The sequence below is a fragment of the Nerophis ophidion genome, linkage group LG03 (genome assembly GCF_033978795.1).
Source record: "Nerophis ophidion isolate RoL-2023_Sa linkage group LG03, RoL_Noph_v1.0, whole genome shotgun sequence".
NCBI classification, from domain to species: domain Eukaryota; kingdom Metazoa; phylum Chordata; class Actinopteri; order Syngnathiformes; family Syngnathidae; genus Nerophis; species Nerophis ophidion.
The window spans coordinates 59,286,450-59,358,538 of NC_084613.1; the positions used below are offsets into that span (position 1 = coordinate 59,286,450).

The 72,089-nt window shown below is 39.3% G+C and overlaps 3 protein-coding genes across 4 annotated transcripts; 2 read left to right on the plus strand and 1 right to left on the minus strand.

Annotated features, from left to right (window-relative positions):
- Positions 1-4,509: 4,509 nt before the first annotated feature.
- On the plus strand, positions 4,510-10,873 carry spdya (speedy/RINGO cell cycle regulator family member A). 2 transcript variants are annotated; one of them, XM_061895723.1, is made up of 7 exons: positions 4,510-4,668; positions 8,050-8,340; positions 8,445-8,503; positions 8,566-8,651; positions 8,874-9,045; positions 9,191-9,514; positions 10,428-10,873. In XM_061895723.1, exons 2-7 carry the CDS (start codon positions 8,073-8,075, stop codon positions 10,539-10,541), a joined length of 1,023 nt encoding a protein of 340 aa, XP_061751707.1. In that variant the 5' UTR covers positions 4,510-4,668; positions 8,050-8,072; the 3' UTR covers positions 10,542-10,873. The 2 variants fall into 2 exon arrangements, with proteins under 2 accessions (XP_061751707.1, XP_061751708.1); XM_061895724.1 differs by having other exon boundaries at positions 9,191-9,521; positions 10,428-10,872.
- Positions 10,874-11,211: 338 nt separating this feature from the next.
- trmt61b (tRNA methyltransferase 61B) lies at positions 11,212-19,099 on the minus strand. Its single transcript, XM_061895722.1, has 7 exons — positions 18,109-19,099; positions 16,640-16,742; positions 14,366-14,556; positions 14,201-14,292; positions 11,559-11,758; positions 11,413-11,487; positions 11,212-11,327 (listed from the first exon to the last, which is right to left on the minus strand). The coding sequence occupies exons 1-7, from the start codon at positions 18,883-18,885 to the stop codon at positions 11,293-11,295; spliced, it is 1,473 nt and encodes a 490-aa protein (XP_061751706.1). The 5' UTR covers positions 18,886-19,099; the 3' UTR covers positions 11,212-11,292.
- A 3,627-nt stretch (positions 19,100-22,726) lies between these two features.
- wdr43 (WD repeat domain 43) lies at positions 22,727-57,019 on the plus strand. The gene is made up of 18 exons (XM_061895725.1): positions 22,727-23,011; positions 28,107-28,241; positions 34,982-35,103; positions 36,830-36,950; positions 44,352-44,470; positions 44,558-44,660; positions 44,800-44,864; positions 46,212-46,371; positions 46,654-46,740; positions 47,037-47,162; positions 47,472-47,624; positions 47,869-47,955; positions 48,059-48,090; positions 52,984-53,047; positions 53,532-53,645; positions 54,148-54,217; positions 55,013-55,071; positions 56,261-57,019. Exons 1-18 carry the CDS (start codon positions 22,805-22,807, stop codon positions 56,396-56,398), a joined length of 1,962 nt encoding a protein of 653 aa, XP_061751709.1. The 5' UTR covers positions 22,727-22,804; the 3' UTR covers positions 56,399-57,019.
- The last annotated feature ends 15,070 nt before the right edge of the window (positions 57,020-72,089 follow it).

Sequence of the window (72,089 nt, forward strand, 5' to 3'; positions counted from 1 at the left end):
ATGGTTGTCCTTCTGGAAGGTTCTCCTCTCACCACAGAGGTCACCTCGCTGACGAGACTAAGACGAATGCAGCAATATACAGAAACTTCCTGGATGTAAACCAACGCTTCCCATATTACCTGATGGAATTTGAGAGGTGCTGCAAAGAGGACTGGGCGAAACCGTCAAAGATACAGTAGGTGTGCCAAACTTCTGGCATCGTATTAAAAAAGACTTGAGGCTGTGATTGCTGCCAAAGGTGCATCAACAAAGTAATGAGCAAAGGGTCTGAATACTAAAGTGCATGTAATTTTTGAGTTTTTTATTTTTAAATAATTTGCAAAAATGACAACATTTCTGTTTTTTTCTTTCAAGTTTGGGTGCTAAGTGTACATTAATGAAAAATAAAATGTACTTATTTGGTTTCAGCAAATGCCTGCAATGAAACATATTATAAAGCGGTCTGAATACTTTCCGTATCCACTGTAGTTCTTCCTTCAGCCCATGGTATTTATCGAGCATTTTGTGTTTCTTTTTTTTGTGTTGCTATTGTTTTAGTGCTTCACCTGTCTCAATTTAATAGCGTAACATTGTTTTTGGACATTAGAACCTGAGGGGGCCTAAACTGCCCTATGAAAATGACATCCGTGCCCTTAGGGTAGCGCCCACCTTTGAGAACCGCTGGTTTGTCGACTAGAGCAGCAATTTCAACTGGCTTGGCTGTGGGACCGCACCATCACTCCTAATGACAAGCACCCCTAAAGACAACAATAGAAATCAATGTGTCCTTTTGAAATGAATTAAAATCATTTTAATTACTGCGGAACATGCCTTTGAAAAACGAAAACTTTAAGATAAAAATATCATTATTGTATAAAACAGTACAATGTAATGTACTAAAAATAACTGCAGTAGTTTTATGAAGTAATGTAATAATAATGTAGACCATTTACCTATCTCCTTCCTGCTGCTTCTCCATCAAACACACCATCAGCAGCTTTTCCATGTTTTCATGGATAAATGTCCCGTGTTAAGATATAATTTTGACATTCTTGTCTGGCGTTAGACTCATTCTCATTCACAATGGTAGCAGTGATACGCTCAAATTGCTATGCCAAGTTGGCGAGATGCTTGGTCATGTTTTTATTGATTTCTTTATTTGATTCAATTAAAATCATTCACTTCTTCTTCTCAACATTGTCCCTCCACACTCATGTTCCTCATTCCCATTCATCTACAGGACTGTCTTAGAAAATTAGAATATTATGATAAAGTCCTTTATTTTCTGAAATGAAACTAAAAACATGAAAATGTCATACTTTCTGGATTCATTACACATCAACTGGAATATTGCAAGCCTTTTATTATTTCAGTATTGCTGATTATGGCATACAGCTTAAGAAAACTCAAAAATCCTATAGCTCGGTTGGTGGAGTGGCCCGTGCCAGCAACTTGAGGGTTGCAGGTTCGATTCTCGATTGTGCCATCCTAGTTACTGCCGTTGTGTCCTTGGGCAAGACGCTTTACCCACCTGCTCCCAGTGCCACCCACACTGGTTTAAATGTAACTTAGATATTGGGTTTCACTATGTAAAGCGCTTTGAGTCACTAAAGAAAAGCGCTATATAAATATAATTCACTTCACTTCACTATCTCAAAAAATTAGAATATTTCCTCAGACGAAGGAGAGAAAAAATGGTCTAAAACAGCAAAACAAAATCAAACATTTGAAAATGTCAATTAATGCACTCAGTAGTTGGTTAGGAAACTTTTCGCACGGATTACTGCATCAATGCAGCGTAACATGGAGGCAATCAGCCTGGGGCATTGCTGAGGTGTTATGGATGCCCAGGATGCTTCACTAGCGGCCTTTAGCTCATTTGCATTATTGGGTCTGGTGTCTTTCAGCTTCTTCTTCACAATATCCCACAAATTCTCTATGGGGTTCAGGTCAGGGGAGTTGGCAGGCCAATCGCGGACATTAATGCCATGGTCAGCACTTAGTACAGGCTTAGTTGGCCACATACGTGGACAGCACATTTGAGCTCTTATCTCCAAAATGGTGTACTCTACTGAATTGGGGTCTTATAGCCCTTATGTAGACACTTATACTGCTGTCTGGTGGTTCCAGAAGAATATAACATACAAAAGAAATTGGAGAAAAAAAGTGTAAAAATAACAATTAGCATGTCACTAAACATGAAGTACACGTTTGTTACTTATGGACTAAGTACATCATATCAAAATATGATTCTTAGTTTTTATTCTAACAAAGGTCCAATAAGCCCAAATAGCAAAGAGAAATAAAATAAAAACATGTACCCAAACAGCTTGGGCCTTAAGAGGTTAACTTAACACATATGTTTTGTTAAACCACTAATGGTAACATAAGCTAGCCCAGGGGTAGGGGACCTATGGCTCACAAGCCAGATGTGGCTCTTTTGATGACTGCATCTGGCTCTCAGATAAATCTTAGCTGACGTTGCTTAACACGATATGTAGTGAGTAATTCCGCTTGTAATCACAGTGTAAAAAATAACGTTCAAAATGTAAAAAGTTTTAATCCATCCGTTTTCTACCGCATCTGTTCAAGAAGTCACTACTGAAACCGACAACTACCCACCACGCAGTCTGATAGTTTATATATCAATGAAGAAATATTAACATTGCAACACATGTCAATACGGCCTTTTTAGTTTACTAAATTGCAATTTTACATTTCCCGGGAGTTTCTTCTTGAAAACGTAGCGTAATGATGACGTGTATGCGTGACGTCACGGACTTTTAGGAAATATGAGCGCTGCACACACACACAGCTTAACGTCGTCTGCTTTAACCGCATAATTACACAGTATTTTGGAGATCTGTGTTGCTGAATCTTTTGCAATTTGTTCAATTGATATTGGAGAAGTCAAAATAGAAAGATGTAGTTGGGAAGCTTTAGCCTTTAGCCACACAAACATACAGTGATTCCTTGTTTAAAATTCCCGGAGGTGAAACTTTACTATGGATCAGAGCGGTCAAGCGAACATGGATCCCGACCGAATATCAACCAGCAGGTTTTGGTGAGAAAATTGTGGTAAAAAGTTGCTTCTTACCGGAGTTTAACTGAACTTGCGCCGCCCATAAAGCTGCCGTCGACTTCCCTGAGACACTGGCATCAAGACACCCGTGGACACACACTTCCGACTATCAGGTACTGTTAAACTCACTAAAACAATAGCAACACAATAGAAAGATAAGGGATTTCCCAGAATTATCCTAGTAAATGTGTCTAAAAACATCTGAATCCGTCCCAATGCAATTGCGTTTTTTTTTTCTAGTCCGTCGCTATCAATATCCTCAAACACAAAGCTTTCATCCTCGCTCAAATTAGTGGAGGAATTGTCATTTTCTCGGTCCAAATAGCTCTTTTTGTTGGAGGCTCCCATTAAAAACAATGTGAGGATGTGAGGAGCCATCAACGGGTGACGTCATTGTCTGCGACTTCCGGTAAACGCAGGGCTTTTCTGTTAGCAACCAAAAGTTCCAAACTTTATCGTGGATGTTCTCTATTAAATCCTTTCGGCAAAAATATGGCAATATCGCGAAATGATCAAGTATGACACATAGAATGGACCTGCTATCCCCGTTTAAATAAGAAAATCTCATTTTAGTAGGCCTTTAATTTTAAGAAGCAATTTATTTAGGGACGGCGTGGCACAGTGGGAGAGTGGCCGTGTACAACCCGAGGGTCCAGGGTTCAAATCCCACCTAGTACCATCCTCGTCACGTCCGTTGTGTCCTGAGCAAGACACTTCACCCTTGCTCCTGATGGGTGCTGGTTGTCGCCTTGCAAGGCAGCTCCTTCCATCAGTGTGTGAATGTGTGTGTGAATGGGTAAATGTGGAAGTAGTGTCAAAGCGCTTTGAGTACCTTGAAGGTAGAAAAGCGCTATACAAGTACAACCCATTTATCATTGGTAAGTTTCAGAATAACAATGTTATCAAAAAATAATAATATATTATTTATTATACTTTAAAAATGTTGGTTTTACTTAAAAATGCATGCATTTAGTTGTATTCAGTGTTATAAAATATTATATGGCTTCCACGGAAATACATTTTAAAATATTTGGCTTTCATGGCTCTCTCAGCCAAAAAGGTTCCCGACCCCTGAGCTAGTCAATGGTGTTCTTGTTATATTGTTTGTTTTGTAAAGTACTTCGACAGCCAAGTGTTTTCTGAGTTGATACTCGGTGATAACAGTTTAAAAAACACTGTTGTAGAAAATTTGACTGGCACAATGTAAAAAAAACTAACAGGCATTTTCCTCATCCTTACAAAATAAAAATAAAATGTGGGTCATGCGCATTGCAACACTAAAGATTTTGATAGTATGGGTCACTTTAAACAACGTATGTAAACATATGAGTAATTATCAAATTAGTTTTGTCATTCCATTTCACCACTATGCTTACCTCGTTAGCAACTTTGCGTCAAGGTTTTAGACCGTTTGGTTCGAAGATGTTTGTCTCCCGAGAACGAGCGATTCACGGTTACCATGGCAACTCCGGCACGTGCTTGCTCGCGGAATGGCGCGTAGTCCTCACGCACGCGCCGCTAATGGACACTTTTAGGAGGGAAATGACAAACGAAGACGTCGCGGTCAAGATTTGTTGATCAAACTGAAATAATAGTTACCTGTTGGGGTATGTAGCTTCTGTCTTTAAATTGTTACAACTATACATATGTAACTTTTGGTTAGCTTCTAGCTAACGCTAGCTTCTATATGATTTGTTCGGACAACGTGGCGACAAACTGTTGCGTAGCACGTCAGGAATAGTATTTGGACTTGATTTTTCTATCCTATTTAGCCCCAAAGGAATGTCGTATTTTAAAGGTGTAAAGGCTATACAGCCACATTTGGAAAGCAAAAGTGTGTACACCCGTCACATTGATAACAATAGTTAGTGTGACCGCCATTGTTATTTAGGGTAGCCTTTGGGCATGGACTTCACCAGAGCTTTCACCAGAGCTTTCACCAGAGCTGCCCAAGTTGTTACTCCAGTCCCTTCCCACTCCTCAATCACTTCGGAGCTGGTGGATGTCAAGATGCGTTCACATTTGTCATTTGTGGTTGGTGTGCTCTGCCATTTCGGTTTGTTTGGTAAAATGCGAATGCAGTTTCCTGATTTAGTAGAATATTTCACAGGGCTTATAGGCGGTATAGCTCGGTTGCAACTTGAGGGTTTCAGGTTCGATCCCCGCTTCCGCCATCCTAGTCACTGCCGTCGTGCCCTTGGGCAAGACACTTTACCCATCCATCCATCCATCCATTTTCTACCGCTTATTCCCTTTCGGGGTCGCGGGGGGCGCTGGCGCCTATCTCAGCTACAATCGGGCGGAAGGCGGGGTACACCCTGGACAAGTCGCCACCTCATCGCAGGGCCAACACAGATAGACAGACAACATTCACACTCACATTCACACACTAGGGCCAATTTTTAGTGTTGCCAATCAACCTATCCCCATACCCACCTGCTCCCATTGCCACCCACACTGGTTTAAGTGTAACTTAAATATTGGGTTTCACTATGTAAAGCGCTTTGAGTCACTGGAGAAAAAGCGCTATATAAATATAATTCCCTTCACTTCAATTATCATGCTTAAAGCCAGAATTTATCAATTGCCTGAAAATACTCAAAGTGTAGTCATAGAAAGGGATGTGGGGTATAACCTTAACCTCAGAGGAACGGCAAAATATAAACAGGCTTTAGCACTTAGCACAAGGAAAAGTTTTTGCGTCTCAGTCTGTGGGGTGACAATATGGAACAGCCTGAGTGATGAACTCAAACACTGTTCAAACATTGAGCATTTTGCAAATCTAATATTTTGGTTTGGTATAGTGAGGCCTAGGCTTATTTTCAATATGAGTATGAATGAATTACTTGTGATGATATATTGAGATTTGTAAGCACATTTTTCTGGGCAAATTGAGTTACTGTATTTCCTTGAATTGCCGCCGGGGCGCTAATTAATTTAAAACCTCTTCACTCCCGCGCTTACCAAAGGCATGCGCTAATTATTTTAAAACCTCTTCTTACCAAAGGCATGCAGTAAAAATTTGAGTGTGATGTAAGCTCGGACCTTAAATCCTACTGAATAGCTCTTAATCTTCTTCCCATTATGCGATTTCAAATTACCGGTATTGAAATGTGCCTCTTCAATTTTGAAAATGATGACAGGGGAATTGTCACTCGTGAGGTCACGAGTTTGACCAGGCGGTAATACTAAGCATGGGCTAATTATTTTGCAAAGCGAGTTTGACCCGGCAGTAATTCACGGCAGGCGCATACTATATGCTCTGCGGCAATTCAAGGAAATACGGTATGTGGATCAAGATGAATTTGATAAAATGTGATTCAGAGGAAACTGGATATTAATTGAAGTAACTATGTAAAAAAAAAAGGGGAGGGGGATTCAAAAAGTATACCTCTTCCCATTATTCTTTTGAGATATGATTAATTTAATTGTATTGTCTTAATCAAATTGTCTTTTCCTTTTTTGTGAAATAATAATATTGTCATTGAGCACAAGACTGTTCAATGGAGATATGTATGTATATTATGTACTACATGCATGTGTAGCTGAATATGACATACTCAAAAAAGAACAACGTCTAGGACAGGGGAAGGGAACCCATGACTACATCTGGCTCAGATAAATCTTGGCTGACATTGCTTAACATGATAAATAATGAATAATTCCGCTGATAATCACAGTGTTAAAAATAACATTCAAAATGTAACACATTCTCATGCAATTTAATCCATCCATCGGTTTTCTACCGCACCTGTTCAAGAAGTCGCATTAATGGTAAGGAGTATTTTATTTATTAGTGGTTAGCTTCAGAATAACAATATAATTAAAAAGAATGAGACACTTATTGTACTTTAAAAATGTTAGTCTTACTTATAAATGCACGCATTTAGTTGTATTTGGTGTTAAACAATATTATGTGGCTCTCACGGAAATATATCTTAAAATAGTTGTCTTTCATGGCTCTCTCAGCCAAAAAGGTTCCCGACCCCTGGTCTAGGATGAGACCACTACCACCTGAGAGATGGCGCTGGATATGAGGAATCAGGTGATGCATAGCAACACCTAACAGGAAGCGGTGTGAAAGTCATCAAATTCACAATGTAACATGTTTGAACAGTAGTAGGAAGAAGCAGATCTCATAGTGTGTTTTAATTGTACCGTGAGGAGTTTGCAGTTGGAATTTTCAACTGGAACGCCCCCCTCGGTCAGATGTCCTACTCGAAAAGTCGGGAGAGTCCTCACCACCCCAAAGTGGGCTTTAAAAATGGCTGCTCTAAGTGAAAAAATAAAAATAAAAGCTCCTATAATATCCGGTATTAGCACTTCAAGTATTTTTTATCGCACTAAATCAGCCGTGTACAATATTTTATTTGACGTTTGTACATGGTACTGTTATTGTAGTGTAAATTTCAATGTTTTCATAGCAATAGCGTCTGTGCTTCCTCTTTATCTTCCGTGTATGAAGGTTGCTGAAGGAGTGTATATTTGTCCAGAAGTTGATTATATTCCGATAAGGCAAGAGCAAGAATAGCTTTCCTGGATGTGGCCATGTCGGTGTCCGACGTTAATCAAACTAATTATTTAATCCTACCGGTTTTCCCTATCACATGAGTTAATATTTTTACCTCATGTGTTTTACATGTACTACTCACAACAAACCCAAGCTCCAAAGGCACATACAGTATACAGACGAGCAATGCCCCAGCACAACCCGCTACCCTCAATCAAACAAGGCAACATCTTCAGTGTATGTAACGGTGCATTCACTGTTCATCCCAACCCCCACCCAAAATAATATGAATATATTGTGTAGAAAAGTACAATTTACAATTATTTTCCTGATATTGCAGTATTACTTTAAAAAATATATTGGAAATTGCTGTTAAGGTTTTTTATATCATTATTTTGGAAGCAGAATATTAACATTGCAAATATATTATTTTGGCTGTAAATAAAATGGAAACTCTTCATTTCACATGACTTGACAGATCTATCCTTGTCGAAATTCCAAATGGCATTCACTTCACGGAACCCAGGCAGGAGCATGACGAAACCGACGGCTCAGTGTTGTCAAACTCCCACCACCTGTGGGGTAGCTTCTGTACAGAACCCTATCCCTGGCAGGAAAGGACTTTGGCGCAAAAGAACTAGCACCCAGGAAAAACAGGGTCCGCCGGAAAAGAGCTTCTGCTGGAATGATATGTACTATTCTCAAATTACACTACCCCCAACCATTGTCATTCAGCGACGGGAAATTACATCATACTTCAAACTTTTTGGTGAGAAATTGCTATTCAATTGCATCATTTGAGCAAAGTGTCGTACCCTCAAAATGACTGAAATATTTAAATCTCATATTTAATCATGTTGTGACATGTTTCAGATGATGACTTAATTAAAGACTTTTTGTGGATGGACTGTTGCCGTAAAATAACTGACAAGGTAAAGATCAACATCTCTGAACAGTATTGGTGCTAATAATTCAACTCATCTTTTTTCCTCAGTATCTCCTCGCCATGGTTTTTGTCTACTTCAAAAGATCCCACTTCTCCATTGTAGAATACAGCAAGATTAACTTTTTCATAGCCTTGTAAGTTCACCACAAGCTTAAACTATTTGAGTACACATACACAGTCAGATTTTATTATCTACTTTATTTCAATCGAAATAAGACACAATGCCACTATCAAATATACACTTTTCAATTATTTAAGATTATGTTATGTTCACTGTGTTTACATGATCCCAGAATTGTATAGTATAGTGCTATACTAACTCCACAGCAAAGCCAATTCATATTCTCGCATTGTAGGTATCTTGCCAACACCATGGAGGAAGAAGAAGAGGAGAGTAAATATGAGATTTTTCCATGGGCGCTTGGAAATAACTGGAGAAAAAAGTTTCCCCTTTTTCTCAAGGAGAGGGACAAACTCTGGGCTCGCATTGAGTTCAGAGCAGTAGTTAGTAGGCGCTGCTGTGAAGAGGTACACAAATATGTTTGCCTGAACAGTGATTTTAGTTATAATTATAGTTATCTTTTTTATACCAATAAGCTCAGTCAGTTACTTTTTTAATTTAGGAGCTTTGCTTTTGATTCCTTGTCTCTGTTAATATCTTTTTTTCCTTCAGGTGATGGCCATCATGCCCTCTCACTTTGTGTGGAAGCGAGAGCGCTCAGAGCACCACAGCGGTGCTCAGCGGCGTTATGACCAAAGAAACGCAGTACATTTTCCACGGGGGCCTGCAGCCTCTCCAGTCCCCTGCGCCCATTGCGACCACAAGAAAGCATTTGATCAGCGGCTGAACTTCTCTTCTACCCTCAGAAGTTACCCTCCTACACTCCCACTAAACTCTCAGCTGAATTTGGAGAACACACCACCCAGGGCTGCTGCTCCATGTAGGGAGAGAATCAACACCAAAAACAATTCTCAGTGTTCTTCCTGCAGCTGCACGGTACATGGTTGGTACTTTTGCTAGATCCACTTACAATAGATGTGTTGAAATATGAATTATAAAGGACAGAAAGCACCTTCTGCTCTGAAACAATCAGAGAAACAGCTCTTGTATTGAACCTCATTTTGTTGTGAAAATGTTCCGAATAGTAGCTGTTGAGTTCAGGGCCATCCCTTCCTATACGCAGCTTACGCACTGTGCTGAGGGCCCCATGATCCGTGGCTGGACCCTTTTTGCGCTAAGAAGCGCATAAGGAATGATAGGCCACGTCCTATGCAATTTTACTGCAAACGTAGTTTTGTCAATAAGAATATAATGGCAAATTTTACCACTACTACCAGCAGTTCACTCTATTGTAATGTTTAATACCAGCTGTAAAACTTAGTTAAATCTTGCCCTAATTAAACCAAAAAATTAAATAGACTTTAAATTACACTCGTGCCGTATAGATAATAATAATAATAATGGTTTAGATTTATTTAGCGCTTTTCTAGAAACTTAAAGCGCTTCACAGAGAAGTGAGAAGTGAGAATCCATCCTTCATTAACTCCACATTCACACATTGATGGTGCTGAGCTACAAATGTAGCCACAGCTGCCCTGGGGTAGACTGATGGAAGAGTGCCCCTTCGCCCACCACCAAACGTTCATTCCCTTCCATACACCAGTGTTAGTGGCACTGGGAGCAAATGTGAGGTGTCTTGCCCAAGGAGTGACTTTGATGGCAGAAGCGGGGATCGAACCAGAAACCCTCAAGTATGAATACAACAGCAAGACTGTATAGTAAAATAAAAACTTGGATCAAGACTACAATCTTACTTTAAGAGCAATTTACTATTTGCCTAAAACAAAATGAAACAGATCAATCAATAAATGGCTAAATGGTATAATTCTGTTTTTCTCCTCTCTTGTAGGCAATGAATTGTCCAGCACGTCCTCATTTGACTCTTCTATGGACTGGATCAAAGAGGAGTAGAACTTATCACACCAGCTGTGTTCCAAACATCATTTTTCCATCTCCCACTTAGTGGACAAGAGGTTTTTAACAGCAACACCCCCACAGAGCCTTAAGTGGATATAACTGAGCTAATGGGACGTTGAACACTAAATATAGTTGTAAAGGCTTGTTAATTCTAAACACTGTTTTGGGTATTTATTTATTTAAATTATTTATTAAATTAATAATGTTGAATGGAGTTTAAGTTGTGCCACATATGCTAAAGTTACTGTCAAATAACTGGATGTTGGTGTTTTGGACTGTTGCCTTCAGCACCTTATACTATTTAATGCTGCCTCTTGAATTGGCAATAAAGACTATCTTTCTAAAAAATATGTAATGTTTGTTTTCATCATATATTTATATGTTAAAACGTGAAATTGCTGAAACTCCCAAGAACCTTCCAATTCCCAGTACATTGTGAAATGTGAAAGGATCACGAAAGGCATTATAATGATAATAACAAGAACAAACAGGGAGGTGATATGCTTCATATAGCAGAGGATCATGCTATGCAAGGAGAATTATGGCCAAAATAAAACATACTACATATGCCCTATTGATGAAACTGATTAACTAAATTAAAAATGTTACTTGTGGAGTGTCTCAACCCAAAAAACCATTATTGTTCACTGAGTGACCAATTGCACTCTAATGATAAACAAAGGTTTTTGTAATATTTAAAATACAAAAGCACTTGGCCCTTTTAAAAAAAAGATGTATTTTGTACATATTACAAATTACTATGGATTAAATGACAATCTTCTCTTCCGACTGAGCAGCTACCTCACAAACTTTCTTAGTTTCACCAGGAACGCTGAAAATGTAAGACAAACATGTAAGATGTAAGACAATGTAAGAAAAACAATAATAGGTCAACAACTTATTGAAAATGAGCTGACCTGTGTGACTCAATTGCACCGGGTGAGGTCGAGCAATGTAGGGAATACTCCCAAAGGCTGGATGTTGTTCTGTGACTAAATGCAGGTACAAGTTCAACTTCATATATTTTTCATTTCATACATTTAAATGCTGTCATTTTCATCACCTTGTCCAGCCTGATCTGAAGTGTCCTCTTCTTTCTGGTCTTTTTTAGAAACCGCAGCCTTTCTCAAGCAGTATTGCCCATCTTTTTGGAAAGCTGGTTCCACTAGCCAATCTCGAAATGGAATGTCAAAGATGCGTTCACACAGCAAAGGGAGCGCTGAGCACCGAATCCCTTCCAGTAGGTCAATGACTTGTGTTATACTTGAAAATGAACAAGAAAGAAAAGAAACGCTCAATGGACCTGATTTACTAAGATACAAATACCTTGTGCTATAAAATATTGTGTGCCATTAGTCTGCGTGTTGCGAACACCCTATCCATCCATTTCTACAGCTTATCCGTTTCGGGATCACGGGGGGTGGCTGCAGCCTATCTCAGCTGCATTCGGGCGGTAGTGAGTGTGCAATTGTTAAGTGTGCAGACGGCCTTATTTAAACGCAAAAGTTTTGTGGGCTGTACAGGGCATCACCACAGAGACACTCTCAGCAGATCCATGTTATGCTTCCCCTGTGTCGTTTTGCTGTGTTTTCAAACCAGCAGGAGACATGTACAACTTCGTATGGGCATTTTAAAAGCAGTCCTGCAGTGTATCTACAATGAAAGCCCTTTTTTTTTTTACCGCCAAAAAGTGCGCTCATTAGAGGGAGGCTGCACTAACTCTGCTCAAGACGTGAAAAAATGCACACTTAAAATATTTTTTTTTTCGTATGAGAAATATTTTAATAATATATATTCGATGTTAACACAAACATCATTAAAAAATAAAGGACACCAAAACGCATCAATTAAAATTGTTTTAATCAGCCTTTCTATGTCCTCTAGCAGCTATAAAATTATAAAATAATGTTATTGAATTGCTTGTATTCCGACAATTTATTTTTCCCGGAAGTGAAAACCAGTAATGGTCAACTAAGCTAAGATGGCTGTTGTACAGCAAGCAGTGTGCGTACTATCTGAGTACACATGGGGCCTATATTTTCCTGCAAAAAGCCGATTTGAACAAAAAAATATGCAATGGAATAGATCCATACATTTTATCAAAAAAAAAAAAAGATTTGTTGACTGATAAAGGATTATTCGTCGGTGCAGTTGTCAAACATTAAATTATTGTGTGCTCCAAAGGCCATTCTACACGACAAAACAGATGAAAACTTGGAATAGCATGGAGGTCTGCAACTTCTTTGCTTGTGGCTGGATCAAGGAAATTTTGTAATAAGACTCTCCCGAATAAATATGCATCATTTTTGCTAGGGTAAGGTTTCGTTTCATTTCATGATTTAACTTTCTGTGTACAGTCATGATTGTTGCCTGCCTTTGCTGTTGCAAGCGCCGTTTACAGGTTTCCACATCTTTCCCACATATGCTAAATAAAATGCGAAACGGTGATTAGATAAGTGTTGATAAATGACATTGTACGTGCTAATTATATTTGTATCTTCTCCCAGTATTGTAAGCATTTTGATGCGTCAGCATATATTTTGCATATTAATACAGACACAAAATAAATTGAAAGCCTTACTCTGCTAACTTAACAGATGCAATTCACTTTGCAAACGTTTAGTAGATTAATTTTGCGTCTACTATCAAGTTTGCACGTGGTTTAGTATAAGCAAACCTTAAGTAAATCAGGCCCAATGTTTTTTAACACACTAAATATATTTGAAGTGAACAACATGACTGGTGAAGGAGAACCCTCAGTTTTGAGACAAGCACACAGATGTAAGAATACAATATTAAAATCACCATACACTGTGTAGTTCGGTGCTAATAAACTGGCAGCACGGGGATAATCCGGCCCAGGAATGACACCATACCGGCCCGCCCAGATTAGTTCAAAACTTTTTACAAAACATTTTTGCAGCAAATTCCTAAAAACACTATAGTGCTCCTGTCGTATAGAGAAACTTGAACGCAAGCAAACGCATTGGCAAATCTTTGCATTGACATTTAACCTTGCTAGAAAACATAGAACACGGGTCCAAACTTGTAACATATATGTACTAATTTTTTCGTAATGTGATTCATGTAGCTAAGGCGTTGCTGTAGTTTGTTTATTCAGATGCATTCAGTAGTCAATGCTTCATCTTCTTTAGTCATACGAGTTGTGTACCTCAAGGTTCCATAGGCTATTCAACTGGTGGCCTACAAGTTCAGTTAAAAAAACTTGAGAAGATCTTTGACTACATTTCTGCGGAAACTGTTTAAAAGCAGCAGAGCACTCTTGTAACTCTAACAAAAATAAATAGAACAAAATTCTACTGTAGAGGATGCTGGTTTTACGGAATAAAATAGGACTAATAAGTCGAAAAAAATGCGATACGTTCTGTATGATGCATTGCAAGGTCTAATGTGCCTTTTTTCAATCAGGTGAGGATGCTGTTCTGCCAGTGAAGCTTTTTATTCTAACATTGCCGTCAGTTTATCCATCATTCCATCCATTCTCTACCGCATGTCTTCATTAAAGAAAAAACATCAATATAAACTGTAGTCATTGACTCTAAACTAATATTGTTCCGTAGCAGATAGTCTTGACTAAGCCATGTCGAATCTGGTATTTACATAAATATTTCCTATGATTATAATTATTTTCAAACTTCTTTTAAGATAATTTGTCATTCCCCATTCTGAAAAACTGGCACTCACTTGGCAAGGTAGACGGCACATACAGCGCCAGGGTGCAGATGTGAAATCACTGTCCGTAAAACAAGGTGTGGGTTTAACAGATCAAGAGCAACCTGGAACAGACTTTTACAATCAGTACAACAACTGCTGTCACCAAATCTAACACAGACATCTAACATCACTGACCGCATTGAATGCCTGACCGGCCAAAAGTGACATCGCCGTGCATAGGTCGGCGTTATGGAACTGAACGTTGTCAGGCCAATCCTCCCCACGCCGCGCTCTCCACGAGTCCCGCCAACGCTGATAGTTGAGCATGGCTTTTTTGAGGTGATCCTCTCGGACGTCAATGCTGAACACGCTGCCACTGGAGCCCACTGGGAGAAACACATTAACCGTGCGTCAGTTAGTTTTCCTGCAGATAACATTTCCCTAAGTCTACTCGGTGTAAAGTAAGAGAATGGTGATGGTGTTGACACATTTAAAGGCGCCATATACAGGGCTCGAATTTAACCACGACAACTGTCAAGTCATCACTACATAGCCCTGATATGTCAAAAGGCATTAATAAATCATGTTATTTTTTAATACATTTATAACCAATAACAGTAGTTCAGCCGGGATATGCTCATTTAAAAATTTAATTTACATCACCGAAATCTTGTTATTGTTTTAATTTCGATGTCGCGCCCTCCACCGTTTGACCAATTAACAAGTCTGTGAGTGTTGCACATGCAGGTTGCTAGTTACACACCGCCCTCTTCGTCTGGCTACTACCACTGGTAATGTTACCAAACATGTCGGACCTTAGTAAATCTAAAAAGTGTCGTTACAATTCTCAACTTATTCATAACAAAGCCAGGAACAAAACAAGACGTGAAATGTACAGAGACAACCACAATCACATGATAAAATAATCCCTCATTCGTGCAGCCTATAGGCATACCTTGGTAAATGTTTCCGCTTTAGTTTTGGGCGTACCTTAGGCTGCTAAGCATGCTCTACTTATTTTCACCAGTATAACCATTGCTAGCGTTGGTTGTAGTTTGTTTTAGTCTTTGTTTTATGATGGTACTGACAATAACCATATGATTTCCATTTGTTGTGAATATTGTATACAGGCACGATGTAGTTCTTTCTGAAAATAGCCTAATTGCTGTGTAAAATATGTCGGTTAGGGATTTGTTATTGACAAAACGCTTGCCTATTCAGCTATTATGGTCGCAGCACCTCAACCCTTACTGAGAGGCAGTGGAAGTTTGAAGTTCCTTGAAGTAGCCTAGTCGATTGAGCTGGATTCGGCTGCGTATCTGGCAACCTCAGTCAGGAAGAGAGCGAGTGAATACAGAAGTTTGACCGTGATTGCAGTATCATTTTTGGCTACATTATTCCGTATGGCACCTTTTGTATTTGTGTACGATTGTTTGAAACAATCATTGAACTGGCATTTGGCCTAAATTAGAGTCCTGATCTGATACTTTGACAATAGTTTAAAGAACTTAACGTGTTTTAGAGCAAGCAACTAAAGTTAACCCATTTTTTATTTTTGTAAATCTGATGGCAAACCAAATTGGTGGCATCGAATGCTACATAAATTTTTTAATAAAGTAAAGTGGCTAGTGCACGATTACCAAACATAAACTACTGTTGGCTCCCATTTAAATCTATTAGGTTTCAACCCCAAAGCCTTCCTGTATGCAGAGACGTACTCCCTGAGTTTGTAAGCAATAACGAAAACAGCCAAAAATTATTTTGTAATAATACCAATAAAAATATATTGATATTATCACTTTTGTATCATTTCTATATTGATACTATAACATGTATTGATAGTGTCAACATCTGGATTGATCAATCACTCCTCTAATCATAGCTTTAGTGGTTAGCTTTTTGTGTCGCCCTGCTCTGTTTAGCATGCTTTGCCATTCATTTTCTGTAGTCTTCCGATGACAATATACTTGGAAGAAACGGTTTCTTTACCGCCATGGTGGTAAAGCTTAGTAACTTAAAAGCGGTTTCACACTGTGGATAGACAACAGGTTTGTTGCATCTCGCTCTCAAATTTGAGCCGGTGTGGGCTCAGCAGCTCATTAGGTTGAAAAGAGCAAATACCAGCCCCTAATTTAAACCCATTATTTGGACATGTCTAATCCATGACAATATTAAAAACTAAAATATGTTTATATTCAGGACAGCAAGTAAGTAGTGGTCATTTGGCGTCTTAATCGAGAAATAATCATGTGCTTGACTATTTTTTATACCTTATAATACAAAAGTTCACTCAGAAATTCCTGGATAATTCATGTATTTTGGCATTAAAAGGTATAATTTACGTTTATAGTTTCTACCTGCTGATGTATTAACATAAATTAATTTGGCAGTTCATTACAAACTCTGGGTGGTGGTCTAATTGACACATCTGTTCAGCATGCTAATGATGACAGTATGATGGGTGCAGACCTGCTCGAGACAAAAACAGAGACATGGACCCAGAACCAGTGCCCGACTCCAGCACACAGTCTCCCTCTGTGATGTCCATCATCATCAGCATAATGTTGGCATCCTGAGTGGTAGAAGCAGATTACACCATATCTGTCAACAGCTTGAACCACAATTTAAGGTTTGAACAATATGCAATATTTTTAAATACATTTGGCTGACCATAGAGCTTTTATTACAAACGTGATAAATAATGCATGTTGTTTCCCGCACACTTCACAGCGAAAAGTGAACAACTGCATCCTCAAAGCATTGTGCTAGCAGCTAACGGCGGCAAATAAATACTATTTTTAGACGTATATTATCACTGGAGGACGAGGAATAACTATAAAAGCTACACTACAGATGGAAGGATACAATAAGCCATGCTAATGACAAAGCGAGGTCTCTTGAAAACCAGGTAAAAAAGTAATCAAAATTAAAATCTATTTTGCAAGATTAACCAGGCCAAGAGGGCAGCAAAAACAGGTTTTTATAAATAAATAGAACAACAAAAAAACAGAGCACTCACACACTATAGTTAAAAGCACAAATTACTTACAACATAAATATAAAAACCACACAATAGGTACTAAATGCAATTTGAAATAGTTTCTGCATGGTTGATACTACAGTGTTTAAATCAATATGTTTTTATTATTACAAAGTTGCTTTTTTGTTGACAAACTCAGGAAATAAGTTCCTGGACAGAGGGACATTTATGGCAAAAACCAAACGATTTAAATCAGAGCCATTAATATTTTTTGCTTAACTTTTAGTTATTTTGGGCAATTTAATTAACTCTTGTTCAAAATATTATACAGTATGTAATAAAGTTAAACTCCCAACGATAGTCACACACACCCTAGGTGTGGTGAAATTATCCTCTGCATTTGACCCATCCCCTTCTTTCACCACCTGGGAGTTGAGGAGAGCAGTGAGCAGCAGCAGTAGCCGCGCTCGCAAATAATTTGCTGAGAGGCAAGCCGGGAGGCAATGGGTCCCATTTTTATAGTCTCTGGTATGACTCGGCCGGGGTTCGAACTCACGGCCTTCCAGTCTCACTATAATCACAAGGCCACAAAGGAATAAGGAAATTATTGGAATATTTATTGATGTTTTTGTCTGATTATAGTTGTGATCACAAATATAATCAGTCAATGATCTTACAACAGAAGGTAAATGGCTATTAGCAGTAAATTGGCAAGTAGATTAATAATAGTTTTGAGAAAATAATACACCTGGACATGACACAATATGTTACCACATACGTCAGCAATCAAATTGAAATGTTTCTATAATGATATATATGTCAAATACTAAATCGCTGGAGGCTGATTTCAATACACAAACAGACAGAGAGATTGATTGATTTCAGGCCGTATCGCCCATCCCTATTACCAAATATGATCAACAAAATAAATATAAAACTTTTTTTTTGTTACATATACCTTTGGGTAGCAGATAGCTGGACCTCTCTTCATACTCAGCACATACTCATCCAAACTGGCACGTCGTATGAAGATAGGAACCCCTCGGTTTGTCTTCTGGAAATGGCCCGCTGGATGCCCAGCTATGTCCTCATGCAGGACAACCCCCCAGCTGCTGTGCAGACGTGCTCCTGTCTGAAGCTTGAACATCTTCCTGAACTCCACATGCTTTTTCCCATGATACACCGCCATTAACTGCTCCCCGTATGAAAGTGTGGTCTCTCGTGGGAGAGTAGGTGGCATACAATGTTCTGCACTTAATGGTGTCTTTGATGTGTCCAACTGTGCATGCACATCCAACTCATCCCTTGCACCTGAATCGTGCTGTTTAAACAGGGATTCATCTCTTGAGTCATATACAGGACCTTGCTCTTGCGTGGACAAAATATCAGCATGCTCTTTTTGCATGCATACATCCTCCTCAAGTGGCTGCCACTGTTCTCTCAGCTGCGTCACCTCAGGGCTCAGTACATCCTGGGGAAGCAGGTTACTGACTCTCTCAAGTGGAGAGAGAGATCTCTTTCTCGACAGTTTAGATACCAGCTTGGTATTTAAGAGTGATGGATCAGAGTTGTATCTGGAATCATTGTTGCTTTTCAAACAGCCTGTTGAAAAACGTTGTATGTCCATTGTACTTGAATGTATACGCATGAAAATACCTTTGTTTTTGTGATATCCTGGCATGGCTGAGGCAAAACGTGTTAGTCTGTACAAAATCAAAAATCCTACACTGGCCATTATGGTTAAAGTTAACTACAACCTCATTATAATGGACCAAAGGCAAATCAAAAATACATTGAATTACAGTGAATATAACGACATACCGTGCTGAATTACCATTTATCGGATGCGAAATAAGCCCGGTGGATGACTGGAAAGAATTGTACGTTACCATGTATGTTTACACCGGGAAGAGGTCACCATGCGGGAAAACGCGTGAATATGACGTCATGAAAAGACGACAGCTGTAGTAACTCACTTTTTCCAGCAGAGGACGCAAGAGTAGACATGTGTTTAAACGGCCACAATAGCAAATACAATTAAGTTTCAATAAAAAAAGTGCTTATCAAACCAAAATCAAACATATGAATGAAATGAAAGGACATCAAAAGTCATGGCAAATTGTTACGGTCATGAAAAATTTTAGACCCGAAAACACGATTTGAAAATACACGAAAGAGAATTAAAAAAACAAACAATTAAATCATTAGATTTTTCTAGATTTTTTTTGTTACGCAAAAATAAAATTGAAAAATAAAGTATTTGTTTCTTTCAAAAAGCATTAAGTAGATCTAAAAAACGGTTAGATTTGTATCTTACATTTCATATATATTGAATGACTATATTCCTACACCGGAACCGGAAGTTGCTAGTGATTGAAACTTTTATGAGTAGATTGCACGGTATAGTACTTATTCCGCACAATTGACCACTTAATGGTAACATCCGATTAAGTTGTTTCATGTAAATCAATTCATGGAACAAATATATACTATCAGCATAATACAGTCATCACACAAGTAAATCATCAGAGTATATAACATACTATTAAAATACCATACAGCAGACTAGCCAATCGGTAAAAAAAATGTGACGTGGTTTGTCCTGCGCATATATATGTGTGTGTGTGTGTATATATATATATATATATATATATATATATATATATATATATATATATATATATATATATATATATATATATGTGTGTATGTATGTAAGTATATTTCTGTGTGGGGTTTGAATGTTCTCCCAGTGACTGTGTGGGTTCCCTCCGGGTACTCCGGCTTCCTCCCACCTCCAAAAATATGCACCTGGGGATAGGCTGATTGGCAACACTAAATTGGCCCTAGTGTGAATGTTGTCTGTCTATCCGTGTTGGCCCTGCGATGAGGTGGCGACCTGTCCAGGGTGTACGCCGCCTTCCGCCCGAATGCAGCTGAGATAGGCTCCAGCACAACTCGCGACCCCAAAAGGGACAAGCGGTAGAAAAAAATGGATGGATATATAAACTGTCGATTGTCATTTTTGTTACATGAAAAAAATCTAAATGATCTAATTCAGCGGTTCTCACCCTTATTTCAGTGATGTACCCCCTGTGAACATTTTTTTAATTCAAGTACCCCGTAATCAGAGTAAAGCATTTTTGGTTGAAAAAAAGAGATAAAGAAGTAAAATACAGCATGATGTATTCAGTTTCTGATTTATTAAATTGTATAACAGTGCAAAATATTGCTCATTTGTAGTGGTCTTTCTTTAACTATTTGGAGAAAAAGATTTAAAAATAACTAAAAACTTGTTGAAAAATAAACAAGTGATTCAATGATAAAGATTTCTACACATAGAAGTAATCATCAACTTAACGTGCCCTCTTTGGGGATTGTAATAGAGATCAATCTGGATTCATGACATTTCTTCACAAAAAAATACATTTTTAACATCAATATTTACGGAACATGTGCACAAAAAATCCAGCTGTCGACACTGAATATTGCATTGTTGCCTTTCTTTTCACAATTTATGAACTTACATTCATATTTTCTTGAAATATTATTCAATAAAAATATTTATAAAGGATTTTTGAATTGTTGCTATTTTTAGAATATTAAAAAAAAATCTCACGTACCCCTTGGCATATACCTTCAAGTACCCCCATTTGAGAACCACTGATCTAATCTAACAAAAATCTTTTGACATAAAATATAACAGTGTTTTAATTTTATCTTTGTGTTTCAAAATAAAAATGGAATAAACATATCGCCTTTTGTTTTCAATTGTCATTTATGAAAAAAAAAAAAATAATAAATGACCCAACATACAATGCCCTTTTGTGCTTTAATCCAGTGGTTCTCAACCTTTTTTCAATGATGTACCCCTTGTGAACATTTTTTTAAATTCAAGTACCTCCTAATCCAGGGGTGTCCAAAGTGCGGCCGGGGGGCAATTTGCGGCCCGCGGGTAATTTTTTAACGGCCCTAAGTACATTCTAAAAATACGATTAAAAAAATAAAAAACAGAAAAAGTGGTATAAAAGAGTAAACAGATGAAATGTGACAAGAAAATGTTGCAATGTTTACTCTAATAGCACAAAGCTGCCAGGCAGGCTGTTATTTTCTTTAAAAAAATTAAAAAAAATGAATCCAAATCAATGTCACATTAAATATTCCACTTTGAGTTTTTTGGGGGGGGAAATGTTGCATATCTTGTGTTTGCCATATAAAAAATAAAGTTTTTTTTTCTAAAGAAAGGCCTAATAAGAACAAACAAAAAACATGAACAACAATAAAAGTTATAATTGACAGATGGATCTGAAGTTGATCTCAAGACGATTGTGTTTAAAGTAATCATTAAAAAAAAGAAGTTTTTTCTAATGAGTAGGACCCTTTTGGATCCCCAATAATTTTAGTGCGATTTTTTTTGAGTGTCATTGCTAAAAAATAATAACAAATTGAAATCAATGGTGTTATGTGTTGACATTTTTAAGGCTCCAATTATTCTATAATCTCAAATATTCCGCTTTAAAATGTTATTGGGGGAAACTTTTGCATATATTGTTTTTTTTCCACTAACAAAACAGGATTTTGTTTGACAAAAAGGGCATACAAATCAAATCTTTAAAAACGTTATATTGACAGATACACCTAATGTTGATCTAGAGATTTAAACCTTGAATAACAATAATACAAAATAATGACACATTTTAGATATTTTTTAAATATCCTTTGGGGTCCCTGGGACCAAGCCTGAGTGGAGGCCTAAATGTATATTTTTACACATATATTGTATTGGTTTTTGAAATAAAAACATATCAAAATGGCCCCCGCTTGCTTTGATTTTTCAGTGTGCGGCCCTCAGTGGAAAAAGTTTGGACACCCCTGCCCTAATCAGAGCAAAGCATTTTTGGTTGAAAAAAAGAGATACAGAAGTAAAATACAGCACTATGTCATCAGTTTCTGTTTTATTAAATTGTATAACAGTGCAAAAATATTGATAATTTGTATTGGTCTTTCTTGAACTATTTGGGAAAAGAAAGATATAAAAATAACTAAAAACTTGTTGAAAATAAACAAGTGATTCAATTATAAATAAAGATTTCTACACATAGAAGTAATCATCAACTTAAAGTGCTCTCTTTAGGGATTGTAATAGTAATCCATCTGGATTCATCAACTTAATTCAAAACATTTCTTCACAAAAAAATGAAATCTTTAACATCAATATTTATGGAACACGTCCACAAAAAAATCTAGCTGTCAACACTGAATATAGTATTGTTGCATTTCTTTTCACAGTATATGAACTTACATTCATGTTCTGTTTAAGTATTATTCAATAAATATATTCATAAAGGATTTTTGAATTGTTGCTATTTTTAGAATATTAAAAAAAAAATCTCACGTACCCCTTGGCATACCTTCGAGTACCCCCAGGGGTACGCGTACCCCCATTTGAGAACCACTGCTTTAATCAACGCATCTGGGTTTCATAACGTGGTTATAAGAAGCACAGTAGTGTGTGAAAATAGCGACGGATCTGACGCTATTAGTATGTTGTCTGCTCCCAGCCAATCGGCTTTGAGGCCACAACGCGCATGTGCAGAAGCTCCAACACGTGGTCGGTGTAAACCACGCACGCAGACTCAAGCAGCGTTTCAGAAATGGCGGCCAGGGATGGCTTTTCTTCGCTGCAGCTCCCTTGCGTTTTTTCACCAAATTCACGGCAATACCTGGCAGTGTGTGCCCAGGACGGCAGACTTCGCATTTGGAACACAGACAGTAAAACACTTCACCAAGAATACGTGCCTTCAGCTCATTTGAGTGCCACTTGCACATGCATACACTGGGGACCATGCCGGACAGTGAAGGTACGTGAGGCTCCCTCCCTTCAGTTAGCTCTCAGGCTGCTGCTGCGGCCTAAGCTAGCGGGGTTACGTTGGCCTTTTACGAGGAAATATTGGCGTGTTATGAGTATACACTTGCTTAGGGACTCTTATTATAATATATAAGCGATTATATGCCTACTTTAAAAACGTTTTCTCGTGTATCAGTGATATGAACAACAGCCACGTTAGCTACTAGCTAGCTAGCTTCCACAGCTGCGCATAAAGCACATGTCAGCTCCCACATGGCTGTTAAAAACTGCGTAACCCTTTACCGTTATTGAATAACGAGATGGTACAACGCAATTAAAAATGCCGAATACTGTTCACGGTTGATACGAACTATAATATAATTTAAAGATGTTTATATAAGTTCACCCACGAACTTATGTCCATTGTGACGCTCGTCACAGGGTAGTCATCTAAAGTGCCTTAATAACTGAATATCCGGTAAAAAAAAGATCAAATTAATTAGACCTCGATTATCGACCTTCATTTTTGCATTTGTGTCGTCATATGTCGTCGATGTGCGTTACATTTGTACTGTGGTTTCGTAAAGGAAAGTTTGAGTTTGTCAACGTGTTGCAGCAAGTGTGATGTGCCTTATTCTTATATTTTAATGTGGTCACCTAATTAACATGATAAATAACTATTCTTTTTACCTGCGTTAATGGGCTATAACATGTATCAGTGACCCTCAAGTGATGTTATGCTCAAGGATACATCTGAAGTTCTTCAGAAGCAAACTGCATCTCTTAGATGAAATATATATTTAACCTTCATATTGTTTTAAGCACAATACCAATGGCGCGCAATTTGAAAAATGTGCAACCGCATTTTGCAAATTTAATGTCAAATCAAATCAAATGTTTATTGGATTCATCACTATACAGTGTACATCCACGACTAAAATACTACCAAGTGTGGATTCAGGCCGGGTGGCCTATTTCAAGTTCCAGGTAACCCTACATTATTATATTTTATGAATAGTAAACCAAGTTGTGGTAGCAGTTTAGTCTGCACCGAATTTTTCGGCGTATAAGTCGCACCGGAGTATAAGACGCACCTGCCGAAAATGCCTAAAAAAGAAGAAAAAAGACATATATACGCCGCACTGGAGTATAAGACGCATTTTGGGGGGAAATTTATTAGATAAAATTCCAACAAGAACAGACATTGAAAGGCAATTTAAAATAAATAAAGAATAGTGAACAACAGGCTGTTATATGACACATAAATAACCAACTGAGAACATGCCTGATATGTTAACATAACCTATTATGGTAAGAGTCATTCAAAAGCTTACAACATATAGAACATGCTATATATTTACCAAACAATCTTTCACTCCTGAACGCTAAATCCCATGAAATCTTCGTTTTCGGTGTTGCTTCTAAACAATTCTGCCAACTCCCAAGGAAGACAATGCGCCACTTCTTCTTCTATCGGTACGTCGCTTACGTCAGAGTCATCGTCAGGTGCAGTTCCAATTATTCCAGCCTTTCTAAATCCGGACAGGATGGTTTTGGTTGTCACTGAAGCCCATGCTTTGTCGATCCATCCGATGACATCCAGAAAATCAATCAATGTTTACTTATATAGCCCTAAATCACTAGTGTCTCAAAGGGCTGCACAAACCACCACGACATCCTCGGTAGGCCCACATAAGGGCAAGGAAAACTCACACCCAGTGGGACATCGGTGACAAAAATGACCCAGTGGGACGTCGGTGACAATGATGACTATGAGAACCTTGGAGAGGAGGAAAGCAATGGATGTCGAGCGGGTCTAACATGATACTGTGAAAGTTCAATCCACAATGGATCCAACACAGTCGCGAGAGTCCAGTCCAAAGCGGATCCAACACAGCAGCGAGAGTCCCGTTCACAGCGGAGCCAGCAGGAAACCATCCCAAGCGGAGGCGGATCAGCAGCACAGAGATGTCCCCAGCCGATACACAGGCAAGCAGTACATGGCCACCGGATCGGACCGGGCCCCCTCCACAAGGGAGAGTGGGACATAGAAGAAAAAGAAAAGAAATGGCAGATCAACTGGTCTATAAAGGGAGTCTATTTAAAGGCTAGAGTATACAAATTAGTTTTAAGGTGAGACTTAAATGCTTCTACTGAGGTGGCATCTCGAACTGTTACCGGGAGGGCATTCCAGAGTACTGGAGCCCGAACGGAAAACGCTCTATAGCCCGCAGACTTTTTTTGGGCTTTGGGAATCACTAATAAGCCGGAGTCCTTTGAACGCAGATTTCTTGCCGGGACATATGGTACAATACAATCGGCAAGATAAGATGGAGCTAGACCGATTTTATACGTAAGTAGTAAAACCTTAAAGTCACATCTTTAAGTGCACAAGAAGCCAGTGCAGCTGAGCCAGTACAGGCGTAATGTGATCAAACTTTCTTGTTCTTGTCAAAAGTCTAGCAGCCGCATTTTGTACCAACTGTAATCTTTTAATGCTAGACATGGGGAGACCCGAAAATAATACGTTACAGTAGTCGAGGCGAGACGTAACAAACGCATGGATAATGATCTCAGCGTCTTTAATGGACAGAATGGAGCGAATTTTAGCGATATTACGGAGATGAAAGAAGGCCGTTTTAGTAACGCTTTTAATGTGTGCCTCAAAGGAGAGAGTTGGGTCGAAGATAACACCCAGATTTTTTACCGTGTCGCCTTGTTTAATTGTTTGGTTGTCAAATGTTAGAGTTGTATTATTAAATAGAGTTCGGTGTCTAGCAGGACCGATAATCAGCATTTCCGTTTTTTTTGCGTTGAGTTGCAAAAAGTTAGCGGACATCCATTGTTTAATTTCATTAAGACACGCCTCCAGCTGACAACAATCCGGCGTGTTGGTCAGCTTTAGGGGCATGTAGAGTTGGGTGCCATCAGCATAACAGTGAAAGCTAATACCGTATTTGCGTATGATGTCACCTAGCGGCAGCATGTAGATGCTGAAGAGTGCAGGGCCAAGGACCGAACCCTGGGGAACTCCACACGTTACCTTAACGTAGTCCGAGGTCACATTGTTATGGGAGACGCACTGCATCCTATCAGTAAGATAAGAGTTAAACCAAGAAAGGGCTAAGTCTGACATACCAATTCGTGTTTTTATACGTTCTAATAAAATATTATGGTCGACGGTATCGAAAGCAGCGCTAAGATCGAGGAGCAGCAACATAGATGACGCATCAGAATCCATCGTTAGCAATAGATCATTAGTCATTTTTGCGAGGGCTGTCTCCGTGGAGTGATTTGCCCTGAAACCGGATTGAAAGGTTTCACATAATTGTTAGACGCTAAGTGTTCATTTAACTGCTCCGCAACAATTTTTTCGAGGATTTTTGAAATAAAGGGAAGGTGAGACACCGGTCGGTAATTTACCATGAGGTCAGGATCGAGGTTGGGTCTTTTAAGAAGAGGATGAATAACCGCTTTTTTGAATGCTAGGGGAACAGTGCCCGAGGAGAGTGATAAGTTTATAATATTTAGCACTGATGGACCTAATAATACAAAGAGCTCCTTGATCAGTTTCCCAGGTAGAGGGTCAAGTAAACATGTTGTCTGTTTTATTCCATTTACACGTTGTAACAATTCCTCTAATGTTATTTCCTCAAAACGAGAGAAACTATTTTGGAGGGCAGTATCCGCCGTATATACCATCGTATCAGTGTTAATAGAACCCCGTTGTAGCTGGGACGCATTGTCTTTAATCTCCTTTCTAATGACTTCAATTTTCATACTAAAGAATTGCATAAAGTCATCAGCTGAGTGGGTTGAGCTACTGGAAGGAGTCCCTTGTTGGGTTAGCGATGCTACCGTACTAAACAAAAATTTAGGATCGTTTTTATTACGGTGGATGAGATTTGAGTAATATTTAGCTTTAGCTAAGGTAAGCATGCGTTTATAAGTTATTAAACCATCACTCCATGCTTGATGGTGCACCTCAAGTTTAGTCGTGCGCCATTTGCGTTCCAGCTTTCTACATAATAATTTTTGAGCTCTAGTTTCTTCTGTAAACCACGGGGTGCGCTTTTTTGGAGCCTTTTTTAACTTTAGCGGTGCTATGTTATCAATGGAAAAGTTGCATGGTGCATTCTCCCGGTTGCCGTGAAGCTGTGCTCTCCTTCCATCATCCACTGTTCCCACAGGCTGCGCAGGACTGCCTTAAACCTCCTATTTACGGAGATGTCAAGTGGCTGGAGTATTTTGGTTAAGCCTCCGGGGATGATCGCAGGTATGGAGTTTACTCCAAACTTTCTTTCTGCTGCTCGATTGCCGTTTCCTGCTGCGTATTTCACTACTTCCAGCTTGTAACCTGCAGTATATGCTTTCCTTTTCGGTGCCATTTTTGTTCAGCCCTTTGTTTTCATAAGTTACTGCCAATGTACCGTAGCAGGTAGCGTCTTCTTTCCCACAATGCACTTCTGCCATGACCCGCCTCCGCCGAATTTTCCTTGGTTGACGTGTGTGTGACGATTGCTGACATCCGGCTAATCTCATACGTGAATGAGATAAATAATATTTTATATTTTACGGAAATATGTTAATTTCACACGTAAGTCGCTCCGTAGTATACGTCGCACCCCCGGCCAAACTATGGAAAAACCGGTGACTTTTATTCCGAAAAATACGGTAGTTCTGTCATGGATGTATGTACACTGTATAGTGATGAATCCAATAAACATTTGATTTGATTTGATTTGACATTAAATTTGCAAAATGTGGTTGCGCATTTTGCAGATTGCGCGCCAATGGTATTGTGCTTACAACAACATGCTTGGGTTGTTTCTGTGTGGAGTTTGCATCTTTTCCGCTAATTTGAGTGTGAATGTTGACCCTGCGATGAGGTGGAGACTTGTCCAGGATATACTCCGCTTTCCGCCCGAATGCAGCTGAGATAGGCTCCAGCACCCTCCACGACCCCAAAAGGGACAAGCGGGAGAAAATGGATGGATGCATTGAACATACTGTGTACTAGTGATTTAGGGCTATATAAGTAAACATTGATTGATTGATTGATATCTTTTAATATACATTGAATATGAAATGTAGAATGTTTTTTTCAGGAGGGACCTCAGAGGAAGAAGAGGAAATCAGAGGTGGGGCAGATGGAGGAGAAGGCAGACCTGTTGGCGATGGGCACGGCAGCAGGATCAGTGCTCATTTACAGTACAGCTAAGGGAGCGCTGCAGTGTACCCTGGTGAGCGTGTGTGGTCCTAATTTGTACTATTTAGGTTGTAATGATTTATTTGCATGTATGCCATCGTCATCGTTTTGTTTTTTACCTCCATTGTAGTGCTGGATGGTAAAACAAAATGCATCGTAATACGACAAACTTATGGGGTCTTGGAAAGTTTAATAAAGGTCTTAGATATGATTTTGAAAGGTCTTAAAAATCAATTGACATTACTTTTATTTTAAACATGCATGAACCTCAGTTTTTTGAGAACGCTATAACATAACTACACAGCGGAACTAACTGAATTTATCGAACAGCACCAGCTATTGCTGTGCGCGTGCAACTGTGTGTTGACAGCTTATTTAGCATAGCAGCGGAGAAAACTTAACAAAATACCACAGCAAAGCCAAATTTCTTGCATAAGATGGGTAAATAAAAGTTCAATGATTTGTGTCTCCTGAACGGTCAATGCATGGTTGAACCCGGTAGAGGGAAACTATTAAAGTGTTGCTTTATTAGTTTCTTTGGAGTCTGCCAACTCCAAAGGTATGCGCTGCTTCCTCTTGTCGTTTTCTGTTGCATATTTCACTATATCCAGCTTGTAATCTGCAGTACATAATTTCCTTTTCGGTCCATTTTTTGTTCAGCCCTTCTCAGTTTTCATAAGTTACCGCCAACGATGAAATGATCCATTTTAATAGCTACGACAATATCATATAGCAGTTAGCATTCCATGACCCACAATGCACTTCTGCCATGACCCTCCCTCACCGAATTCTTATTGGTTGACGTGTATGTGATGATTGCTGACGTGTGTGATGATTGCTGACATTTTCTTGGTCTCATCTGCGAATGAGAGAAATAATATTATTTGATATTGTGTAATCTGCAGTACATGATTTCCTTTTCGGTGCCATTTTTCTTCAGCCCTTTTTATTTTTTATAAGTTACCGCCAACGATGTAATGATCCATTTTAATAACCACGACAGTAGGATATAGCAGTTAGCATTCCATAACCCACAATGCACTTCTGCCATGACCTCCCCCCCTGAATTTCCTTTGGTTGACGTGTATGTGACGATTGCTGACGTGTATGTGACGATTGCTGACATTTTCTTCATCTCTTCCGCGAATGAGATAAATAATATTATTTGGTATTTCACGGTAATGTATTAATAATTTCACCAAAGTTCGCCCAGAGTATATGTCGCACCCCCGGCCAAACTATGAAAAAAACTGCGACATGTAGTCGGAAAAATACGATATATATGTAATGGGGCAACTGTCACATTCATAATAAAGTGTAATATTTATATATATACTTTTTGGGTCATTTAAAGCATTTTGCGGCGCATTAATTTCACAAACCCTTCACAACTTTCAGATTTTCCTTCAACATCCCTGATTACTACTAACTACAGACATGCGAGCAGACAATGATAATTAAACATCACTTACTGTGTGAACAATGTCTGCTGTCATTGGGATGTCAACTGCTAAGATGTCGATATATTACAGCTTAGATGAATGACTAATTATCCTCAGAGGTTTACAGTGCAACAAAATTACTGGAAAATGCGCCCAAAAATTAGCCATCCAAATTTTGTCGATTTGTATACCATCTTTGAAATTTTTTTACACCATAACCAAAGGGACAAGTGATTGATGCGGAGGTGTCAAGATGACTTTGTGCGCATTCATCCCCCTGTGCCATGCAACACGCCCCCAAACTCTCACTCCTTCAACATGAAAGGAACAAGGTATTAGAACTGGACGATTATGGCAAAAATAATAATAATGACTAGTTTTATTGATATTGTATTATGATTAATCACAGAATTATTCATTCGAAAACGTGAGTATTTTACCACCAAAACTCAACTTTAAATAGTTAAAGCAACCTGGATATAACTGAGTAATGAATAAACCACATGTAAAATAATAGCAATAATACTTATGTAATGTCAATAGCAATATACAACAACAAAATTCTGTTTTTCCTTTATTTCATTTTTGTTTTACCTTTTACACATATTTTACCACCGTGGTGTGTGCTTAATGTGTAAAATAAAATTTAAAACATTTTTTGTCAATTAAAGGTGCCATATGTGGTAATGTGGCCAGAAATGGTACTGCAGTCACGGTCGAAATTTTTAAGTTCCCTCCCACTCTCCATGTGAGAAGTTGACAGATACAACTCCGAATCCTACTCCAAGGAACTTCAAATGGCTATCGACAAGTCCTACCCTGTAGGTTTATGCTTCTTGCAAGATGTTTTACTAAGTAATTATGCCACATTTTAGTGATGTCGATTGGCCAAATGTATTTGTAAAGTTACACATGAATATTTTCGTCGGGAGTCGGGATTGTAGCTGAGATAGGCGCCAGCGTCCCCCCGACCCCGAAAGGGAATAAGCGGTAGAAAATGGATGGATGGATGGATCCTGCTAAAATGTCTATTTTGACCACACAGACCACCATTGAAATAATTATATGTTATATAATATAATATATATCGAATTGGCGATATATGGCAAGCCAAGGCCATCAGTAAAATTACCGCCAAATTTCGTTCAGCATAACGCCATGTTGCATCAAACCTGACAACTGCATTCTCTTCCATGTACGCACATCACCATCTTTCAGTGCAGAGTGCAATTCTATGAGCCAATCCACGTTTTACATAAATCATATAGCCTACTACCATGTCCATACACAAAGTAGAAAATCATTTCATGTAATGCATTACATTGTGCCAAGCCAATACCACCCCATATGTGTTTAATGCACATACAGTACCAGAAACTCCAATTGGCCATGCTAATGTTAGGAGACATTTCCTCAGCTTATCAGCATATTGAACGAAATAGGCACTGACACTACCCATATCCACATAGGTATTATTGTCTAAAATATACTTTTCCCTGTCAGTTGGCGTCGACATACAGGCTAATAGGCATATATTTCCCCAGTTAGCCTGTACGTCGACGTCATTGACCGGGCTATCATGCTCAGCTACACTAGTGTGATGGTGCTTCACTTGTAAGCATTTGTTGCACGAACATACTAACTTTGTTAGACAAAATCATAGACTGTATTGGACAATATAGCTTACATAAGAATTGTCCATTTCCATTTATTACAAGTAATAGGAAAATGTAAATACCTGACTTACCTATCAAGGAGGAAATATAGCGAGTTTGGCATCAGATGAAAATATCTTCTCTGACTTTAATCGTCTCCATCTTTCAAAGGCATGCCTGATTCAAATCCTCGTTTTGTTCCTGAATTTGTCATTAATAAGTTGAGAATCGTAACGACACCTTTTAGATATACTAAGGTCTGATACGTTAATTAACTTTACCAGTGGCAGTAGCTTGGCTAAGAGGGCGGTGCGTAACTGGCAACCTGGATGCAACAAACTCACAGACTTTCTAATTGGTCAAACGATGGAGGGTGTGGCATCGAAGTGCATCATGCTTGTGCAAGGTAGTTTTTTGAAACCTTTATTTTGTTAGCGCAGTCAGACCGGATGTGGCGCACCATGTTATTGTGAAGGGAATGTGTGTTGTGCTGCTTTTTTCAGCTTGACGAGTAAAGAGGCAACTCTTGAGGCTGTTAAAAGAAAGCGAGCGTTTCGAGTTGCAACCACTGTTTGTAAACTGAGGTTACATTGATAGTGTTGTTCACAACACAAGAAGATGCGATGTGTTGTGAGTGTATGGATTGTTTTCGCTAGCTTTAGCATTGTAGTTGAATAGCTGTTTCAAGTGACCATGTCGACATTTTTTGGTTTAGCATGGGGAAAAGTACGTCAGAGATGAATGAGAGGTATCAAACAATATTTTCCCAAACAATAGTTTCTTGGAACATTGACATTTCACTCACATGTATGACAATTTCCATGATATTCTGCGTTTAACAGCAGACTCTGTTTTATTGGCCAAATTTGTGACTCCGTCCTCTGTTATATTAATGCGGAAATCAAATATGCCCTATTGTTTTTACTTGAGTTCATTATTGATTATTGAATGGACACACTAGCGATGTGTCAATTATTTGGCAATAATGGTAACATTCCTAACTTCTAGTGGCCGTCCTCTTTTTTTTCTTTTTTTTTCTACATAATCACACCTCGGTGCGGCGTCTTCAGTAATGCGGACGTTGTACCGATCCGTTGTGGTGAAGAAGGAACTGAGCCGGAAGGCAAAGCTCTCATTTTACCGGTCGATCTACGTTCCCATCCTCACCTATGGTCATGAGCTTTGGGTCATGACCGAAAGGATAAGATCACCGGTACAAGCTGGCGAAAAAATGGATGGATGGATCACACCTCATCTCTTTTGCCGTCACAAGATCCGAAAGTTGCATGCACTTTGCGTGGCCCATTCATCGTTTTTTGTCGATTGTTTTCAAAATAGTGAGAAACCCTAATCAAATTTAAAATTTGATTAATTGTCCATTAGTTGAAGGAACTGGTCAGTCAGATATTTTTTTACCACCTTTAAAACTTGACACAAACTGCACTGCACCCTTTTGACTTTGAGGTTTGGAGGAGAAATTTGATAACAAATCAGTGATTGAAGTGACAAACTTGCCATCCCAAACAATACCTTGCTTGTTGACACAAACATAGGGAAACGCATTTAATCTATTTCAGGAATGTCAGGGTGTGAACATTTCTTATTACGATTAGTGACCAAAATTATCACAGTTATCAATATTATCGCGGTATTTTTAAATGTGATCAAAATTTTCTAAAAGTACTTCAACTGAAATCTTTTAACCAAGTTTTATTTAAAAACACAAACACATTCAAAGTGATGTACTTAGTCAAATAAATATTATTGTAGATAAAAACACTGTTTCATGAACCTCAAGTAGAAATTGAATGTGCATATGAAAGCAACACAATCCTTATAAACAAAGTAAGTCTGGGCGGGTGGTGGTTAGCTCGAAACTATCAGCTAACCTGTCTCCATCCTCAAACAACAGTGGGAGAGTGGCCGTGCGCAACCCGAGGGTCTCTGGTTCAATCCCCACCTAGTACCAATCTCTTCACGTCCGTTGTGTCCTGAGCAAGACACTTCACCCTTGCTCCTGATGGGTGCTGGTTAGCGCCTTGCATGGCAGCTCCCTCCGTCAGTGTGTGAATGTGTGTGTGAATGGGTAAATGTGGAAGTAGTGTCAAAGCGCTTTGAGTACCTTAAGGTAGAAAAGCGCTTTACAAGTACAACCAATTTATCATGCTAGAGTATGATGAATCTGTTATTCTTTTTAATAACAGTTTTTCTGAAGCTAACCGATAATAAATAAAGTACTTCTTACCATTAATGCAACTTCTTGAACAGATGCGGTAGAAAACGGATGAAAGGATTAAAATGCATGAGAATGTTTTATATTTTGAACGTTATTTTGAATACTGATTACCAGCGGAATTATTCATTACTTATCGTGTTAAGCAATGTCAGCTAAGACTTATCTGAGACCCAGATGTAGTCGATCAAAAGAGCCACAGGTTCCCTACCCCTGGTCTAGTTATTCAGAATATTTTCTTGATCCTAACATTTAACACCAAAGACACTATAATGCCATCTGTGTCGAATTAAGCACTTTGCTTCCCTGCACAACAACTAAGCTTTTAATTTCAGCTGTGAAAATTGACAATCAAAATATGGTGTATTGGACTAACGATCACAATATTTATTACCAGGACTTATCATGACTTTAGTTTATTTGCACAATCTGGTCTGTCGTTATATTTAGGCGTAGCAACCACAAAAGATCAAACTAATTCGATCTCTTGTCCTTTTCTTACGTTTAATTCTGCTATCAAATACTACTGATACAGTAAACTCAATTGCATTGCACAAAGTTTCTCATAGAAAATCAAACGTTCAAACAAACATTCCACAAAGTGATCGCTGCAGACACAAGCATGGTTACATCATATTCCACACGATGATTAAAGTAACATTTTTAAGAGCCGTTTCCTTCAACGCATTTTGTTTTTTCTCCCATGACTTTATTACCATTATGAACAACTTGTTTTGTACTCTATGAACGTTCTTTCCTATTTCTTTATTTGAATGACTGGAGCACCCAAGAACAGAACAGCTATATGGCCATTTTCAGCTCAAAATCTACACTCACCTCTTTTAATGCTATGCTCAAGCTGCTTGGCCGTCGTGTGAATTAAGCCTCTGAGGAGAAAAACGTATATCATGTCATATGCAACCCTCTTATAGAAAGTGTCCTCTTTTTCTTCTTCAAAGGGTGCCCACATGCCTGAATGAGGTCACAACACCAATAGTATATTACCCCTGAGTGGGCGTTGCTACAGGATAGAGTTGCCAAATGGGAAACGTTTTCTGAGTTCTTTGCATGCATATTATAGAATTTTACATTACTCCTCAATGATAGTAATGTTAGTAAATTATCTACAAAAAATTATGTAGTATAAGTGTCAAAAAGACACTTGAGAATAAATATCAAGTTAAAATCTAGCGTAGAAATGCACCTGGTGGCAGAAATGTAGTCTTGATTTTCAAAATGTTCTATCGGGGTTGCGTTGCAGCACCTCAGGTTGAGAGGAAATTGACTTTTTTTTTCGTTTGTTTTCCTGTTAATTTTCCTCAACTGGTGCTCATATCCCTGAAAATCAAGCAATGCATTACTCTTCAGTTGTTCTTGCACACTTTTAACACTTAGTTTCCTTGTTGTTCTTCACTAAACTTCGTTTCTCCATTCTTTCTTTCAGGATGGAGGCCATAGTGGAGGAGTGAATTGTGTCCATTGGCACCCTGAAGACAGTTTATTGTATAGTGGCTCAGATGATACAAATATTGTGGAGTGGGACCTGCAGACAGGCAAGACACGGAGGTCAGTGTTTAAACAAAAAAGAGTGATTGGTATTCTGCCAATATTTTAACAAAACGGCAAGCCTTTAACAGTGTATTCAAATACATTTATACATACTGTTCTCTTTGGCACAAACGGTATTAAAGAACAATGCAAGTCTTAGCAAAATATGCATTTCTTTCTCATGACATTATTAAAACGTTTATCTTCTAAGAGTGGAAGTTGATAACGAAAAAAAGTCACTCATGTTTTCTTGTAGTTAATTTGTAATGTATCAGTCAAATTATTTGCTTTATTTCAAAAAGCACATACCTTTCTTCCTAGTATGGAAGAAAAGTATATAAAAACATTTTTGTGCCATATTTAGGCGTGTTAAGTGTCCGCAAAATGCGGAAATCAGCTTTTTTAATAACCAATTTTTGCGTCAAAATATCACTTCTGGGATTTTTTTATATTAAAATATCAATATAAAAGGTAGGAGGCCACGGGGAAGACCCAGGACACGTTGGGAAGACTATGTCTCCCGGCTGGCCTGGGAACGCCTCGGGATCCCCCGGGAAGAGCTGGACGAAGTGGCTGGAGATAGGGAAGTCTGGGCTTCCCTGCTTAGGCTGCTGCCCCCGCGACCCGATAGGGAAGTCTGGGCTTCCCTGCTTAGGCTGCTGCCCCCGCGACCCGACCTCGGATAAGCGGAAGATGATGGATGGATGGATGGATGAAATATCATTATAAATACGATATAAGCAAAATTTGTTGAATGCTGGCCTCAGCCCAGGTACTCGCTGGCTTTTTGACGGGGGGGACAATCAGGAGCACCGAAACAATCTAGCTACTTAGCTTATTGTCACTTGTTCGCTCTTCGAACCACAATGTTTACAGCTGTCCACTTAGGTGCTAATCATAGTTTGCGACTTGAACACTTAGCTCTGAAACTGTTGTATTACTAGAGTATTACCGTATTTTTCGGACTATAAGTCGCAGTCTTCTCCACAGTCCAGTGGGGGGTGAGACCCGGCCAAACCAAAAAAAAAAAAAAAGTTTTTATTTTTTATTTATAGTTTGGCCAAATCTCACCCCCGGCCAAACTACAAAAAAAAAACGCGACTTATAGTCGGAAAAATACGGTAGTAGCCAGCGAGAAGGAATATTTTTGACATGACAGATTCTAAACAGAGGTCACAACACTGGAAGTATATTACCCAAGAGGGCATGGTTACAGGATAGAGATGCAAATTGGAAAAGTTTTTTGACTTTTTTGCATGCATGTTATATAATTTTACAGTACATTTTCAATGATAATACTGGCAGTAAATGATCTGCAAAAAATTCTGTGGTACCATACATGGGACATCCATCCATTTTCTACCTCTTGTCCCTTTTGGGGTCTCGGGGGGGTTATATGGGACATATAAGTGTCAAAAGGACAGCCAAAAGAGGTTGGTAGATGAGAATAACTGTAAAGGTAAAATATAGTGTATAAATGCACCCAAAAAGAAAACTAGTCTTGCTTTTCTACCTTTCCTTTCGGGGTTTGCGTGGCAGCATTTTGTGCTGATAGAAATGTTCTCTTCATGTATGCTTTTTGGCAGTTGGTATACATTATTTGTAAGTTTAGCCGAATTTTAGAACTGTTTGCATTATTTGCAATAAATAAGTTACTGACGTAAATAATCGATTTTACAATCGCCCATGTCTGATTTTGCGTGCATGTAAAAATGGATTTCCCCCACCTCTACCTTCTACACAGTAAATGGAAAGCAGACCGTGCTGCAGTGACCAGTTTGTGTGTGAGTCCAGATGGTAAATTACTGCTTTCAGCCGGACAGACCATCAAGATGTGGGACTTGGACACCAAGGAGGTTTACAGAGTGAGTGTCTTCGCTATAACATTTGTGAATGTGACTGGCGTCAATTAAAATATCGAAGAAACATTTTTGATTGTTACGCCAAATTAGGAATAATGCTGATTGGGGAATATAGACATGTGATTAGGGCTGGGCGATATACCGATATATACAATATATCGCGGGTTTGTCTCTGTGCGATATAGAAAATGTCTATATCGTAATATTTGAGTATACGTTCTCACACAGTTGCTTTTAGCTGCGGGCGTACACTTCAGGCTCTTCTCACTCTTTCCTGTCTTTCCTTCTCCACAGACAAGCAGGCGCACATTCTTTTATACGTCACATACTGTCGCGTCATATGTGTTTGCCCTCGCAGAGCAGAGAGGTAGCATACTGGGCTACGTTAGCTGCTAACGTAGCCGTACGAGAGAAAGATGGTGCGGATCTGGTAACAAATGAAGGTATACTTAATTCCCATTAAAAACAGCAGGGTTTCCATCGTCTGGCGATGGTTCGGCTTCAAGTGGGAATATCCCGAACAGACAACCGTAATTTGTCAAGTGTGGGGGTAAAAAGCGTTGCTATAAAAAGTAACATTACTGCTAATATGCAGCATCATTTGAAAAGTCACTCGCTAGAGAATGAGAATTTCATAACCTTAGTAACATACCACATAGTGATGGACGAATACTATTTGATTTCCTATCATGCAGCTCATTTTTATTTGACACTTAAAATTTCTCTGACAGTCATGCACTTTATGTTTTGGAAATGACTTGAATGTTTGTGCCATTGCTTAATAACTTTAATAAATACACTTTTGGTCAATTGACTTAGGTGTGATTTCCCTCTCTGCATGAAAGTTTAAAAGTAGCATATATGAATGCAGTATGAAGAAGGTTCTAATGTATACACATATAATCATCATACTGCTGTGATTATATGCATAAAGTGTTCATTCAAGGCTAAGGCAAAATATCGTATATCGCGATATGGCCTAAAAATATCGCAATATTAAAAAAAGGCAATATCGCCCAGCCCTACATGTGATTGAGAAGTAGAAGGAAAAACAAAACTTTTAATGCATTTATCCACTGTTTTCCACTTGACCGGAATAGTGTTTAGAATTGTCTTATCTTAATGTCGGAATGCTCCGTTCTGTTCAAGGTAGGGCTGGGCGATATAAAAGATACATCGCTGGGTTTTCTCTGTGCGATATAGAAAATGACTGTATCCGGATATTCGAGTATACGTTCACGCAGTTGCTTTTAGCTGCGTGCATTACACTACAGGCTCTTCCCACTCCTTTTGTCACATACTGTCATGTCATACGTCACATACGTATACGCCCTCGCGCAGCAAAGAGGTAGCAGATTGGTTATCGTGATGCTAGCGAAGCCGTGCGAGTGGTAATACAAGAGAAAGAAGGTGCTAATGAAGGAAAAATTAATTGGCGGTGGTTCGGCTTCAAGCGAGAAGATGCCAAATAGACAACTTTAATATGTCAAGTGTGGGGCACAAGCGTTGCTACCAAAAGTAGCATTACTGCTTATATGTAGCATCATTTGAAAAGTCAACTGCTAATAACTTAAATAAATACAGTTTTGGTCAATTTACTTAGTTGTGATTTCCTTCTCTGCATGAAAGTTCAAAATGAGCATATAGTAATGCAGTATGAAGAAGAATGTTTTAATGTAGACACATAGAATCATCGTACTGCTGTGATTATATGTATCAATTGTTAATTCAAGGCTAAGGCAACATATCGAGATATGAAAAAAAGGCCATATCGCCCAGCCCTAGTTCAAGGTAACAATCCACCCTGTTGTTTCTTCTCTTATTTTGTGGATACACAATCGACATGGAATTGACATTGAGGTTTTATTTACTGAAATATCATAACTTGGGCTGGGCGGTATACTGGTATTACGAGTTATACTGGTATATTTTTTAAATAATATGTAATTGAGACAATACCGCCAAACCGATATGAAATATCTCTTGACACTGCCTATGATAGTTACTCGCACTTCAAGAAATGTCTTCACTTTCACATTCAGAGCACTAGGCAGAAATAACCTTGCGTCAACACTATCTGCGGGCCTTCGCAATGCTTTTTGATTGTGTGAAAGCAATTGCATAGATAAGATTGTATTAACAGTCGGACTCCCTTGATCCATACCAGATCAGACCGTTAACGATACGCTTCATGTTATGTGGTACGTTACTTTTGCTACTGTTTTAGATAGATTGATTGTACTTTTGATTCTTTCCTTTATGTCAACAAGACAGCGTCAGACACACACTAAATGAAACGGGGCTAACTTCTATTTGTTAAATGTTGGGAAATGCTTGTCCGGTGTTGTCTTTCAAATTAAAACCCCATGTCAATCATTCTTTATTCTTTGTTTGTTTTTGTTTTTGTTTTTTTTGCTCTGATTTTTAACATGTAAAGAACTTTGGTTCAATTAAAAAATTGTCTTACATGTGCTTTATAAATAAAGTTGGCTTTGCCAGAACACCTGTCATATGGCATCATTGTTTTGTGTTAATGTTGAGGTTGCAAAGGGAGATTTTGAGGACAGAAAATTTTGTTTTGTAAGCACAGACATATTTTGAAAATAAATTAAACTTGAGCAAAAAATAAAAATGTTGGAAAAAAGTAAAAATATATTTTGTGCACAATAAGTGTTTGTTTGCTATTAGCCACATTAACACAATAACTGCTGTCTGCAGTCAGACCGATGCGCTCGTTTGTGGCGCCTCCCCTCTTCCGCTCGCTCTATCTGCTGTGCGCCCTGCCAAGTTTGGACATGCTGTTATATTTGTGTCAAAAAGGCAACCAATCAGAGAACTGGACAAATATGTTCTCAGGCCTCAAATTTTTTTACTTTTTAAGGTCAAGGGAAGTGTTTCCTTAAAGGAGGGCTCATATTTTAGGTCATCAAGGCAAGTTGGATGTGCACCAAGGCAAACATAATTTTCTAGAATTTGTCGGGTTTAGATCATCAGTTGTGTTGTGAATGAGAAAGTGTGTTAGGGCTGGGCGAAATGGCCTTTTTTTAATATCCCGATATTTTTAAGCCATATTTCGAGACACGATATATATCTCGATATTTTGTCTTAGCCTTGAATCAACACTTGATACATATAATCACAACAGTATGATGATTCTATGTGTCTACATTAAAACATTCTTGTTCATACTAGGGCTGGGCGATATGGCCTTTTTTAATATCTCGGTATTTATAGGCCATATCACGATATACAGTGCCCTCCATAATTATTGGCACCCCTGGTTGAGATGTGTTAAAAGCCTTAAAATAAATTCAGTGTTTATTGCAGAAGAATACTGTCACACTGAAAATTGTAGGAAAATGTAGCCTTCAACTCAAATGAATTGTAAGAAAATAAAAAAATCCCTGACTAAAAAATAATTATTTTTCATTAAATCACCTGTTCCACAATTATTGGCACCCTTAACAATTCCCAGGAAATAAATATAATTGAAGCATTTCTGTCATTTCTACAGTAGTTTACAAAGTTTACCAGAGTACGTAGGAACATTTAATTAGTAATTCATCACTTCCTGTTTCCCTGGGGTATAAATATGACGTGACACCGAGGCCATTTCTCTTATCCACTCTTAAACATGGGAAAGACAAAGGAACACAGCATACAAGTGAGGCAGATGTGCGTCGACCTTCACAGGTCAGGCAGAGGCTACAAGAAGATTGCCACTCAACTGCAGCTGCCCATATCCACTGTGAGAGGAATAATTAAGAAGTTCAAAACAACTAGAACAGTGGTAAATAAGCCTGGACGAGGACCCAAGTTTATTTTGCCACCACGCACAGTGAGGAGGATGGTAAGAGAAATCAAAAGATCTCCAAAGCTCACTGTTACAGAATTACAACAAATGGTAGCATCCTGGGGTCACAAAGTCTCCAAATCAACCATCAGGCGCTGTCTACACGCCAACAAGCTGTTTGGGAGGCATGCACGGAGAAAACCTTTCCTCACTCACAATCATAAACGCAAGCGTCTGGAGTTCGCCAAACGGTATTGGGGCTTCAACTGGGACCGTGTGCTTTGGTCAGATGAGACCAAGATTGAGCTTTTTGGCAACAAACACTCTAAGTGGGTCTGGCGTACCACGAAAGATGCGCATGCTGAAAAGCACCTCATACCCACTGTGAAGTATGGGGGTGGGTCAGTGATGCTGTGGGGCTGTTTCACTTCCAAAGGCCCTGGGAACCTTGTTAGGGTGCATGGCATCATGAATGCTTTGAAATACCAGGACATTTTAAATCAAAATCTGTTGCCCTCTGCCCGAAAGCTGAAGCTGGGTCGTCACTGGGTCTTTCAGCAAGACAATGACCCTAAACATATGGCCAAATCTACACAGAAATGGTTCACCAGACACAAAATCAAGCTCCTCCCATGGCCATCTCAGTCCCCTGACCTCAACCCCATTGAGAACCTGTGGGGTGAGCTGAAAAGGAGAGTACAGAGGAGAGGACCCAGGTCTCTGGATGATTTAGAGAGATTCTGCAAAGAGGAATGGCTGAAAATCCCTCTTTCTGTCTTTGCCCATCTTGTGAAACATTATAGGAGAAGATTAGGTGCTGTTTTGTTGGCAAAAGGGGGTTGTACAAAATATTAACACCAGGGGTGCTAATAATTGTGACACACATTATTTGATGTCAAATAATTATTTCTTTATGTGGGATTTTTTCCCCACTGAATAAATGCACTTGTATTGAAGGTTGGATTTTTCTCTTTTTTTCCATTAAGGTCCCATATTATTTAGAAAAAAAATAAAATAATTGGAAGCTAAAAAACACATCTCAACCAGGGGTGCCAATAATTATGGAGGGCACTGTATCTCGGTATTTTGCCGCAGCCTTGAATTAACACTTGATACATATAATCACAGCAGTATGGTGATTCTATTCATTAAAACATTCTTGTTCATACTGCATTAATATATGCTCATTTTAAGCTTTAATGCAGAGAAGGAAATCACAACTAAATCAATTGACCAAAACTGTATTTATTGAACCGTTAACAGGTGACTTTTCAAACGATGCTACATATTAGCAGTAATGCTACTTTTGGTAGCAACGCTTGTGCCCCACACTTGACATATTAAAGTTGTCTATTCAACATCTTCCCGCTTGAAGCCGAACCACCACCAGACAATGGACACCCTGCTGTTTTTCTTGGGAATTAATTCTTCCTTCATTTGTTAGCAGATTCGCACCTTCTTTCTCTCGTATTACCATTTGCACGGCTTCGATAGCATCACAGCTAACGTTACCCAGTCTGCTACCTCTCTGCTCCGCGAGGGCGTATACATATGTGACGTATCACGTGACCGTATGTGTCGTATGTAAGAAGGTGCGCTTACTGTCTGTGAGAAAGAGACACAAGAAGGAGTGGGAAGAGCCTGTAGTGTAATGCCCGCAGTTAAAAGCAACTGCTTGAGGACGTATACTCGAATATCAAGATATTCGTTTTCTATATAGCACAGAGACAAACCCGCGATACATTGCATATATCGATGCATATATCGATACATCACCCAGCCCTAAGGTGTGTCCAGACCTTGTGGGTGTGGGTGGGTGGGTATATGTATATATGTGTATGTATATATTTGTATGTGTATGTATTAAAGGTGTAACGGTCCACAAAAATTTCGGTTCGGCACGTACCTCGGTTTAGAGGTCACGGTTTGGGTAATTTTCGGTATGATAAGAAAACAACAAAATATAATTTTTTTGTTTATTTATTTACCAAATTTTTAAACAATGGCATAACATACATATAAACACAGGGTCCATTGCCAGGGTTAATGTGGTCAACATATATAAAATAAAAACTAAATAAGATAAAGCTCAGAATGGTTTCCTAACAAAACCTTTCTATGTACAAAGTGCTTTTTTTGATTGATTGAGACTTTTATGAATAGGTTGCGCAGTACATTACATATTCCGTACAATTGACCACTAAATGGTACCACCCCAATAAGTTTTTCAACTTGTTAAAGTCGGGGTCCACGTTAATCAACATTAAACTGCCTCAAGTTGTAAATAAAAAACAAAACTGTTCTTCTACATATAATATGTGTAACATTAAACCGTTTCAAGTCAACTTAGCCTCAGATTAACTTTTCTGTTCCCCCCAGCCTGGCTAACTTGGCTTGTTCCATCATAGAAGTGGGTCAAAATCTAGTTTTTAATGCGATATGGACTTAAATTTTTTGCTATAGAAATATTTATTGCTTTAGCCCTGCCTGACTCGCCGAGGATAGGCTGCTTGAATGCAGTGGTGACTCTTAAATGGGTTAGTGTGCGTGTGTGCGTGTGCGTGTGTGTGTGTGTGGCCCTTTTATATGTGACATCATTGAGTGTGTGGGCAAGAGAGGTGAGGGAGCGGTAGTGAGTGCAGGGACTGGCTAGTGTTTTGTTGGATTGGCTGTGTGCAAGGCCACAATTTGGGGGGGTATGCTATTTTTTATTTTTTTTCATTGTCATGAAAAAGGGACGTTTTTGTCATGAAATAGGGAGGTTTTTGTGTTTGGTGCACTAATTGTAAGTGTATATTGTATTTTTTTATGTTGAATTAATAAAAAAAAATTTTTTTTTATAAAAATGAATAAAAAATTCTTCTGCGGCCCGGTGGTTGGGGACCACTGCCATAGATGGTTAAGTTTGTTTTCATTTTCTATGAAGTGACATGTCAAGAGTCGTTTAAAGGGGAACTGCACTTGAATTATTTTCTCTATCGTTTACAATTCTCATAAAAAATGTATTCTCGTCACAAGAACACCCATTTTTCTTTTTTCTATGCATTCTAACTTGGCCAAAGTCACTAACAATAGAGGTAATGGGATTCTGTCTATTCCATTTATAAAGCTCTCTAAAAGAGCTAAATTTCATGTACCCGCTGTAAGTATATATGTAATATAGTAACAGGCATATTGACATTTAGTCCTCAGCGATATATCGATTTTATTAATATATCAGTTTGTATACTTTTCGTATACATGTTACACCTCCTTTTTAAATATATAAAACACTTATTTTCATGAGAGCATTTCATGTGTCTTTTACATGTTTAGGTCTGTACAATATGGAGGCCCAATCACTAATTTTTGAACAGTAGTTAGGGAGCAAACGTATTATAGTTTGTTATGCTTTGCTCGTTTGAGTGTTGGTTTGTTTCAGACATCTCTTTAGTATGAGTCCAATACGCTGTCACTGTTTTGTACCACCAGGGGTTTATCCCGAACATTAAACTACAACTTACAATAGGCTGTCATGTCAAATAGAGAGGTATTTACAAGGCAATGCATTTTTAAATACTTGTCAAAATTGTGAAATTGCTGTGGTTTTTTTTGCTTTTCTCCCTGTGCAGAAATTTACCGGCCACTCCACAGCTGTGACAACCCTGTGCTTTGCCACAACACGGCCCCCTGAGACCGGTGGCCTCTATATTCTGTCAGGTGCCGCTCACGATCGACTGCTCAGTGTTTGGTAAGTACACAGACAGTCATATCCGGCAATGTGTATACAATTTTAAATAAATGCTGTGGTACTGATGTAATTATTGTCTCACTTAAGGCAAGTACGTGAAGATGGAAAGGACAAAAACTCTGTTGTGTCATTCACACTCACAGATGAACCACAACACATCGATCTCGTCACATCTAAAACCAAGGAAGAGGTCAGACATCCTTGTAATACATCAACTAGTTTTTGTGTTTTTGACTCAACTTCACATAATGTTTGTTTGTTTTTTTAAATTTGATCCACAAATACATGTACATTGATTTAAAGTGTGTTTGGTTCTTTTTCTTGGACAGGCCGTGAAGTTCACAGTGGTGTGTAAAGATGGACAGATGCATCTTTTTGAGCACTTTTTAAATGGGTAAGCTTGAAGAACAATTTTGATCTGTCTTACTTATGAGAAAAGTCAATGTTAAATGAAATTGTCATGCATTTATGCGTCGTCATAGGGCTTTTAATTCTGTTATTTATGTTTTACTTACTTTATCTTAGTAAAATAAAATGTATTAAAATGGTTAATTCACATTTATTGGCGCAATACATCTTTGGACAAATTTGACAAGTATTTTAGGTCAAAGACTAATCACTTTGTATATTTATCAATAAGTGCTTTAAGAGCCTGTGCTAGTTACTTTTTTGAAACCTTTGTTTTGTTACCGCAGTCAGACCGGATGTGGCGCTGTTTATTTTGAATGGGAGATGTGTGCTGTGCGGTTGTTCTCAGTTTGTGGAGTAATCCGGCGAGTCACTTGAGGCTGTTAAAAAAAGAACACCTCAAGTTGCGACCACTGTTTGTAAATTGTTACAACAGCACACGCAGATGAGATCTGTTGTGGGTGTATGGATTGTTCTTGTTAGCTTTTGTTTCGTAGTTAAGTCGCGGTTTCAAATGACCGCCTTGACATTCACATTGTTTACCATGGCTGGGCGGTTGAGCATCTCTGGGATAAATGAGCGCTACCGGACACATAATTTTACAATACCATTTCACTTACCTTTGTCAATTTCCCTGATATTTTGTTGTGTTCATCGCCGGATTCCGTTTTTGTCAGCCAGTTATGTGACTCTGTCCCGTTACGTGAACACAGAAATCATGCCCTACTTGTGTGTTGCATTTAGTAATTATTGATTAGGCATACTAGCTCTGTATCAAATAAAAAGTAGCTACCATGGTGACATCGCAAACTTCTCCTAAACATACTTTTTTATTCACTCGTCCGCTTATCTGTTTCACTGACAAAAGCTCCGCAATTTGCATGCACTTTGCGTGGCCCATCATTTCTTCTTCCTCCGGTTATTGTATTTCCATAATCGTAAGAAGCTTTAATTGAAATCAAATTTGAATTTTTTGTCCATCCCTACTGGTAGTACCAACATAATTCCCCCAGGGATCAATAACGTACTTTCTATTCTATTCTATTCTATTTAGTCAGTGCCTTAACAAGTACTACATTTGGTAACCATTCTTATTTACGTTGGTGGTTAAACAAGGTCTAGTGGGCAGTGGTACATTAAGTTCAAAGCTAGATATTGTCCAGCTATGCTAAGAATGCCTGGAGTAGCTCAATTGTGCTGCTTACAAATGAATGAATCTTCTCTTAAAAGCAAAAAACACTGAACAATGTTGGTTGACTAATGCATTTAATAGTGAGTTTTAGAATAGTGTATTCAGTGTATACAAATACCTGTCCAATGATTGTGTTCGCAGTCCCTGTAAGAAGCCTCTGTTACCTACTTGCACGGTGCAGATGTCTGACACCCAAGACTCCCCAATGCCAATCCCCCTCCTCTCTGCTACCCTGGGTCCTGATGCGCGAACTGTGATGCTCGCTTATGGCAACTATCTACAGCCTGTAATGGAAAAAGTGGTAAGCACGCAGCTAACTGTTACGTTGCCTCTCCAAATATCATATAGCTGATTAGATGAATTTTCAATATGGTAATATCAATAATGCATGGCGGAAATTATTTTAAAATTATGTTTTAACTCTTGGTAATTTATTTGGCCATATTATATATTCCGTGAAGCCGTGCATGTCTCTAATCTGTGTCGGATTAATTTTTAAAATATTGAACCTAATTTATTGCTTTGGCAGCTTTTCAGAAAGTGACCTTTTTTGTGATTTTCCATCAACCTATATTTGCTACAGGATATCAACACAGAAGAAAGAAACATCTGTTTGACTCGCAATGTTCAGACTGCACTGTCCCTTTCAATCGCTTCTACAGTTTCCAAGGTAATAGTCCGGTGGTTTAAATATCTTTCAGTGTGAGCCTCAATGCACATATTTGCAGCCTAAAATGTTCTTTTTCCAGACATATTTGCAGCAACAAATGTGGATTCTCTGTAGATGCAGCCATGCTTTGCAATTGTAGTATTCTGTGTGTTGTGGGTAGTAACATCGGTCTCAGTTCTGTAAATTTTGTTGATATATAATTATTTGACTTTAGGCTTAAGGCCATACGTATCGGAAATGTTTCAAAGATGTCAATGTCTAAAACATGTAAAAACGCTGCCTTTCTCTCATTGTAGGTGAAAACCCCAATTGTCAATGCTAAAAGCACAGTGCTGGTCCCCGGGCTTCCTGGTCATCAAGCTCCACTTAAGGGAACTTTACTGGCAACAGAGAAAAGGAAAAAAGACTCGGACACAAAAGAGGTTTGACGAGTGTGCCTAATCATGAATAACACTTAACAAATGTTGAATCTGATTTGTGTTTGCCTTTAAAAAGTGCTGTCTTTGCTCTATCGTTCTTGTAAAGGTAATATATATGCTTACGTAATTAGGAGTACCGCCAGTCAATGAAGTTTCTTTATGAGCTCATCTGCAGTATTTCACCTGTGCACTGGTTTCTAGAAAATGTATTTTTGCGCTGCAAATGTGTTGTGGTTATAAGTATGTTGAGACTCTACTGACCAAATTTATATCCACATCTCATTTAGCAAAAGTATATCTCTTCCTCTCCAGATGTCAATTGCTGAGCGACTTGGAGAAATTGTTCTTCAGTCTGCCACTTCAACTGTGAAGGGAAGGCCAAAGGGGAAGCCCTCCTTGGAGATGGACAATTTTGCCGTACTTCTGGTGCAGGGGCTTGAGAGCAGCGACTCCAATATCCTAAATGTAAATATTCCTCTCGCTGTCTTTGTCATGAAATGTGTTCTATGTGGAAAAATCTATGATTTGTAATTTTTTAGTTGCCATGCCTTTTAGGAAATTGAGAGAATAAAAGAAGACATGTAATCCATTATGTTGGTTAAGTGTTTTGAGAACAAGGGTATTAAGAAGAAAAAAAAAAAAACTCAAATATTTTTCACTGCAATTCTTGCAAAAATAGTTGAACAGGTTTTCCTCTTTCTTTTCTCAGAAAGTTTTTCAAACGCATAGAGATATTTTGATCAAGAAAACTGTTGCCCGGTTACCCCTGCCAGCAGTTTTACCATTGGTGGAAGAGGTGAGTGTCATTGTCTAACACATTCTAAAGCTGCTATATTCTGTGCTGCCACTGGCCTAGATCTTTGTCAGGATACATTTAATCAACCATTATCTCCTTGTAGATAACCAGGAGGCTCCAAGGGCACCCTTATTCGTAAGTACTGTATTGACTGATTAGATTTGAGCACTGAATTTTTGCCAGAATTGTTGAGCATTGTTAATTTAGGCAAGTGATTTTTGCATGATACGTCTAAAGGGGAACTGCACTTTTTTAATATTTTGTCTGTCTATTATGAGACAAGAACACACTTTTTTTTAATTCTTTAGGATTTTAAAGATTATAAAGGCTTGCAAAATGCAGCTAATGAGAGTCTCTGTAGTAGCCTTCAAAACCCTCCTAAACAACTTCAAATGTTGGTAATTTTATGCATTACTGGAATTTCTTTTCTCACTTTCTATTTGTTTCCGTTTCAATAGGAGCGCAATTTCGGCAACAAATGTGTGGTACTACTTTCGCAAACAAACACAAATGTGTGTTGATCATGGCAGACTTGGTAACAAACAACAAAGACAACTATTTTTGTACAAATAAGGATTCTTATTTTTTTTTACCTGAATATACGTAGGAATAACTACTGCTTATAGAATCGAGCACGAACAGATGGTGAAATGTTGCAGCAGACGGAAGCCGAGACAGTGAGGTGGGCGTGACTCGCCGGTGTAAATGTTGAACTTAAAGCCTAGCTATAAAGGGCATGCTTACCCAAAGTAAGCTTGAAAAAACTTCCCTGGCCAGCTGGACCAGACAGACAACTGTCCATCGAGTGATTCACTTTAATATTGATTATGATACATGCAGCACACCATGCTTGTTATTACAACTACATACACTGTAAACAAGTAGAGGTGTGCGATTTGGCAAAATAAACTTTTTTTTTTTCATATCTTCCGATCAGGGTTGAATAACTTTAGTTTTTTCATTAAAGGCGAATTGTTCCGTGCAGGGCTATTTTGACCGCAATCCCTACTGTTCACTAATGCAGTATTTTGTAACAGACATTTCCGCCATGTTTGATCTAGGTAATAATATATGCTAACAGCTGACAACTGTCATTTTGTTCATATCTATGATTGTGGTTATTAGAAGTGAAACAGTGCAGGTAACCTAGGCGACGGTCTCTACCTTTGTTTTAGGGCCTTGGTTTTGTCTATTTCGGTTAGTTTTGCGGGGGTAAAGAGAACAACTTTTTTTCCTCCAAATTTTTTTTTTTTTGCGTGTCAGACATTTTGCAGTAAACAGTTTCATTGGTGTATGGACTACTTTTAGACTTATTTCAAATTAACATTTACTAAACAACAATTTCAAATGGTAAATTATTTGTATTCTTTGATTACTTTGATACATCACTGCTTCTCACCAGTGCCTTTGCAAACAAGCTGTGTCCAAGATTGTAGAGTTAAAAAAAAACCTCAAATACTGTAGCTTATATTTAATAAAAGTACATTAAAGTGCAGTTTGAATTTTAGATGCTGTGAATTAATGTGTACCAACACACAAGTAGTTTAATGATTATTTCAGGAAGAAAGTGTTTTTTATCCACAAACTCAAAAATTTTTCTGAACACAGTGTTTGCAGAGCTATTTAGTACCTATTATCGGAGGAGTCGAATCTTTGCAGACACATAATAAAAAGTCTGATTAAAAATATTTTGATTAAAATGCCATTTTCTGATTTAAATTAGTTTGTGTGTTTATTCTCCCTGTCGGGTCCAGTACAGTAGGTCAGTCACAAAGACATTCTATGCCTGTCTGCGAGTCCGCATTCAGGGCAGGATCAGTGCTGAACTGCAGTGGGACTAAAGTGTGTCACTAAAGTTGCTGCTCCTTCTCAATGTTTCTTTAACTTCTATTCTAGTGTTATACACATTTCTTTATTCTTTTCTTCTGGTCTGATGGAACATTAATTACATTGTGACAATCCTGACTTTCGCAAGGCAACGGGATGGTCGCGTACATTTACAGAGACACTTCCCCACAAACGCACACAAGCACACATTCACAGACACACATAGAATCACGGTCAATAAAGGCGGACTGTCCCGTGCAGGATTATACAAAGTACCATTGCTTCCTCCTTACTGTTTACTACTTATCTTCTAACAGACATTTTCGCTTTGTTAGATCAAGGTAAAAATGCTAACAGCTGATCACCGTGATCATACCCAGTCCTATGTCAAGCAAGTTGTGTACTAAGAAAACATGGAATACTTTACAGATGTACAGATGCTGCAATATGATTGTTCATGTTTTTCAGTCATGACAGATTGGTGTCCTATTGCATTGTGTTGTGCTTTACAAACTCAAGTGATTCAGCTGCAGACGCACTTACTATTTTAGACAAACAGTATGTCAATTTGACTTTCATTTTATAATCAAACTACAAATTATTAATAATAAAATAAATTGTACAAAAGACAAAGGGTTAACTAAAATAAATTTGCCATTTGCATATTGTGATCATGAAGTGCAAACAAGAGAAAAAATAAGATATTGTACGAAAGGCACACAAAAAGAAACACATTTCTTGTACTGCTCACAGTATGTTTAGGACGAATGTCTTTGGCCAAATAAAGTGTTACTACATCCGTTATTTTGGTGTGTCTTTGAGAGGTGAATGTGTACGAGGTTCCTTGGTGCACGGTTGTTACGGTCGTCTGTATTTTGGGCACACCCGCTTTTGTCGCTGTTTGTCGGGGCTTTGTGCCAGTGGCAGGTGGCCAGCTCTGTTAGCAACCAGCTTTATAGCGCGAAGTGTTGTTAATGCTTAACGTGTCTCTGCAACATGATTTTTTTTTTATGTGCACACCAATGCAGTATTGCTGTGCAATTTTTTTGGCGTTTGTTGTTGGTTCAGCCGCGCGGGAGAATGTCCGGGTTTTGGGAACCGAGCGGAAGTGCTTAAAGAATGGCGAGGAATGCGGTCGTGTTTAGAGGTTGAATGCGTGCCTCTTAGTACCTGTGGGTACTTCTGCGGGAGCGGGGTGAGGAGCAGCAAAGTAATGCATTTATTTTTCCTAATATTTTTGGGAGCTTCTGGCTGATCTACTTTCAACCTCTGTTGTCACTCACTCTTTCGGGTCTCACATGAGTCCGCTGTGTATTGGTTGCCCTCTGGTGGTTGGCTGACTTGCTTGTGAACCTCCTTGGTTTGAAATGCAGCTGAGCCTGTTTATTAAATGGTAATGTTGCCAACGATCACTGTCACCCTCTCGTAGCTGCCACTTGTGATCATGATTAACATTTGATTAATTGTGCAGCCCTACGTGTAGCATGCCGTTTCTATGCTAGTTATACAGTTCCTCTGTGTTCAATCTTACAAAAACAATGTCACTACAACTTGGTTACTATAAAGGTTATGGCATGCTAGGCACTTTTTTCAATGCATCTTTCAAGTGATTTAGTGGCAGAATGGATTGCTCCCATTAGCTGCAATGCAAGTCACCAAGAACAAGCCGATTTTTACAAATTAGAATTTTTGCCTTGTTTCTCATTGGGATTGTAAACAATGGGCAAAATTCCCCAAAACGGACAGCTCCCCTTTAAGCGTTAATTGTACATTATGGGTACGGGGAATAGCCTAACAATTTAATTAACCTTTGTGCATCCTGAAGATTAACTATACACACTTGCTCTTAGGATCCAAATGGGACCTGCATGTAAGTGTCATAAGTCAGCAATAAATTATTTGTTTTTAAGTTCAATGCATTAAATTGTTGGACAACTTCAAAACTATCTGTTGATATTAAATGTTGTATTATGGCCTTTGTGTCATAAATAACTGCTTTTAGTTATATTCAGGAAATGCAAAATATGTAATATTTCAAAAAATTTGAAAAAGTTGAGTAGAATATTTGAGGATGGGTAATTACAGCTTTGATAAAGTCAATAATCCATGACATTTGAATATGTTACAGTAGACAAAAAATAAAATTTTTAGGGGCCTCCTGCGCTACTATGAAAGCGAAAGCAGGCTAAACTTCGGTGTGTTTATGAAGGTCACAACAGTATTTTATGTTTCACTACAATGTTATGTAGACTTGCCCAAGATCGTTTTCATTGCATATCAGCGGTTTATTGGCAGCTTAACTCATTTTTGCTCAGTTATGCCAAAACAATATTTTCTTGTTTTTGTGATTTGGTTTTCACTGGAAAAACATACTGATACACCAAAATTACAGTTTGTTACCTACTCAGTGGTCTAGTGGTTAGTGTCCGCCCTGAGATTAGTAGGTTGTGAGTTCAAACCCCGGCCGAGTCATACCAAAGACTATAAAAATGGGACCCATTAGCTCCCTGCTCGGTACTCAGCATCAAGGGTTGGAATTGGGGGTTAAATCCTCAAAAATGTTTCTCGGGCGCGTCACCGCTGCTGCCCACTGCTCCCCTCCCCTCACCTCCCAGGGGGTGAACAAAGGTATGGGTCAAATGTAAAGGACAAATTTCACCACACCTCATGTGTGTGACAATCATTGGTACTTTATCTTTAACTGTTGAAAAAAAAGCTGCTACTGTATAAAGGAGTCAATGGGGCGAAAATAGTTTTTATATGTGTTTATACCTAATGTTTATCTAATACTGTTTAATGAAAAAAAAAAACTCCCTGGTGGAATTTCAAGCCGCAAACCTTAAAAATGTAACATTTTAGGACATAAGGAACACATTGGTTGCACAATGGTTGGTTAGTGTTTTTAAAGTAGTTTAATGTTTATGTTTTTGAAAATAAGACATTGGAAACCTATTAATACAATTATTCTGAGAGGTATTAACAATCACCTGTTGAATCAAAGTTGGTAGTTGTTGAAATGCATCTGCAGATAGGTTATAACAGTTCTGTGACCTAATATTGTAAGCCCACCGTTAGTGTAATGGTTCACATTGTTGACTTTCATGAAGCTGGTCTGGATAAATCAATGAAACGTCTCCAGCTAACGGGAGGAGAACACAGAAGGTCGAGTGATGGAGTTGTAACACTGTTCTGTTTTTTTAGGGCTCTTCTAATGGTTCGGTGGCTCAAAGCGGTCCTTTCACATCACACATCATACCTGTCATCAGTGAGTCAAACTCCGTTTTAACTCATGTAGTGCACAAATTAGTGTTTCTGCCAGTTGGTAACTCAATCCATTGTGTTTAATAGCAAAATTGTCAATAATTTTGAATACACAAAGAACATATTTGTTTGATTTAGTTATAGCAGACCTGGGCAATTGTTTTGACTAGCTGTTAAAAAAATCAGCCGTATTTGTGTTTGGGTCCCATTTTCAGGAACACTAGTAGAAAAAAATAGCCCATTAATGTCTTGATAAAATACTACAAAAAAGAATGTTATAACCACCTCAAAAATTGTTATATAATTATACATTTAGTCATTGAATAAGAGATACAGAGATTGGGGTTTTACCAAAATTAACTATGAACCATATAATTGGACTGAAAGTTTGCCCAGGTCCAAGTTATTTTCCTGCAGGTGTTTTTGGACTCTGTCTTCTTTTGTCCATTTTTCTTTCAGTCTCACTAATTATGTTGTGTATTTGACAGTTGCCTGACCTGGTTTCCCAACTGGGAGTGCTTTATCACATGATTGAGAGCAGAGTAAAGACGTTCCACAAGCTGATAAAGTTAAATGGAAAACTGTCCCTCCTCGTTATACAGGTAAGCTTTTATAATTTAGCATATTCTTCTTTCAGTTTGATGGAAAACTGATTGTTGACATTTATTAGAAACTCATAAAGTGCTTGACATTTCTTTAAGATCCCCAAAAATGTTTAGGGAGTATTTTCTTCCTAAAATCAAATAAAATAAAGCAGTCTTGACCTTGTAAGACCATAATAGTATTCTGACTTTTGTCTTCTATGTCACAAATGTAATTTTTCTACAACACAGTAAATTTTCAGCATCTAAACTCTTTCAAGTCTTTTGCATTCCTCTTAAAAACCTAATGAAAATTTAAGCCGCTGGAGATTATTTATAGATTTTTTTCACATAATTTTTTAACTTTCAGGTTGTAATCTTGCGCTTTTATATGAAATGTAATTAAATCAACTTGGGTGGGGGGGCCCCCTAAATATAAAGTCGGTGTGTTTTTTGGTCCAGGGGAAAAAAGGTTTAAGAGCTTAATCTCCAACACTTTTTTGTTCTTTTTCTTCACCACTAGGAGGCGACAGGGACTAAAGGCAACATTGCATCTGAGGTTGACCACAAGGCCAAGTTGGTATACGAAGAGGGTAAATGTTTGTTCTTATTGTCCCTGTTTTTCAGTTTCAGTACAACTCATTCTTGTCTTTTTTTTTAATCCTCATTTTGTAAAAAACTAATCAGTTATTTGCCTCTTTTATCTTGAGTGAAATAATCACCCCACAGCTTTACCATGCTATAGTGTTTTAGAACTAGCAACCATTGACAGATTTGCTAAATAATTGCTCAAATATAATGCCGTGGGTATGTGACACTTTAAACTCGTTGCATTGTTGCTTAGTTTAAAGCTTGTACCGTCAGACCATTTTATTTCTCTTAAATCATCTTAAGCGGTTTCCAAATAGGTTCATGATGTAGGCAGTGTTGCTCTTCACGCATGCAATTTTGCCTATGCACCGCACGCAAACATTCCTCCTGTTCCCTGGCAACATGACTAGTAGCATTCATGTTTTTTCTTTTTTAGCAGAACAAAGCCTGCTCTCCATTAGTTTTTCATTATTGTGCAGTATAAAACACATTGTGGACCACGTAGAATGACTTTAAGCTCTGACACCCCTTTAAATGATGCAGGGTTTATTATTATGCGGTCATGAATTATTTTATTTTAATTTCCAATGTTATACAATACTTTAATGTGGTTACAATTTTTGCTTATGCCAGTTCATTTCCAGCATAACTGAAAATAGTTGTGGCATGAAACTGGATTGCTTATTTGGGAATTTGTCATTCTGAAAACTCCTTTCAGGATGGCTGACATTATTGCTATCTCCAGTGCACAGTTACTCAATTTTTAATAAGACTTGTTCTTCTTTTGCAAATAACAGAATCTTCGGATGAAGATGAGTCCTCTGGGGATGAAGGGCGTCCTGATGAAGACTCTGATGTAAGTTCTGTGAGACCAGCGGTAGTATGTTTTCAAATTACTAACTCAGTTTATTATATAGTATACATTTATTATAATCATTTATCCACTGTCCCCCCAAAAACACTGTTATATTTCAAATTCATTCAATTTCTATTTTGTAAAAATACATACGATTTTCTTATAGGTCAAATGTGGTATTTTTGTTTAAGGCTGATCAGGTTATGATCTTTTATTCTCAGGTTATTTCTAATTAAAAGGACTTGGAATTTAATTTGAGTGGCAATGACAAATAGAGGCTTGGCAAGGGGCACGCAATTCAGGTCATGAAAAACGAACGGTCCTTAAAGTCCTGTTATAATTTTCTCCACAACATACGGAATTCAGTCAAATAATGCAGTGGTCATTAGGGCTGAGCGGTATACCGGTATTACGAGTTATATCAGTATATTTTATAAAGAGATATGTATTTGAACTGTACAGCCATACCAATATTTAATCTCCTAATGTCTTGATGCTCAGGTCCCTTTTGATTATTCTGTCTGCGTTGGGTGCTGTGTCCCTTCTCCACGCAAAGTTAGGCGGCGTAGGAGCCATGCTTACTTGACACGAACCCCAGTACCAAGAGTGTGTAAAGCATACCTGTCAACCTTGCTATTTTTGCTGGGAAATCACATTTAGTTTTTCTTTCCGAGTTCTTGCCGATTCTTCTTTTTCCTCGTATTTTTCTCAATGGCTATATTTCCACCTGCCACACAACATTCTGCAATTGACAACTTGGTGTTCCTGGCTTAAATTTTTGAGCGAACTATTTTCTTCTAAAAATGTTGAGGTTTTTTAACACGCATGTGTCCTTAGTCTGTTCTGTAGGTAAATGTAATGGTGTCCAGTTACTGCTGAGCCACACACTCTAAAATAGTGAGCAGAAAAGCACAAAGAAAGGTGGACATTATGTATATCCCAGGTCCAAAATCATGGCAAGTCGTTTTTTGGACAAGACAGACCATTTTATCTTTAATTGCATTGAGACGACAGTGATGGAGCGAATGCCTGCTGTGGGGCCTTTTGCCGTTTGTAGAGCGGCCAAGCGTTACAGTTGAGTGCTTTTATATCATGAAATGTAGATTGTCACTCAAACTGCTCTGGGTGATAACAACATACTTATTGCTTTAAACGTGAGACTGACCGGCTGTGGATTCTTCCTCTTTAGAACTGGGAGGAAGAAGCAATGGGCGATCAGAAGGAAGAGCAAATGGATGAGGATGAGGAGGATCCCAAAGGCAGGACAGATTCCAAAGCAAACGGCGAGGAAGACATGGAGCGTGGAAACGGGAGTGAAGAAGAATGATGACAAGTAATACAAAATGGACCTGAAAGAGTTATATATACTTTCATTTTATTTTCTTGCATTTGATTTTATTATAAGAAGAAAATATGGTTTTACAAAATCAAGGAACACATTGGAAATGAAACAGTTTGGCTTCTGCCTTGTCAGCTGTTCTGCCATCGATGGTGAACCTCTGAGGAACAGACTCATCCTGAGGAGGATGTGGAAGGCGACAGACTGTGACTCTGAATTGTAATGCAAGTTGTCAGTTTTAGCCTGTATCCCAGTTCTTCATGACCGGATGAGTTTGCATTGATAATGACTGAAAACAATTATTTGGAGATTTTTTTCCAAGTTACAGTCTATATTTCAAATGTGGTCATCTCTTCACTAGACAATATTGTGCTGCTGTACAGCAGACTGGTTAGTATCTTCTGATCGGTTGACAATTCCTACCTTTTGTTGCCTAAATTGCGGATGGTTCTTGTACAGAATACAGCTCATGGACGTGCTCAGTGAGACCATACAAAATGTCCCAACACAAAATGTAAATCTTTATGTACAGTGAAGTGTTTGTATGAGCTCTTCTCTCTACACGTATTGCCCTGAAGTCCCTGGGATTAAACCAACTCCTGTAAGTAATGTCTCGTTATGGTCATTTTTTTCTGTTTCTAGCACCTCTTTTGTTTTTAAATGTGTTCGGATGTGTTCTAATGTCTGCAGCTTTAAACCCAAACCGTGGATACAAGAAATACCATGATAGGTTTTCAAAATAAATCCGTTAGTCAAAAAGGATGTAACTAATTTGACAAATTCATCTTGCTTGTTCATATCTTATTTTTTTATTCAATCACCCCTGTTGTGCATGATTTGAGTGCTTTTCTCAGGTGCCACATATGGTACCAGGAGTGGAGACAGTCTTTCTAAGTACCCATTACGACATAGTGGCAGCATGAGTAAATACATGTATAATGTGACAAAAAACAGCAATAAATTAAACATTGATTATTGAACTGTGAACAATTAAAAAAAAAAAAAACTATTGACTATAAACTTATGTCGCTATTATCAATCATGTGTCAGAAGGTGAAAGTCTTGTTCAACATTTCATTGGTTAACTTCTTTTTAAGCTTATAATATAATGTGGGATAATGAACAGGTGATTAGTTTTGGGGTGAGGGGATCCCAATCACTTTGGAAGGCCAAATGAGACTAAATAAATCCATAAATACCTAAATGTGTCAGATATAATTAAAACAAATGTTGACTGTCATTTGTTTAATGTGAAGATACATTTCATTTAAATATTTGAAAAAATAAAAACCGACGTCATAATTTTGCAATTTAATGATTTATTTCATGTCACTGCTTTATGATTACGCTCCTAACTTGCCTGCCTAATTGTGCTGGAACAAAAATGAATGTTTAAGATGGACAATCATTTTAAGGGTAAAACAAACAGAATGTCTACAACTTGTTGACAGCGCTGACTGAACAATTAAAAATCCCTTGGTGTTCCTTTCTGCAATTATAATTATCATTATTAAAATTATACAGTGATTGTATGAAAAGTAACTACCGGTATTTGCCTTTACTGCCTTGCTTTTACTTTGTGTACATGTTTAGTCTGTGCAGTATAAAAGAAGCAAAACATCAAATTGGTATTAGTTTTCCAATTTTTGTTGAAATCCTGTGCTTTTGGAGCTTATGGTTACAAGGAAGCTTTAAAAACATTGATAGTAAACTCATAAAAATATATGACAATATTTTAACAGCTAATAAAGTAATGTAGTCCCAATGAATTGGTGATTTGTGTCTGCATGTGTGCGAAACGGCAAGTGAGTCAGCAATGATGGGGTCGACAAACCATGAGTCCTCGGCCTCCCTGGTGCTCGTTGTCATCTAAAGAAAGGCACACTTTTGCTAATTAGGAATATGGTTAGCCTGTCCATCGAACTCCAGGAAAGATGATTGCAATCATACTTGAACTGTATATCCTACCTTAATATAAACTTGTAAAAGCACAGTTTTGCATATCATTAGTACATATCTCATCTGATTTTCCCTTATGGTCTGTCTCTGCAATGAGAGAGCAACCACTGTATCATCAATAAAGGCCCCAAGAGACTTTGATGTGGAACATGTCCATAAGAGTAGAGATAATGGCCAGATAGAGCACTAGCGCAAACAGAACAATTGCGGTAAAGGCGGCCGTGTGTGATCGGTTTCTCACAATTTAACCACCCACAAACTGTCACGATTAGCTATTTGTGTGTGAATAAGCCTGCTGACTGATGCAATGATGACTGTTGTGTCAACTCAATGCGCAACCAAGTTTGTTTTTTTGTATGCAACCAAAGGTGAGAGAAGCTCTTGAAGTGCAAACTTGAACACCTTGCGACATGGTTATTTGAATGAAATTAGGAAAAGCTGAAGAAAAGAAAAGTGCCTCTGGGTGGTGCCCAGCTGGTAAAAATACTCAAGGACTGCAATAATATAATGGCTTCATTCCCACATCTTTTTTTCTACAATAAAACCCACTACATGTCATTTAGATTCAATTCCAACCAAATGTTTTTGAATAATGATATAATATAGGCTCCTGCACCCCCTGTGACCCCAAAAGGGACAAGCATTAGAAAATAGATGGATGGATAATGTATAAATACCGTATATTACCAAATAAGCGCCCTTGGGCAAATAACCGCCCATGTCCTAATAGCCGCCCGGGGTCTGAGCCCATTTTGTGAATTAAACGACCCGTCTTAATAATAGCCTATGTCCAAATAGCTTTCCACAACTGATGGACGGGAATACTTTAAGGGGGAAGAACAGAAAGTTTAACTTAAAGTTCAAGCTAGCGGTTGTGAAGTATGCGGAGCAGAATTCGGCAAAAAAAGGGAGAACTACTATCTCAGTCGGCAATCGATGGAGAACGGGCTTGCTTATTTGGCGGAGGTAGGAAGAAAGTGAGCGACGAGCTTGATGCTAATTTGTGTCAGTGGATACATCACCTTCGTGGACTGAACCACTGTGTGTCCCGCAAAATGATCCGCATTAAGGCCAAGGAGTTGTGTACCACCACGAGAGACACCGGGGTGGTGTTTGGTGCAACGAGTGGCTGGCTTAATCGATTCCTGCGTCGGAACAACTTTACCCTCAGGAGGAGAACAACTGTTGCACAGAATGATGCTCCTGTCAAGAAGATTGTCAACTTCCTCATTTTCTCTACTAAACATATAGAGGCCAAGAAAATCATGCCCAAGAATATCATTGCCACGGATGAAACAGCCGTCTGGTTTGACATGGTTGGTTTTAGTACGGTCAATGATAGGGGCGCCTGCTCCGTCTGCCTCAAAACCACCGGACACGAGAAGGCACGCCTCACGGTGGCTCTTGCAGCCAAAGCAGACGGGACAAATCTGAAGCCTTACATTGTGTTTGAAGGCACCGGCCACAAGAAGGCATGCCTCACGGTGGCTCTTGCAGCCAAAGCAGACGGGACAAAGCTGAAGCCTTATATTGTGTTTGAAGGTGCTGTCCGTTATGTAAAGGCTATGCGGAGCATCCCCGGGGTGATCATAGCTTCCTCCAAGAATGGCTGGTTTAATGATGACCTGACAAAGGCTTGGCTCCAGAGGGCAGTGGGGAAATTTCCCTTCGAACCGAGGCTACTTGCATGGGACTCGTACCGATGCCATATCAGCAAGGCCACGAAGGCAGAGCTCAAAAGGGGCTACAACCTTACATTGCTGTTATATCTGGAGGTTGCACAAAGTACCTGAAGGCCCCTGATGTTGTGTGGAATGGCCCTTTCAAAGCGCATCTCCGTAACTACTATGATAACTGGATGGCTGGTGATGAAGACAAGATCTACACCAAGTCAGGAAACCTGAGAGCCCCTTCCTGCCGCCTCCTGGTTGACTGGGTCCTGGGAGCCTGGGATGCTCTGGATCGGGACACTCTGATCAACTCATTCAAGGTAGGCTGGCTGGCTGTGTGTGTGCGTGTGTTGCAAACAGTAGCCATAGCTGATTGTTGCTTTCTGGTATCCTACAAGGTGTGTGGGCTGACGGTGGCAGCTGATGGGAGTGAGGACCAGCTCATTTACTGCCTCAAGGAGGGACAGCCTTGTCAGGCAGGCAGAGAGATGCTTTTGAGGGCTAGACAGCCGGGTGCTGCTGTGGTTCCGGAAGAGGAGGAGAGTGATGAGGAACAGCAGTTCCTCAATGAACTTGTGATTGAAGAGGTGGATGATGAGTGGGTTTGAGTTGCATTTGTGGTTGTGTTTGCTGCAGTATTATTGTTTTGATGGTTTTATAGAGTACCTGGTACCATAATTTAATTTTTTCTGTATGCTGCTTTATTTAAAACTTGGAATACTGTAGCCTTTATTTTATTTAAGTGACACTATTATTGTTCTGTTTTGATGGTGGGTTTTATACTTGAGTACTTGGTACCATAATTTTATTTTTTCAAACTTGTGGCTCAATTTAGAATTAAGTTGGGATTTTTCTTTAGGAACAAGTCCTGTTTTTTTACCTAACAGTTAGGAAACGCTTGATCCTGACCACTTTTATGCCTTTGGCTAGATTATGGAGGCTTGCTTTTTTGAAAAAAAAAATAAATAATAATAAAATAATGTAAATCACTGTGCCTTCTGTTTTATTACCCTTTTGTGGCAACCTTGTCCATCATTGCACTTTACAGTGGGGCAAAAAAGTATAGTCAGCCACCAATTGTGCAAGTTCTCCCACTTAAAATGATGACAGAGGTCTGTAATTTTCATCATAGGCACACTTCAACTGTGAGAGACAGAATGTGGGAAAAAATCCAGGAATTGAAATTGTAGGAATTTTAAATAATTTATTTGCAAATTATGGTGGAAAATAAGTATTTGGTCAACCATTCAAAGTTCTGACTGATGGAAGGAGGTTTTGGCTCAAAATCTCACGATACATGGCCCCATTCATTCTTTCCTTAACACGGATCAATTGTCCTGTCCCCTTATCAGAAAAACAGCCCCAAAGCATGATGTTTCTACCCCCATTTTTCACAGTAGGTGTGGTGTTCTTGGGATGCAACTCAGTATTCTTCTTCCTCCAAACACGACAAGTTGAGTTTATACCAAAAAGTTCTATTTTGGTTTCATCTGACCACATGACATTCTCCCAATCCTCTGCTGTATCATCCATGTATCCAATTTGGTTGGGGACCACTGATTTAAATGACATGTTCAAAATAAACTGAACTAAACTATATTTTACTTTTTACATTGATTGATTGATTTGATTGATTTTACATGGTTTGTGAGTGTTTTTACTCTAAAGTAACAGTACTCTTATTTGAGTACAATTTTATGCTACTCCATGCATCTCTGGTGGCATCATTGTTCAGTCTTTATGTATGACATGTGGCTATTTACCCGTGCTATGGTGTTTGCACATTTATGTTTCTCATGCTCTGTAAATGGAGACACTTCAAAACGTCAAAAACCGCTAATATTATACTAAATTAGGTTTTAGTATATGTATGCCAACCCAGTCTCGCTCTGTCAATAAATGCATCCATCATTTTCGCATCACACTTTGAGGTGTCTCTGGGAGGCAATACACACTTATTGCCTGCCAATGTGACATTTTTCGGAGCCAGAGAAAAACAAACAAAAAAAACATCTCTACGTAGGTTTAAGCAGCTCTAAAATACTGTTTTTATTATGGGAAAATAAGACCATTGTTTGTTACCAGTTTTATCTTAAGTTATTGTTAGGCTTTGCCTCCAAAGTGTGTTTGATCTTTGAAATGAACAATATAAACAATAAAATAAAAAAATTAAATTAAACAAATTAAGTTAAATAAACAAGGCTCATTGGCCTTATGGTTAGAGTGTTCACCCTGAGATCGGTAGGTCATGAGTTCAAACCCCGGCCGAGTCATACCAAAGACATTACCTCTCTGCTTGGCACTCAGCATCAATGGTTGGAATTATGGGGTTAAATCACCAATATGATTCCCGGGCACGGCCACCGCTGCTGCTCACTGCTCCCCTTAACCTCCCAGGGTGTGAACAAGGGGATGGGTCAAATGCAGAGGGTAATTTCACCACACCTAATGCGTGTGTGACTATAAGTGGTACTTTAACTTTAACTTTAAAGGGAAATAAATGGAATTTTAATTACACTCAATGATGGATATAACGCGGCTCAATACAACTTGCCATGGACCCCAAATTTTTGCTTGTTTACATTGTGGTGTGGTGGCCGGTAGACCGTGGCGTAGGACTAGCCAACGAGCTAAATCTGTTATGCATCTTAGCCGGCTCACCGTAGCTTGTAGGTTGTTTAGGGCTGCTTCAAACTGAGCTTGTTGGGTAAGTAAGGCTGACGCAACCAAGTGTGTCTAAGGCATCTATACTTACAAAGTTATTCGGCTCAAACTGGCGAACACGTCCCTCTAGCAGGGACAACATCTCAATAAAAGAACAGAAAGCCATACTTGCGTTCTTTTTCCTTCACCGAGTCGAGTTCTTTCTGTCTTCAGACCGTGACTAGCTTAGCCCCACTAGCTTGGCAGCTAACTAGCTAAAAGAAAAGCCGTGAAACAAAGCGGGCAAACCATACTTGCCAACCTTGAGACCTCCGAATTCGGGAGATGGTGGGGGGGGGCTGTTGGTGGTAGCGGGGATGTATATTGTAGCGTCCTGGAAGAGTTTGTGGTGCAAGGGGTTCTGAATATTTGTTCTGTTGTGTTACGGTGCAGATGTTCTCCCGAAATGTGTTTGTCATTCTTGTTTGGTGTGGGTTCACAGTGTGGCGCATATTTGTAACCGTGTTAATGTTGTTTATACGGCCACCCTCAGTGTGACCTGTATGGTTGGTGATCAAGTACGCCTTGCGTTCACTTGTGTGTGGCTGTTAAAGGTGCATAAAGTATTTGACTGTGCTGGCACGCTGTTTGTATGAAGGAAAAGCGGATGTGATGACAGGTTGTAGAGCAGGGGTGCCCATTACGTCGATCGCGAGCTACCAGTCGACCGCGGGGGGTGTGTCAGTCGATCTCCAGCCAGGCTTTAAAAAAAAATAGACCTAAAAATTTGTGATCATCAATCTTCACCAAGACGTCACTTAAATGACATTCACGGTACCGGAGGGTCTTGTGAGATGACGCTGGCTGCTGCAAGATCATTGTTATGAAAATATGACCGAGAGGAAGACGAGAAACACTTTTTATTTCAACAGACTCTCGCGCCGTACCTTTCGTCAAAACTCTAAAGGCCGACTGCACATTTCCTATCTTCACAATAAAAGCCCTGCTTCATGCTGCCTGCGCTAACTAAATACAGAGTCTCGGAAAACTGGCGTGCACAAGCGATCCCTCAGAAAGCTGGCGTGCACATGACTCTCTGTCATTTTTTCATAATAATGAACTGGCAGCAGCCAGCGTCATCTCACAAGACCCTCTGGTGCCGTGAATGTCAATCAAGCAAGCTACGGAATTTGCCGCCAATATTTTTCTTGCAAAGTGTATGGAAGCTGGATGAATTAGATGCCAAAAACCAACCACTTTCATGTGGTATTGTACAGAAAGGACAACTTTTTTTCTCCTCCATTTGAAAATGTGGGCGTTATCATCATTACTGTCTGATTCCAATCAATGCAAGTCATCAGAATCAGGTAATACACCAACTTATATTCTTGTCTTTGTGAAAGAAAGACATCTATATGTGTTACACATGCTTGTATTATCATTAAACACATTTAACTTGTTTACAAAAATGTCTCTTTCATAAATAAATAAATATAAATGATATATATAAATGAGGTAGATCCCCTCGAGTTGGTCAATTGAAAAGTAGAAAAATTGTGGGCACCCCTGTTGTAGAGGATGTTGAAGGCAGTGCCTTCAAGGCAGGCCCCCAATACTGTTGTCCGGGTGAAAAGCGGGAGAAATTCGGGAGAATGGTTGCCCTGGGTGATTTTTTTGGAGGGACACTGAAATTCGGGAATCTCCCAGAAAAATCGGGAGGGTTGGCAAGTATGGAGCAAACGCTTTGTAATTTTGACAAGACTACAAAATGTGTTGAAGGGATAAAGAAGGCTATAAAATATTTAGAAGCACACAAAATAGAAAAATAACACTTGGCTTTAACGACAAAGGAGTGCAATCGAACCAACAGCGTAAACGAGAATCAACATGAACAATTTATTTTTTCTTTGTCGGAAGAAACTGGAAGGTACCAGCACAATCCACCATTCATGTCCCGTATGTTTGGGAATCCATCCATCCATCCATTTTCGACTGTTTGTCCCTATCAGGGTCGCGGGGGGTGCTGGAGTCTATTTTTGATTGATTGATTGACTGAAACTTTTATTAGTAGATTGTACAGTACAGTACATTTTCCGTACAATTGCCTACTAAATGGTGACACCCGAAATCTATCTCGGCTGCATTCGGGCAGAAGGCGGGGCACACCCTGGACAAGTCACCAGCTCATCACAGTGCCAACACAGATAGACAGACAACATGCACACTCACATTCACACACGGGCCAATTTAGTGTTGCTAATCACCCTACCCCCAAGTGCATGCCTTTGGAGGTGGAGTACCCAGAGAGAACCCCCACAGAAAGACCCTGAGCCTGGGGATCTAACCCAGGACCTTTCTATTGTGAGGCACATGCACTAACCCCTGTTCCACCATGCTGCCCCTGTTTGGGAATCATTTAATTGTATTATTTTGAAAGGAAAAGGGTAAAGAAATAAGAATTTCTATACAACTCGATCTCAGGAATAACGCGATTGGTATTTTATGGACCCAAACAACCGCATTATATTGGACTTTGAGTGTATGTCTATAATTCGAACGTAAAACATGCATCGTCAATGGCACATAATGAATGTTGTTGCAACCACTCTTTAATGACCTGACACAGACTGAAAGTCTCAGGATGCATCTGATTTGATTAGCAACAGCGATACAGTTTGACATTCTAGTGATACTCCCAGCCAGGGACCAGCTCGTGACTCATGGCGAAGTAATGAGAACAGAATGTCATCCGTGTGAAGCATAATGAGATCGGGTGGCATAGCACTGATGCTGCCGGCTCATCCTCAATAACACTTTGTTGCAATCAGTTACTCTAATAACTTATCAAAGATGCCGAATGGTTTGATATGTAACATCTGGGGCTCTGGCCTTCAATCTCCCACAGGAGAGGAAATACAACAGAGGAGAGTAGAATAAATCAGAGGATTGTATTAATGGATGGATAGAGTTGTCAATCATTTAGGTGATAGTTTGTAAAAGTTGAGCAAGGAAAATGCCAGCCAGACCTGTCATTTCCATTTCTGTGGTAAACAGACAAGGTGACCAAATGGGATCCAGCCATATAAAAAAATGCATTCTCAATAATACAAACATTTCTCAGTGGCAGAGCTGTATGTCCAAATGTATTTTGTTGTCACACAATAGAATGTAGAATGACATCAAATATCAATGATGCACTTTTGATGCATTTTTATATATTTTCCAATCCTTGAGCTTTGTTTCTGCAATCTGAGCTGCAACTAATATATACAGTCCATCCTTGCAATATTTTTGATTCAACATCCCTATCCTGCAAAGTCACAGATTTTTGATCCCCAATATATTTTATTAATTTATTTATTAAGTGGGATTTACGGTGGAAAAGGGGTTAGTGCGTCTGCCTCACAATACGAAGGTCCTGAGTAGTCCTGGGTTCAATCCCGGGCTCAGGATCTTTCTGTGTGGAGTTTGCATGTTCTCCCCGTGACTGCGTGGGTTCCCCCTGGGTACTCCGGCTTCTTCCCACCTCCAAAGACATGCACTTGGGGATAGGTTGATTGGCAACACTGAATTGGCCCTAGTGTGTGAATGTGTGTTGTCTGTCCATTTGTGTTGGCCCTGTGATGAGGTGGCGACTTGTCCAGGGTAAATGGTAAATGGGTTGTACTTGTATAGCGCTTTTCTACCCCTTTTTAAAGAGCCCAAAGCACTTTGACAGTATTTCCACATGCGCCCATTCACACACACATTCACACACTGACGGCGGGAGCTGCCATGCAGGGCGCTCACCAGGACCCATCAGGAGCAAGGGTGCAGTGTCTTGCTCAAGGACACAACGGACGTGACTAGGATGGTAGAAGGTGGGGATTGAACCAGTAACCGTCAGATTACTGGCACAGCCACTCTACCAACTTCGCCACGCCGTCGTGTACCCCACCTTCGGCCCGATTGTAGCTGAGATAGGTGCCAGCGCCCCCCGCGACCCCAAAGGGAATAAGCGGTATAAAATGGATGGATGGATTGATATTTATTAAGTAAATATATTTCCTGCAGAAAAAAAAATTGTCATTCAAATCTATAATTTATGAATATGTGCTAGTAAAACATAACATGTACAACATAATGCAGCAAACATGTATTGCATTGTAGGTAGGGATGGGTACTTTTTCTCTTCGAATCAATTCCTGGTGCCTGGGAATCAATACGCAACACCACCAATTTTTGGTACTTTAGTTTGTATTCAGATGTGTTAAAACATTTTAATTGTTTTTTCATCCATCCATTTTCTACCGCTTGTCCCTTTAGGGGTCACGGGGGGTGCTGGAGCCTATCTCAGCTGCATTCGGGCGGAAGACGCCGTACACCCTGGACAAGTCGCCAACCCATCACAGGGCCAACACATATAGACAAACAACATTCACACACTAGGGCCAATTTTTATAAAAAATCTCAATTATTTTTCAGTTATATTGTTTTCTTGCACCTTCTCATTTGCAAGTACTGTACTGTTATATATAGTAGATTTTGCAAGCAGACGTTTGATGACAGTCATCTGTAGACTATGTTGTGTTGCCTTAGCCAAGAAGTAGTCTTTGCCATTAAGTTAAATGTGTCAGTCTTCTTTTGTTGAGCCCTGCAAAGTGTGTACACAGTAAATATTGTATTTATTGCACACTTGTTGTTTGATTTTTAATGTGCATCTTAATTTTCATTTTCATTACCACATTTTGAGGCGTTGAAACCGTCATTAAAAATCGCTTATGCTAACCGGTAGTATACATACAGCAATTCCAATGTAAATTAGCATCAAGCCGGTGCATTTTGAAAAGTAGAGCCGAATTGTACTTTTGAATGCCTTCTTCTTGCTTTGTTGGCATCGAAAAGTGTAATATTACCTCAAGACAATCCGGCTTAGTGCCTGACTGCTTTTTTACCCGGCCAAGTGCTTGTGCCGGTGCCGAGTCTTGACGTCACGTGCAACAAGTTCTCGAAATACGGCATCGATTAATTTTACATGTAGCAGCACCAGGTAGTACTGACAAACTTGCATATACAATCAATCCATCTATCCATCCATCCATCTTCTTCTGCTTATCCGAGGTCGGGTCGCGGGGGCAGCAGTCTAAGCAGGGAAGCCCAGACTTCCCTCTCCCCAGCCACTTTGTCTAGCACTTCCCGGGGGATCCCGAGGCGTTCCCAGGCCAGCCGGGAGACATAGTCTTCCCAACGTGTCCTGGGTCTTCCTCGTGGTCTCCTACCGGTTGGACGTGCCCTAAACACCTCCCTCGGGAGGCGTTCAGGTGGCATCTTGACCAGATGCCCGAACCACCTCATCTGGCTCCTCTCGATGTGAAGGAGCAGCGGCTTTACTTTGAGCTCCTCCCGGATGACAGAGCTTCTCACCCTATCTCTAAGGGAGAGCCCCGCCACACGGCGGAGGAAACTCATTTCGGCCGTTTGTACCCGTGATCTTATCCTTTCGGTCATGACCCGAAGCTCATGACCATAGGTGAGGATGGGAACGTAGATCGACCGGTAAATTGAGAGCTTTGCCTTCCGGCTCAGCTCCTTCTTCACCACAACGGATCGGTACAACGTCCGCATTACTGAAGACGCCGCACCGATCTCACGATCCACTCTTCTCCCACTCGTGAACAAGACTCCTAGGTACTTGAACTCCTCCACTTGGGGCAGGATCTCCTCCCCAACCCGGAGGTGGCATTCCACCCTTTTCCGGGACAGAACCATGGACTCGAATTTGGAGGTGCTGATTCTCATTCCGTTTGCTTCACACTCGGCTGCGAACCAATCCAGTAAGAGCTGAAGATCCTGGCCAGATGAAGCCATCGGGACCACATCATCTGCAAAAAGCAGAGACCTAATCCCGCGGCCACCAAACCGGTACCCCTCAACGCCTTGACATCGCCTAGAAATTCTGTCCATAAAAGTTATGAACAGAATCGGTGACAAAGGGCAGCCTTGGCGGAGTCCAACCCTCACTGGAAACGTGTCAGACTTACTGCCAGCAATGCGGACCAAGCTCTGACACTGATCATACAGGGAGCAGACCGCCACAATAAGACAGTCCGATACCCCATACTCTCTGAACACTCCCCACAGGACTTCCCGAGGGACACGGTTGAATGCCTTCTCCAAGTCCACAAAGCACATATAGACTGGTTGGGCAAACTCCCATGCAACCTCAAGAACCCTGCCGAGAGTATAGAGCTGGTCCACAGTTCCACGAGCAGGACGAAAACATAAAAACAATTATCAAATTCAAATAAAAAAACTTCCTGTTCCAATATTATACTTTAGTTTTTCCTACGATGTGTCTCCATCATAAAACCAATAATAATTCCATACAAAAACTGTTAATAATGTAAAAGGGTGTTTGTATATTCAATTTCTCTATTCATTTATTGGTCTCAAAGGATTAGCAGATAGAAGTTTTTAATAATGCAAATCCCAGCCATTTTGGATGAGATATTTGCCAATAAATGCCAATAAATGTCGTACTCTAGTGAATTCTCTCCAGGGTTTAAAAATGGAAAAAATGGGCATTTCTTTTCAGCCTAATACAATCAAAACAGAACTAGCTTTTCAAAAAAAAATCCCAAATGAGACCGCAGCTGGGGTGACTTCTTTCACATTACATTAATACCGAAGAGCGGGTATTAAAGCTGATTAGTATGGTGTCTTTCTGCATGAGTGCATCAGGAAACACACACTAGCGATTCTCTAATAGCTCTGTGCAATGTCGCATAGGATTTTCCTTGGATGACAGTTGAGGCAAATCAATTTTCCATTTCTCTTTTAGGGCTTTTGCACCTCCCTGGTGTCAGACTAATGGCGGCATCAGCCAATGGGACATAAGTCATTCGTCAAAAGCATTAAAAAGCAAATGCTGAGCTGATTCTCTCGCTCTGACAAAAACAACTAAATGACCTGTGATTAGCTACTTGCAGAGTTATCATGCTAGAGTTGTGCAATGGTGGGGTAGCAACTAAAACGGACACCCTCAGGTTTGACTGAAGTATAATTCCTCTGGTTGGGACTTAATGCAAATGAAGACCAATGTTAGTTTGAAAGTATATTTTGTTATTTTTGGTTTAGTTTTTTTGACTGGATACATTTGTTTTTGTATGTTTTTGAATAATGTTTGCCACCGCCTCGGTTACTGTACTGCTAAACATTATACATAATAAACTAGTGTGTCCGGCCACATATCATTTGTTCAAACATAAAATCTCACCTGTTGGTGATACAGTCTGTGTTCTTTTTTAAATTGCTGCAAAATAACCAACCTCTGAGCCAACAATGTCATTAAAAACCTCTAAAGGCCAAATGCCTGGACAGCACCTTTTTAGCTCTTATTTCCAAAATTGTGTACACTACTGTATTGGGGTCTTATGCTGACAAATGGACACTTATAATGCTATCAGGTGGTGTCAGAAGAGTATAACATACAATGGAATTAGGGAAAAAAGGACTAAGTACATCATATCAAAAGATTATTTTTATTTTTTATTCTAATTAGGGTCCAATAAGCCCAAACAAATAGCAAAGGGAAATTAAAAAAAACATGTAAACAAACAGCTTGGGCCTTAAGAGTTAAAGGGGAACATTATCACCAGACCTATGTAAGCGTCAACATATATCTTGATGTTGCAGAAAAACGACCATATATTTTTTTAACCGACTTCCGAACTCTAAATGGGTGAATTTTGGCAGGTTAAACGCCTTTCTGTTTAGCCCTCTTGAAGCGATGACGTCAGTACGTGACGTTGCCTAGGTAAGAAAGCCGCCATTTTCATTTTCTCAAACACATTACAAACACCGGGTCTTAGCTCTGTTATTTTCCGTTTTTTCGACTATTTTTTGGAACCTTGGAGACATCATGCCTCGTCGGTGTGTTGTCGGAGGGTGTAACAACACTAACAGGGAGGGATTCAAGTTGCACCACTGGCCCAAAGATGCGAAAGTGGCAATAAATCTTCCGCCAGACCCCATCGAATGTGCCGGAGTGTCTGCACATTTTACCGGTGATGCTAAAATAGACATAGCACAGAGATGTATGGATAACCTGCAGATGCATTTGCAACAATGAAGTCGACAAAATCACAAAGGTGAGTTTTGTTGATGTTGTTGACTTATGTGCTAATCAGACATATTTGGTCGCGGCGTGACTGCCAGATAATCGATGCTAGCATGCTATTTAGGCTATAGCTGTATGTACATTTGAAACTATATTACGTTTCCTTCCACCCACATTTAATGCAAAAAAAACACTTACCAATCGATGGATTTAAGTCGCTCCAGTGTCACAAGATGCGAAAGTCCTGATCGTTTTGTCCGCACATTTTACCGGCGATGCAAACGCAGCTATTCGGCCATGCAGTGGTGTTAAGCAGGGCTGTGTCTTAGCACCGACTCTTTTTGGAATATTATTCTCTATACTCCTGTCCTACGCTTTTGACACATCCATTGAGGGCGTCTATCTACACACACGGTCTAACGGCAAATTGTTCAATCTGGCAAGATTACGTGCGAAGACCAAAAGGAGGTCAGTGTTAATCCCAGAGATGCTTTTTGCAGACGATGCTGCTCTTGTTACCAACACTAAAGAAGCCTTACAACGTCTAAGTGACTGTTTTGCGAATGCTTGTGAACAGTTTGGATTTACAGTTAGCCTGCAGAAAACCAATGTTAGCGTTCAAGGTGCTGCAAATCCTGTTATCAAGATGAATGATGTCAGTTTAGAAGAAGTAGATAATTTTATATACCTAGGCTCGACAATTAGCAATAAACTCTCACTTGATGTTGAACTTGACAGGAGGCTTGGAAAGGCAAATACCATCATGGCTAAACTATCAAAACGAGAATGGGAAAACAATGCTCTTATTCAACATACAAAGATCCGAGTTTATCAGGTCTGCGTTCTCAGCACTTTACTCTACCGAAGCGAGACCTGGACTACTCACATGAGACAAGAGCGTCGACTTAACGCTTTCCACATGCGGTGCATCAAACATATCCTTGGTATTAGTTGTCAGGACTATATTCCACACAGTGTCATTCTTCAGCGGGCTAAAATCCATAACATGAACTCTCTTCTTAGCCAGCGCCGTCTTCGATGGTTGGGACATGTTTGGCAGATGGAGGACGGACGGCTTCCTAAGGACATTATGTATTGACAACTAGCTGCTGGTTCCAGACGTGTTGGTTGTCCCTCCCTCCGGTTCAAGATCTGAAGGTGTGTAATATTCCTCTAGACAACTAGGAGACACAGGCGGAGAACCGAAATGTCTGGCGTCAAGCGGTTGGACGGGGTATTGCAGAGGCTGATTTGAGGAGAGGCCAGCTCGCAGAGGACAAGAGAGACAGGAGGAAACGTACTGCAAATA

What these genes read in the sequence shown, in the direction of transcription:
- trmt61b (XM_061895722.1), bottom strand. Translation starts at nt 18,885, where the DNA reads ATGGCCAGTGTAGGATTTTTGATTTTGTACAGACTAACACGTTTTGCC. An exon ending in CCGGTCAGGCATTCAATGCG is followed by an intron (nt 14,293 to 14,365) that starts GTCAGTGATGTT and finishes AGTCTGTTCCAG; the next exon opens with GTTGCTCTTGATCTGTTAAA. An exon ending in TTCAGATCAGGCTGGACAAG is followed by an intron (nt 11,488 to 11,558) that starts GTGATGAAAATG and finishes ACCTGCATTTAG; the next exon opens with TCACAGAACAACATCCAGCC.
- wdr43 (XM_061895725.1), top strand. Translation starts at nt 22,805, where the DNA reads ATGGCGGCCAGGGATGGCTTTTCTTCGCTGCAGCTCCCTTGCGTTTTT. An exon ending in CTCCAAGGGCACCCTTATTC is followed by an intron (nt 48,091 to 52,983) that starts GTAAGTACTGTA and finishes CTGTTTTTTTAG; the next exon opens with GGCTCTTCTAATGGTTCGGT. An exon ending in TGTCCCTCCTCGTTATACAG is followed by an intron (nt 53,646 to 54,147) that starts GTAAGCTTTTAT and finishes CTTCACCACTAG; the next exon opens with GAGGCGACAGGGACTAAAGG.
- spdya (XM_061895723.1), top strand. Translation starts at nt 8,073, where the DNA reads ATGGCATTCACTTCACGGAACCCAGGCAGGAGCATGACGAAACCGACG. An exon ending in ATCATACTTCAAACTTTTTG is followed by an intron (nt 8,341 to 8,444) that starts GTGAGAAATTGC and finishes GACATGTTTCAG; the next exon opens with ATGATGACTTAATTAAAGAC. An exon ending in GTAGGCGCTGCTGTGAAGAG is followed by an intron (nt 9,046 to 9,190) that starts GTACACAAATAT and finishes TTTTTCCTTCAG; the next exon opens with GTGATGGCCATCATGCCCTC.